Here is a 72089-nt window from a genome sequence, read left to right as displayed (position 1 = left end):
TGTCTATTTGACTATTTAGCCCTGGTAACAAGACTGAAAAATTATACCCTTTTGAAAAGGACGTCAGAGATTGGTCTACATTCGTATGTATCAATACGCAAAGTAGTGTCTAGATATATTCGAATTTAGATAGATCTGTGACATCCTTTTTGATGCGTACTGAGCATGACCTTTGAGAAATCGTAAAAATGGTTTTCATCCAAGTTTATGACACAGTAACGTTTTTAAAAGTTTTGTACTACTACTGAAGCAGTGGCGTGCGAGACATAGCTGTTGTTTCGCCGCGACCGAGCTAATTAGTTGATTGGATGAGCAAGCATTGAAAATCACAACAGGATTGGCCCATCAACTGATTAAAACCGCAAAAAGGTCTAGCTAGGTGGTGCTTTGTGCCGTTGCCGGAGCAGCCTCGGTTGAACCGCACGCGTGCCGGCGCCGGCGACAGGCGAAACAAGGCTGCTGCCGCACTTCTCAGTTCTCACCCTCCCTCCTTCCGGTGACAGAGACGCCGCAGAGAACAGCTCAGCTTTGGAGGTTGGGGGAGGCGCCTCCGCATTCATCAACGCCGGGGCGTGCGCTCCGTGCGTAAAGCGGCGCCCAACAGCGACGCGCGCGCTCCCCCGTGCCCGCGTGTGTGTGTCTCCGACCGACGTGCCGGTGGTCCTGCCGCCCGTGCCCGCCCTGGCTCCTCTCCCCTGGACAGGATGGAGGAGGGAAAGCCTGTGCGGTTGGCTGCCTCGCCCGCCTGCCCCGACCGTTGGTAGGATTTGAATGGGATGGGCAAGCCAGCGGCGGTACTAGTTGCTACCACCATACTGCCACTTCTTCCCCAAAGCTGTCAGCTTTCATTGGATTGAAGTCAGTGTTGGCTGCCGCGCGCTGGGCGTTTTCTGTGTACTACTTCTGCTGCGTACGTCGGTCGGGGCTCGGGGAGATGCCAGCCGGTTTTTGTAATTTGAACTGGCGGCGGAAATCGGAATAGTCAATCGTACACCCAGTCCGCCAAATAACGGTTTGGTTGCAAAGGACGTGGACAATGACCAACCCGTATCCGCGCGGTTGAAGCGGCACACTAACAGTTACACAAAAGTGATACCACTAAAATTGAACGTAAATAATAATATTCTGGTAGATCGTCTGCTTGTCGCCGGAGCCGATGATGGTGATGGACGATGTCTGCCTTCATGGAAACCGAAAACCAAAAAGTCCCATGATGGAGAAAGATAGTGAAGCTTCGTGTTACTCCCTCCCGAGGCCGCACGTCCATAAATATGGGTGCGCACGACCTAATCAAAGCCGATCAAACAATCTACATGCATGAGGCGCCTAAAGAAGATCGCGAAACTCGTCACCGGCCAAATCAATGAAGCCCAACATCAAGTACACCATCGTCTTACTAGCGTGAGAAGAACCTAAGACCACCTCTTTTATTAGGAAAATCAGCAGGCCCCCACCTGCTGCCCGTCGGCTCGCAACAACATATTTCAGATATCAACGGGCACCACCACCACCACACGCACCACGCGGAGATGAGGGGATGGCCCGTACCAATTCCCCTTGAGTCAGGTGTTGTCCCGCCCTTGCGGTCACAGTGATCACCAAGATCGATGAATAAGTCCAAGGTCGCTGCCCCGGCTTCCATCTCCACCAGACGAGCCGCACCGTCCAAGGCCGTCGCTAAGCTCCTGCTAGAGATCCCACCAAGCAAGGAGAAGGAGGCCCCCCACCACCACCATACGTGATCAGAGATGAGAGCCCGTCACCACTGCCTGTCGGGAGGGTCTTTGTCTGCCGGGTTCCTCCGGTGGTGGCGGGAAGATGCGGGGAAGGAGGGTTGGAGGGCGGCGGCTAGGGTTTTGCCCGAGCCACCCGAGGAGCCACGCGAGCGATCCAGACGTTTTCCCGCATGTATGGCGATTACCTGGATGGTGCTTACGCGATGGACAGGTCATTGTGTTACTATTAACTTACGCGATGGACAGATCATTGTGTTACTATTAAAATCTTGCACGTACGTACCTTCCCACAGATAAATCGAGCTCACGATCTCGAAGCTAGCTAGGGTAGACATGTATATCCGGTCGCATGATCGCATCGAAGCAATGTTGGCACGGCATCAAGAACGGACGCCGCAAACGATAAACCCATGCATGGCTGTAGCGAGCGCGGATCGAGAATCATGAGCAATGCTAGACACAACAGCTCTGCAGTTTTAGACATGCATGGCAGCTGAAATCTCCAAGAATCGTTCGGTGGTCCTCGCGTGCACGTTATGTTGGCTCGTTGCCACCGATGAAGTTTCTTTGGAGGCTTCGCGCGTGGATTTCTGTCGTGAAACTTTGATCTTATTTTTTCGCTGTTCTTTTGTTGCGAAGTGTGTCGGAGTTTGGCTCATTTGCTTGGCAGGGGAGCATGGGCTGAATATAGTGTGTGGTGGTATTCTTGGACCACAATCACACATGATGGAATTGTGGTGTCTATCGAACAGTATACTAGCATATTTCGTTCCTTAACTAACTAACTAACTACTCACAAGAAACCTTTCCGAACATGAACACACAATAAAATAAAAATGATTTCGTTCTTCTGTATGGAAAGTGGGCTGGAGAAATAATTTGTGCTGGAGAAGTATAATTTCCACCTCGTCTCCTGCTTTGTCACTTTTTGGTTGATTTTCTTCCATGCCAAAAAGATACACACAATGGCCCTATGAGCATCTTTGGATGCACGCTAAACTCATGTACTCCCTTCCGTTAAAAAAAGTGACTCACTTATTTTTAAGTGAAGGTTGTACTATCCTAGAAGCATGATTATCTTTTCTTTAGAAGTAGAGGCATGACTATCTGTATATACCAACTAATTTAGCAACCAAATGTTATAGAAACCTTAAGCGATAGGGCCGTAACTAATTTAGCAACCAAATGTTTTTTTCTGCTACTTATAGCTTCATGGGCCTGTTGGGTCTAATCTCTAACGCTGAATCTGAGCCATCCATTGAGTTCATACCTCTCCCTCACCCATGAGCAGGAAAAGGTACCGTAAAAGTGCCACTTACAACATATTTTCACGAAATTGATACAGGTGGAGAAAGTCATGGTGAGTGAGATCAGAGGTTGGTAATGGTTGAAAGGGTACTGGTTACGATGAAGATAATGCGGCACAGGTTCTCTCTGTGTGTTGGGTGTTTGGCAACTTGCAACACATGTGGACTGCATCGCTTTGGAAACTTGGACTTTCTCCAAGTTAAAAACCGAAGATCTTTGATTGGGCGAAGGCAGTGCTCATACATTGTTTCCTTCTTTGATGTGTATCCCTTCGTCTTGTTCGTGGAGAGGGCTGAAGTAATTGGAATCATTGCGATATTATATATTTTCTTTATCAAAAAAAGTTAGATCCAAGTCTGCGATAATTAATATGAAAATGAGAAAGTACTGGTTAAGTGGTCTGTTTTATGCCGACCCAAAGATATGGGTTGGCTAGGGGTTCATGACCTTGAGGTAAAAAAACTCTGCCTTATTAGGTAAGTGGCTTTATCTCTACTACTTATAAAGGCACGAAGTTGCGTTGGAAAATCATATCTCAGCCGTCCATATGAGTAGATCAAACGGACACAAACGAGCTGTTCTCCCTCCCGGTTTCTACGCGCTCCTACAAAATCCTCCACTCCCTCGCACGGGCTCCTTCCAAACCTCCGCCCACGCGCCGCCTCTCTTCTTCTTCCTCGATGATGCCGCCCTTTGTCGCCGCCGCTGCCTAGGCTGTACCGTCGCTGCCGCTAGGGTTAGCCGCCGCGCCACCCCGCGCGCCTGGCTCCTCCATTGTGTGATATCTGGTTGGGGAAGAGGAGCGGCATGGTGGTAGGGAGAAAGAGAGGGCCATATGAGCGAGTCAGGTGAGAAGAAAATCGGAGGGATAGAGAGGAGGGGAACGTTACCAGTGGGCAGATTGAATCGGGAGAGATGCAAATTTGGGGACAGGTACTATTGTTTGTGATGGAAGGATCACGGATTCGCAGGCATCTGATGCCTCTGATGCCACCGCCGCCGTTCCGTCACGGGCCGCCGCTATCTTCCTCCCCACACATGCCGTCCGACGCCTCACGTGTGGTCGCCATCATGATCCTCAGATGCCGCTGTGACACGTGCGGCAACCATGTCTGTTGCCCGACGAACGCCCACCTTCTGTAAGTGTTAACATGTGCTTCATCATACATATGCTGCCCGGCACATGTTTACTTCTTCCGTATTTCTACAGTGCGTACTTGTGTTTGGAGCACCAGAAAACGTGTCCTTGTTTAATATGGTAAATGAACAACAGCTCAACTCCACAAGTAGCATTTATTTGACATTTCTTTGAACTAAATCATGATGTTATTCAGATATTCATCCGTACTTGGGTGCTCTCTTTTGTTTCAACTGAACACGGATGTTCATCTAGATGACTAGATGTACCAACTCAATTCTGGATTTTCCACTTTCCGCTGAACTACCTGAACACCATTTTTTATAGGCAAACCTGAAGACCATGATTTCCCTGATTAAGCTACAATAAGTGCAGAAGTTCTCAGGGCATAGTTCTTGGAGACGAGGAATTGAACATGACAGTAGGCTTCAGGATAATTCGAGATCCCATGTATCATGAATTGTTATTTGTCTCTATTGTGTGGTAGACATCTTATCCGAGTTCTCAAATTAGCCGGAACAAACAGAAGCTTTTGATCTTTTCTTCTTGGATGGGCATTGGAATTTTGTAGAGTTGGTAATTACTACATGAAGAATGTGAAAAATGCAAATTCATAGCCAGCGTTAGACAGAATGCAACAAAACAAATATCAGGTTTAATAAATGATTAAGGTACTTCATGCTATTATTTCCTTTTCCCCTTGCTTGCAATATATACTATGCAATCTGTCCAACTGAACCAATGAGAACAAAATCTGACTTTTTTTTCCTTCAGTTTCCTATGGTCCATATTTGCAATTTTCCGTACAAGATTGAACAGTTGGTGCTGACCATCGCTTTCCTCCCACTTGTAATCCAGGTATAGTTTTGTATGGAATTTTTTATTGCGATGGTGTATTTGAAAATATACATTTTCAATTGAAAAAACAATGCATGTAGTTGGCAAGCAGCTATGATGGCAACTTTCATGAGCACGGTGGTCCAGGAGGTTGTAGAGACCATCAGAGTGTGAGGAAAATTTTGTGATAAGGGATAAACTGACCTTTCTATAGATGAGAATAGGTGGTCATAATAGATACACTACTCCAAATAGATATTGGGGTATGGGACACAAATTGTGATAAGAGTTCAAATTGGCATATCTGTATAGGGGAATAGCTGGCGAGAATAGATAATTGGGCTGTGGGGTGGTTCTCAATATGTGAAAAGTGTATGATTATCGTTTTAATTCATCACACATAAATAGTATTGTTGTTCGGTACAATGATTTTCCTGTGGAATATTTTTATGCTACCATTTGTTGATGCAGGTACAATATCCATTGCAATTCTCCTTTTGCTGTCCGTATGAGTTTAGCACCATTTTGTTCTTACTGAGTTATTATATTCACAGGTCTAATTTATTTAAATTCTATGGGATTTGTATTTTTTATTTAATGTAATACATATTTCATTACACGGGCCATAGGAAAAACAAGCTATTGTTATGTCATCTTTCACTTCCAACGGGGCACACACTCTATTGCAGGATATAGGCAACGCTCACTCTATGGGAGGGATGAGGCAGGTGTAGTATACTTCTGTGTCATTTTATTCCATCTATTTTGAATTTAACAACACTTTGATAGGTTTTACATTTCTGAAATGGTTTCACATTGTTGTAAATACTGAAGTTAGTAACACCTTGAAAGATTTTACATTCATCTATTTTGTGTCTTTACTACTTTTTGTAGAATGAATCTGATATATATTTTGTCACGTTATGTTGCTTTGGTACTTATTGTTATTATGCTGATTACCAGCCAATAGACAATCAATGGATAATTTCAGGTGTAGTAAAAGGAGTGGACATCCTATTGTCATGTATTAGCTGGATCAACCTTTCTGTGGGGTTTAATTTGCTCTGATTAATTTAATGTTACTCTCAGTTGCATGTTTGAGCCATCTTCTGCCACAACAGTCAGCTGGATAATTTTAAGTAGCAACAATAGCAAGCTGTTGGTTGCGCTCCTCCACACTAGCTCATTATACATCTGTTTTCATGATGCGAATTTGATGACATCATTTCCTGTGCCAAATTTGAGCATTATATTTCTATTTTCATGATGCTGAATTTGAGTCAACTTTTCAGTTGCCAAAGTAGAACATTATATGCATGTATTCATGTTGCTGAATTTGTTGACATCATTTCAGTTGCCAAAGTAGAACATGCCTCGGTATGTGTAACTTTGAGTCTTGGATTTTTTTTTCTTTAGCACTCATCAAAACACATGACATTTTGTATTAGAGTGTAAATGTAAGAGTCCTTGCAATACAAGCAAAGGCCAAAGGGCCAAGAACTAGCAAATAAACCTATACTACAATGTAGAATGTACACATAATATCAACACCAGTAAGATTGATTAATAATATATCTAAATAATGGATGACGTGCGTTGCACGTACACGCTTACTAGTAAGCTTCCAACCGAAGATGGCGTATGGCAGACCATAGTTAAAAGAAAGTACATTGGCGAGAAAGCGTTATCCCAAATCCGTTGGAAACCGGTAAAGTCGCATTTCTAGGCTGGCTTAATAGCGACGAAGAAATATTTCTTCCGATCTGGTACTTCCAACATTAAGGATGGATCGCAAATACGGTTCTGGAAGAATTCCTGGTTAGGGAATAGACCTCTCTCTGAACAATATCCGGCGCAATATACGATTGTTCGTCGCAAAAGTGATACCATTGCTTTAGTAATGACGACCTCACCTCCGTCAGTGATGTTTAGACGAGATTTACACGGCCCGAGACTTCATGCGTGGAGTGCCTTACTACTTCGTTTGGGATCCATTCAATTGTCTGAAGGGACGGACGAATTTCGTTAGAACTTACATTCCAATGGAAGTTCACGGTAAGTTCATTCTACAATGCAATCATCCAACCTGAAATACCAGTTGATAAAAATAAGAAGATTTGGAAGATGAAAATTCCGCTAAAAATTAAGATTTTTGGCTGGTATTTGCGTCGAGAGAAGTAGTCAGTGTGTTTTCTTTCATCACAATGAGACGATTAAACACTTGTTCTTCCAATGCCGCTTTGCCAGATCTATATGGTCATGCATCCAAGTAGCTTCTGATCTGTATCCCCCGACTAGTGTGGCCAATATCTTTGGAAATTGGCTTCATGGTATTGATCATAGGTTTAGAACACTTATTAGGATGGGAGCGCTTGCCGTTATATGGTCGCTATGGCTATGAAGAAATGGCAAAGTTTTTAATGATAAGAATTGCTCTCACCTACAGATGTACCACTACTCTCCTTTCGTGGTCTGCGCTGCAAAAGGCGGAGAACCGCGACCTCTTTACGGAGGTCTATACACGGTTGGAGGATACAACAAGGAATACTTTTTCCCTGCATGGGTGGCAGCATAATCTAAGGATTGGACGACCTCCTTCATTCTAGGCGTTTTTACAATTACTCATGTTTGATATGTAATTCACCTTTTTTATTCGTAGTCGAGATTTTTGTGACGTTCGAATGGCTGTGTGCATCTTAGCTATACGGAGGCGGATGTAATTACTTCTTAAAGTAATAAAACGTCATTTATCAAAAAAGACATGGCTATCAGTAATACTAGCAAGCAAATGTTGTTGAAACCATAAACAATAGGGCAGTAACTTGCTGTATTGGCGTAAGAGCAATTCCAATAGTATAGCCAACTGTTGGCTATAACAAGATGTCATATCATTTGTAGTTATTATATAGCTAACATGTACAATAGTTGGCTATAAGAATGTAGTACTTTACTAATATATGGCCCACCTTTCACTCTCACGAGTGTCTTAGGAGACGCGTGCGAAGAGCTTACTTATTGCATAGTAAGCCCACCTCCCTTCTCTCTCCTCTTCTCTCTCCTCCAACTCATCTAAAATATATTATTTAATATCTTATAGTCAGCTGACTGGACTCTATTGTACTTGCTCTAAGGGCGACATCACAAGAGTACCAAGGTAGGCGTGGCCGTTTCAACCCTGGTCCGTGCAGGTCATGACCTCGAATCACTTGCACGTCCGGTGATAATAGTGATGAGTTAATCCCCATTACTCCCCGACGTGGGATCGGATCTCTCACGTTACAATCGCTGGAAAGTGGAAGCAGTAGTACTATGTGGTCGAGGAGGCTGACAAAACCGTTCCCAAGCCGAGGGAACACCAAACGGCCCTAGCGAAGTAAGATAATATCGAACAACCCATCATCATCTTGAGAGCTCCGCTGCCGACGACATGAGCCAACGCCTAGATCCAATCGCGGATCGATCCGGCGCCGGCGCCGGCGCGGCTCGCCGGAACGCGACACGAAGCCAGCTTCGTCGCATCCTCTGCGCACGCCAGCGTGCATGCGGCGCATAATAATTTTCCGAGGTTGTGTGCACATGCCAATGATTAGAAAACAAGCCAGCGCTAGCTTCTGCTGCGCGCTCGTGGGCTGGTGGCCGGAGGCCGGAGCTGCTGGCGGGCAGCGCCGCAGGGCGGAGGCTGGTGTGGGTTTGGTTCACCTCCCAGCTCACTATCTATGGGGTGCACCAGCTTTTTGGGACCGGTCCAACTGGTTTTTGTTGGGGTACCTGTGCTATTATGCAGAAATCGGCAGGGATGATCTATGCATGTGAAATGTCGTTGTGGTGTCGTGTTAGGTGGAGCCACCATCGTTCTGGGACCTCCGTTTGATATCGGATTTTATTTGAAGTTTTCATTATTTATAGATGATCACACAGTTCACATTTCTAAGCCGGTGAAGGAATCGGCCATCAAAATCCAAAATCCGTCACATTCACGAAATTCCCGGTATTCCTAATGTGCCTTCATGTTGCGACACCGCTCCTCGCTTCCCTAAGAACATCCTCTCACTTCTCGGGAGACGACGTCAGAGCACCAGAGCCACCAATCGCTCGGGGAAGAAGCAGATCGATGGCGTACTTATTTCAAAATTAAAACCGAGGGATCGATTCGATTGGGTATAAACGTAATTCTACCGTGTTTTGGGTCTTGTCGATGGAAAAACCTTCCACGAATTAGAAAAGTGAACAGGGATTAGTTAAATTGTTTTTCTATATCCCAATTTTCTAACAAAAAATTATACTGGAAGAAGTGGCATTTTAAATTTTCTGCACATCTATGTGTTTCGCAAATGATTCAAGTCAGCCAGCGTGATCTAACGCTCTGAAGTTTTCTTAAAGAAAGTATAATAAATTTTAGTCATCTAGCTATAAGAATTAAAATAATATATAGTTCCTTAGTTAGAGGAGAAAAAATGAGAAAGAAGAGGAGTGAGCTCTCATGCAAGAGCTAACTCTAGCAAATACTCTTAGGCATTTTATGTGAGTGAAAGGTGAGCCATGCATCGATGAAGTACAATTTTATATCTCACTATAGTATATGTTATATAACATAGCATTTGGCTTAACCAACACTAACTCTGCTGTTAAACTTGCTCTTATTTCCTTCCCATGCACAGCCGCCGTGTTGCCGACGCTAGGACGTGGCGCCACCGTGCCGCTCGACACGGATCTCTCTACTGACGGCTGCAGCGCGCCAACACCAAAGCCGATACTAGTACAATACAGTATCTGCTCCGTCCATCTCACGCACGTGTGGTTCACGCTACGACGGTGACACGCCGGGGGCATGGCCAACCGGGTCGATCGGAACAATGGCTGTCAGGCTCAGGCGTTACAAGCGGGCACGTGCACATGACCGTTGCGGCGGTCTCCAGACTTCTTTGTCCTGAATCACCATTAAAACAATTTGATCACTTTTGCCGCAAAGCTAACAAATGCGTTCTATATGTGGCTTAACGTGGTGCAACAGAATTAACCGCAAGTAGTGTACTTGGGTTTCAAATGTACCGTGCACACTTCGGGTTTATAGTGTACGGTCCACTTCGGGTTTTGTATTTCGGTTTTTAGGGCATCTCCAGCGGCGCGACGCATTTTAATGTCCGCGAGCGTTCGTTTGCGTCGCGCTGCGGACGTAAAAATGACCGTTTTGTCCGCGCGTCCGTTTGCGTCTGGGGTCTGCTCCAGCGGGGCGACGCATTTAATTTTTTTTTCCTTTTTTTCCCTCTTCTCCATTTAAACATAGTTTCAAATATAACATTTTAAAACATGATTTTACACAAATTAACACATAGTTTGGAACATGGTTTACACAAACTAACACATAGTTTGAATCATGGTTGACCCAAATATAAAATTTTAAAAAATAGAAGCCATTTGTGTTGAGTTCTGTATGTTCGCTGCCAAGAAAGAACATTCAAGGGCACCAGATCACCCAAGCCGGAAAATCCAGCGGGAGGAGATGGTGCCCTTGTTGGTTCTACCGATGAAGCGAACATCCGAAACCTCGACTCACGGCTTCGTCTGGCCCGTAGCCAGATTCGCTGCAAAGAAAGAACACTCAACGTTCTAACTATCGGTGTCGGAGCCGGAGTCGTTGGTGTGGTAGTGTCTGCGGCAGGCTGTGTCGTCGAACACCTTGACGATCATCTCACCGTCCCCCTCGTAGAGGAAGGTGAGCTGGCAGCCGGGCTCGAGGTCGAGGTCACGGGCGAACTTGTCCCACCCCGTGTGCAGGTACATCTTGCCCTGCCCGTCGAACAGGACCTCCACGGTGCAGCGGTAGAAGTTGCAGCTGGCCTCCCGTAGCTGCAAGTGCGCTGGCTCGACGCCGTCGACGAACTCGGCGAACTTGTCCGGTAGCCGCTTGATGGCGAGTGGGTCGTCGTCGATGCGGAGGAGGAACTCGAAGCATCGCTCCTCCTGCGAGGACGAGGAGGGCGCAGGCGACTGCGAGCGTGGGGCCGTAGCAGCTCCACCACGGCGGCCCCCGCCCGGCCACGGGGCGCCCAGGGCCGCGGCCTCGACCGCCTCGCCGGCCACCAGGACCGGCAATGGACTTCCTCGCGGGCTTGGCTGCGTCGCATGAACACCTAGGCGGCGCTACGGTCGAGCTTTGTGGCGGCTAGGGTTTCTTTGGAGGAGTGGATGAGGAAGAAGAACGCGCGCCCCCTTTATATAGGCCGGCGGCATGCGGTGGCCGCGGGACGCGTGGCGTCGCCATTAACCTGGTTGGCGGAGGTGGGCGGCCGCTCGGCAGCCGAGGCATCGTCGCCATTAAAGTCACGCAGTGTGCCGAAGCGATGCAGCGACGCAGCTTTGCAGTCGCTGGCGCGTTTGAGAAGACACATCGACGCAGGGTCGCTGGCGCGTTTGAGAAGACACATCGACGCAGGGTCGCTGCCAGGCGGGCCAGCCGAAACGTCCGCCAGACACGAGCGGACGTTTCCGGACGTCCGCAGAGACGCATCGCTGGCGCATATTAGACCAGGTTTGCGTCTTCGCGGACGACCCGGTCACTTTGCGTCGCCCCGCTGGAACAGGCCCCAGACGCATTTCCGGTCACGGCGGATGAAAACGGTCGTTGAGCGTCCGTTTGCGTCGCGCCGCTGGAGATGCCCTTACTGTGAATGTACTTCCAGTGTACTTCTGTTTCAGCATACTTGTACATCGGTTTACTTTTGTTTTAGTATAGCTTGCGCTTTGATATTTGCTATATTTGTATGTTTGGATACTTGGGAGTACACCTATGCTGCACGGACGGGGCTTGCCTGCTCCGCGCCGCTGCTCCCATCGGTACTCCCTGACGGTAATTAGATGATCGAACGGATTCCGTCTACTGTGTCCGGTGCGGATTTTTCCTACCGAAGAAAAAAACAAAACTACTGGTGATAATTCCTCCCGTAATACACGCAGGTTATTTAAAACTCATCGATGAAAATAATCTCCTTCCCACTACAGTTGGTAAAACTTTTACCTTCCATTTTAACAATAAAGATTCCCCAACTTTTTGCAGCACCTTCAGAGCGAACAAATTCCCAGGGAACAGCACACCCATCAGGTTTCATCTTCATCCATTGTATCATCATTGCGATCAATAGATTTGACGACCACTGGGCTCGATCATGGCCAGGCCAGGACCGGCAACCACTAGGATTAGCGCTTCTGATCCGCCGTGTTTTGTTTGCCTCGGGAACAGGGTCCCGTTCCCGGTTAGTTCATGCACAGTCGCCGTCGAGGCGGGCCACGTTGCCGGGCCAACGAGGAGCCTACCCACAAGGCCACCAATGGCGGCACCGCCCTCCTGTTCCCTTCGTGCCGGGACACCGCGAGCCCACGCCATCTTTGCTCGTCTGCACGGCCGCGGCACATGCAGTCAGCAGTCCTCGTCATGGACAGTTCGAGAGGCAAATTCTCCTCGCAGTCTCTGTCGCGATCTTCCGATGGAGAGCCGGAGGCCCGGGAACGCAGCGACGGCGATCTGTGCCGGAATCGGTCTGGGATTGGATCGCTGCACCTGGACTGCAGCCAGAACCGGCACCGGAGCTTTTGTCTGGAGCGCAGGGGACTGCTTTTCGGCCGATCGCGACCGAGGTGGACGCTAACTAGGACATAAAATTCAGGTCGATCAGATTTTCTGTTCTTGCAGATACACGAACTAGCATTGACAGGTAAAGTTTCTGTGTGAAAAATTGTCATGGAAAGAGAGAGTATTCCTCGGTTTAGCAAAGAGAAATGTTGCTAGGTTCTGAATATACTCCGCTAGCTGGTCCCATAGTTCTGTACTCCCACAAGATTGGGCAAATTTAATTCATCCCAGACAAATGGACCTCATTCGAGCAGAGGATCAAGGAGGGCCACCGCCCTGAGCGAGCCCATGACCCGGCGTATTCATAACTTCATATCCTGATGCCAGCCAGCGCATACATACACAGTAGCTCCGCTTACGACAGCTGATTGTACATGAACATCTAAGTACAGTACAAGATCTTGCATAATTGCGTGCTACCCTACTGCTACCGGCCTACCACCTCAAATATTTGTCGCATTTGTTAAAACAAAACTATTTGTCGCATACGTTTGCATGATCAATTAGCTTATCTAGCTTAATCTGTGTAGCTTATACCCAAAAAAAGCTTAATTTGGGAGCTTACGATACAGTAGAATATGTATCAGACATACAGTGAATTCCTGGACATGTACTCATTGATGATTTGGTGATGGAGTGACAGTGATCACTCAAACTCAACAGGATTGACCAACTTAGAGCATCTCCAACTGTGTCCCCTCGCGTTCGGTCAGATCAGGTGTTTGTGGGGCGCCGGCACGAACGGCCATGCTGCTGCTGCCCAGCCGCGCCCCCTATACGGCGAACAAAAAAGGTTATTTTGCCATATAATTCACACTACCCGTCACCAAAACGCCGTCCAGTCCGACCATATATATTAGAATGCAGAGTGAATCAAAAGGATATCAAATGAAAGTGTGCTCATCCGACACCGGTGTTGGCTGCGGCTCTACCATGGAAGATGACTCTTTCATTGCCGCCGTTGTTGGAGATGCCGTTATTGTTTGTGCCCACCGGCATTGCAAGATGGAAGCCCCTTCCTCCATGTACCATGTCTTTGTCTTCTCGTCCATCTTCGTCATATCGGAGGTCATGTAAACGAAGTCTTCCTTCCATTTCTTCAACGCAACCTATTCCTTCTCGGTCTCGATCTTGATGTCTTTTTTGTTCAACCTATCCTTCAGCCTTGTGTCGCTCTTGATATATAGCACAGGCGGCCTTGCACGACGTGACCTCAGCGAGGCACTTGTCAATGATTGAACCCTCTCTGATAGGGCAAAAGTGTCCGATCTTTCGATGAGATGAAGATAGATCAATTGGTTGGTGGAGTTCGTGCTTGACGATCCGACTACATGTGCAAAGCTGGTGCGCCAATGCAATCGCTAGGACAATCTCCGGGAGTTACAGATCTTACGAGAGCACGATCAGCCTGACCGGGAGGTCTTAATTTCTACCTGAAATTGAGAACAAGTAAGAACTAAAGATGTAATCTAAATATTGCAGATAAAGATGAAAACTTGATTGATAATGGTGGGATTCCGAATAGTCGGTCTTGTTCTGGGCGTTGTCCTCAAAATAGGTACACTAGAGTTGTACCAATTGGCTAACTTTTAGTCTAATCAAAATCCAAGTTCTAATGACGGCTACAGAGGGATATATATGGAGGAAGTGAAGGGATTTTCGTCCAGCCAGCTAGGTTGGCCAAAAATACACCTAAATGGGCCTTCCTCCACTCATGTGGCCTCTTAAAATCTTCTAAATTACCTAATCCAAAAATATATCGGTCTGGCCCATAAAATAAGGTGACGCAACACGAAAAATAACTCCTGGACGGATTTTATGATTTTCATAGGTTTTAGAGGATTTCAACAGGCCATATCAAGTGGTATCAGATTTCAGGTTGCTCGGTGAGATTTTACAGTTTTCCTAGTGTAGATTGCATCACCACAAAAAATTCAAAAATATATTAGGTTTAGATCATCCGTCCCATAGCTCCTGCCGAGCCATTGCATGACCTTTTTAGTTTTTGCTTTTTGAGTCTTTGTCTGCATTCGTCGTGTCGCGTGATGATCTTAGCGCCTAGAGTATTTAGAGTTTCGAGTTCTGTTCATAGTAGTTACGTCGCTGCCATAAAATCGCCGCTTACAGTCCTCGCTATATCACCGCCACCATACACTTCCGCCACACCTCCCATCACCTCCTTGTTGTGCTCCTTTTCTTCCCATCATCGTAGTTTCTTTTTTTATCTCCGTTTTATAGTTTTTTCGGGTTCTAGATCGATTTTCTTGGTCAATTTTGCGTTTTTCGTCGAAATCCTAGTAGCTGTCTAGCTGAAAAAAACTAGTCACCCGACCTTAGAGGCCTCTACCCTCGAGCGCCTGTGTAGATTCAAAACAAATGGTCACCAAACCATAGGTGCCTCTATCGTTTAGCGCCAGGTTAGATTCCAAAAAAAAAAATGGTCGCCCGATCATAGGTGCCTCTATCCTCTACAGTGTAGATTCAAAAGAAAAGAAATTTGTCGCCCGGCCATAGGTGCATCTATCCTCTAGCGCCAGGGTAGATTCCAAAAAAAAATTGGGCGTTATACCTCAGTTGTGTATGTCCTCCAGCGCCAGTTTAGTTATCTGTTGCATTTTGTGCTGCTCGTGACTTCATTGGTGATTTAGACTCGCGTCTCTAATACGATCTAGTCTAGGACCAGCACAATATTATTGTTGAGCGTTTACTCAATTGGCATCGGTGATTTTATTATTATGCCACCACATTACTATATTTTTCCTTCCCAGAGCTCCACAGATTTCTTCACGTGCTTTATATCGACACCTGGTAATCGTTTTGTGCAATTTTGGGGAGAAGCTGATCTTTGCTGGTTGCCATATCATTTTCCTCCTGTTTGGTAAGAAGTTGTAAGAGCTTTGTATTTGCTTGATGAATTACACGTGATCCCACCATATTTATGTACCTTGTCGGCATATACACTTGTGCTTTTTTGGGTACTAACCATGACAAGAATTGAGGACCAATCCGTCGGCTCGAAAACCATGACGACTACAGAGATGCATGTGCAACCATTTACAAGAGATCATGATCATGTTATTTCTTTACCAGTTTATGAGGATAGATATAATCCTTCTGCTTATTTTGATTGGGAGCTTGAAGTTAACTATATTTTTGGATGCCATGATTTTACTGAACATGAGAAAGTAAAAAATGTTGCTAGAGTTTTTACAGGGTTCACTTTCGTTTGGTGGGATGTGACTTATGAAGAAACTGCTGATAATAAACCTACTACTTGGGAAAATTTAAAATATGTTTTGAGACATAGATTTGTGCCTCGTTCATATCAACGTGAAATGATCCGCAAATTTAAACGGTTAGAACAAGGTAGTAACACCGTGCATGTTTACTGTCAGGAATTCAAATCTTACATGTGTCGTTGTGATATAAAAGAATTTGAGGAAAATACTATAAACATGTTTTTCAACGACTTGAACCCTGATATAAAGGTTATGTTTAAGTATATTCATCGTTCTACTATTGGTATATATGTTCGCGCTTGTGATTTTGAGAAACACATACATGAGAAAACGTTGGACCATTCCGACCCCTTCAATTCATGCACACTAGCACTAGTTGTTTCTTCCAAAGTTTCACGCATGAATATTGTTGGCGAGTCGCACAGCCGCAAACTTGTGACACGTCGCTACGAATATATTCTAAGTCGGATTCACAAGGTAAAAATAAAGGTACTGATTTTGTCGCTCTACATGTGAATGATAAATTGCATGATGATCTACATATGTCATGTGATGATTTGTCTATTGAGTTGATTGAGAATAGCGTTGTTGCTTTGAAACTATCTTCCGATCAATCAATTGAGATGCTTACTGGTTTTGTTACTTCACGTGAAATTGGTCAATACCATGTTGACACTAATATGCCATGTGTTGAGTTTGCTGATGATTTGGGCACACCACCAATATTAGAGGATAATACTACTGATTTGCAAGTACCATGTGATCAAACCACTGAGATTAATGTTGTTTTGAGCGCAATTAGTAGTGATTTCAAATCTTCTTTGACTATGTGTGTGTCCACTGAAACTTTTAATGCTGAAATAGATTCTTCTATTGATTTAAATACACTCATTGAATTTCATGCTACGATACCAAATGTTTTGGTGCTTCTTCTGCGGACATTCATTCATCTATCAATTCGAGTGCGCCAAATGAGTTACATGCTAAGAGAGATTTTGAGTTGGGTGCACCAATTGATCACTTTAATACATCTTGGAATATGAGTGCACCCAGTAAAATTATCATTGATATGACTAGCAATCTTTTAGTTGACTCTATTTATGAGAGGCCACAGATTTGTGTGTACCATGTTCTGATTTTCATTCCTCTATTGATATGAGTGTGCCAACGGAGAATTTTGTTTTCGAGAATGACTATGTGTGTTAGGTAATTGTGTAAATGATATACCAACTATGTTGAATACACCTACTGTAGAATTTAATTCTTCCATAGCTATAAGTGCACAAACTAAAATTCTTTCTAATGATAATGCACCGTGTGACTTGAAAATTTACTCTAGTATGGATCATATAAAACTAGTGATGAACAATGAAGTGTTGGCTAAGATTTCTCATGCTAATTCGTTGTATTCTGTTATGATGGATCTACCTATCTCTTTGTCACATGCTAGATATAAAATTGATGAACTTCCCTGTTTAAAGAGTGTTTACGTCACTGATGTTACTTTTAATTTGGTTGGGGAATATGTCAACGCTAATGTTTTTATGGTGCATAGGATTTGCATCATGTGTGATGATTCTTCTAGTTCCAATAAAACTGAATTTTTGTATATGATTTCTCATTTTGTATATGACCTCCAATGTTGGTATTCATTCTATGCCAAATAACTTGCTGCAAAATTGGTTAATTCAACATGGCGTGGCTAGTAAATTTGAGACCTTACATTTTGGTTTACCAACTTTGGGATGATTTAATGATGAGCATTATAATTTGAAAGGAGTTAATATGTGCTCCACCTATATCTGCAAACTGAGTTGTGATAAATGTTTAATGGGGAATAATGATCTTATAAGCTACTATAATACCGGTATATGTACAAAACTAAATGCACAACATGAGAGAGTTGTTAAAATGGATGGCATATACATATACCATGTATATATCTTGTCTCTTTTGTTAGCATATTTACAGAATAAACATCGCCGAGGACAGATTTTCTTTCAAGAAAGGGAGGATTATGTGGACATCATTACCTCTAATTTGAATGCATATTTTGGTAAAAAAGATGAGACTACGTCGAGGACGACTTCAATTCAAGAAGGGGAGGATGATGAGGACATTGCTATGATAGATACAACTGATACTCCTACAGCCACATATCCTCTTGTACTTCAAATACAAGGACCTCTCGCAAGAACCTGCGTGTTTCAACTAAATTATCAGGTACCTTCGTTACTAGGAATCCTTCCAAATATATATGAGAATATGATGGTGCCCAAATCAAATGTATTTATATTATTTAGAATGGATCTAGCATGGACGTCAAGCATTGGATTATGAACGTGCATGGAGATGACATCATGCCTGCGAGGATTCAGGATGGCGTTGCAAGCGAGGATTTCAGAACATTGAAGCCACCATAATGAAGCAACGATGTTTAGACGAATTCTACAAGTTACCCCATCATAATGAAGATAGATCGATTTGTTGGTGGAGTTTGTGCTTTACGATCCGACTACACGTGCAAAGCTCGTGCGCCAATGCAATCGCTAGGACAATCTGCTCCAGGAGTTACTGATATTACGGGAGCACGATCAGCTGATGAGGACAACCCTACCACATTACCTCCGTCATTGCAAGACGAAGACAATGCTGCTGTGAAGCTCAATGAAGTCAGGATTGGACCAATGACACGAGCTCGTGCGAAGCTACTTAAGCAACGGGTGAACTTGTTCATATGTGATACTTTGATCGATGAGAACTTTATACTGCCTAAGTCGTATTACTTATGTATGATCAGGTATGAAGAGGAACCAAGCATCGCACGAGCAGGAGAGGAGCAGCTGGACAAGAAGCTGGACCAGAAGCTGGACATGGAGCTGGACATGAAGACATCTCATGGACGCGCGAGGGAGGAGCGGGAGGCATGCGCGAGAGGAGGAGATGAAGTTCAGGAGGCCGGCGCCAGGGCCGGTCCAACCGGCCGTGCCGCCGGGCCACCCGGTCCCAGACCCGGTCGGCCGGCTCCCACGCCGGATCAGCCCGGTCCAAACCGGGTTCCACGCTTGTGCCAGCCGGGGCGTGATACGTCCAAAACGTATCTACTTTCCCGAACACTTTTGCTATTGTTTTGCCTCTAATTTGTGTATTTTGGATGCAACTAACACGGACTAACGCTGTTTTCAGCAGAACGATTCGGTGTCTCGTTTTTGTGCGGAAATCCAACTTTCGAGGAAAAACCTCGGGATTTTGACGAAAGGGCCTATTTTCCCGGAATAATGACGGAGCCGGAAGGACAATTGAAGTGGAGGCCCGAGGGCCCCACACCACATGGCGGCGCGGCCCGGGGGGGCTCGCGCGGCCATGTGGTGTGGCCCCTCGGCTGGCCTCCGACGCCCTCCTTCGGACTACTTATTCGCCTCGACCTAAAAACGCACGGAGAGAAGTCGAAGTCGCCAGAAACCCTCCAGAACGCCGCCACATCGCGAAACTCCGTCGCGGGAGCCAGAAGTCTCCGTTCTGGCACTCCGCCGGGACGGGGAATTGGAGGAGATCATCACCGCCATCACCGCCAACGCCTCTCCATCAACCAGCAATGTTTCCCCCATCCATGTGTGAGTAATTCCCCCGCTGTAGGCCGAAGGGGATGGTAGGGATTGGATGAGATTGGTCATGTAATAGCATAAGATTGTTAGGGCATAGTGCCTAGTGTCCGTAGATGGTACTTTTATGATATTGTTGCAACTTGTTATGCTTAATGCTTGTCACTAGGGCCCGAGTGCCATGATCTCAGATCTGAACATGTTATTATTTCATCATGATATTCATTGTTTATGGTCTTACCTGCAAGTTGTATACACATGTCGCTGTCCGGAACCAATGGCCCCGAAGTGACGAAATCGGGACAACCGGAGGGAATGGTAGCGATGTGAGGATCACATGTGTTCACGGAGTGTTAATGCTTTGCTCCGGTACTCTATTAAAAGGAGTACCTTAATATCCGAGTAGTTTCCCTTGAGGCCCGGCTGCCACCGGCTGGTAGGACAAAAGATGTTGTGCAAGTTTCTCATTGCGAGCACGTACGACTATAATTGGAACACATGCCTATTGATTGATTAGTACTTGGATACCGTTTTATTATTATCTCGCAAATGCCCTGCTATGATTGTTACATGAGTTTCTCTCATCCATGCAACGCCCGTCATCCGTCCCCGTGCCTACGGTATTTTAATCCTGCTTGTTTACTAAAATCACTACTACTGTCTTTGTTACTCTACTATCGTTATTTCACTACCGCTACTACTATAAAGCTGTTACTCTTGATAAACTCTTGCGAGCAAGTCTGTTTCCAGGTGCAGCTGAATTGACAACTCCGCTCGTTAAGGCTTTCAAGTATTCTTTGTCTCCCCTTGTGTCGAATCAATAAATTGGGTAATACTTCCCTCGAAGACTGTTGCGATCCCCTATACTTGTGGGTCATCAAGACTATTTTCTGGCGCCGTTGCCGGGGAACATAGCTTTATTTGGAAGTTCACTTGGATTGATATTGTTCGCTGCAAATTCTCCATCATGGGTAAACCTCGCGATACTAAGGTCGCCATATTACCATCCACTACAAGAAAAGGTACAACTACGAGTACCTCTGCTTGCTCTTGATTCACCATCTCGTGATTGATAAACTTGTTTCACCGCCACATGCTTCAAATGCTGGTACTTCATCTGAATCTGAAAACTCTCATAATATTGATAATATGTCTGCTTGTGCTTGATGATAGTGGTTCATTGGGAACTTTTCTAGATGCTAAAATTGCTAGGTCTAGACAAATTGAAAATACCGAAACTCCTGATGTTACTACACCTGTTAATTCACTCGAACTTGAATACTCTAGTGATGATCTTGATGAAGATTATGTGGAACTTGATGATGATTTTATTGAAAAATGCCATGCTACTACTGATGCAAGAAAAATTAAAAAGTTGCTTGCAGAACATACTGTTAGATATAAACTATCTCCTGATCCTAAATTTGCCACATCTCCTATAAACATTAAGGATAAAGATTATGATTTTTCTCTTGATCTATCTCATATAGCTATTGTTGAGAAAACACCCTTTTGTGGTACTGAAAAAGAAAGTGCTGTTGAACACATGGTCGAGTTATCTACTTTCGAGTAGCTTGTTTTCGATGATGTTAAGAAGCGTACTTACTTTGTTGCTAAAATCTTTCCATTCTCATTAAAGGATGACGCTAAAACTTGGTATAATAGTTTGCCACCTAGCTCTATTAAAAGTCCAAAAGAATTGCTTGTTGTTTTCTTTCGGAAATACTTTCCTGCTAGTGCTCAACATGCTGCTTTGCAGAGAGTTTATAATTTTGATCGGGGAGATGAAGAGAAATTGCACGAAGCTTGGGCGAGATTTTGCTCTCTTATTAGAGCTCTGCCGACCATGATTTGGAAAAGCATGATTTACTTGATATATTTTATAGTGGACTAACCATTGAGTCTAGGGCATACCTGGATAGTTGTGCTGGTTGTGTTTCCAGGAAAAGAACTCCGGACGACGTCGAAGAATTATTGGCTAAAATAGGCCGGAATTATGATGATTGGAATACGCTCGAACCAACTCCAACGCCAATAGTGAAGAAGAGGGGTTTAATTAAATTGAATGATGAAGATATGAGGGAAGCCAAGAAGTCTCTCAAGGAGAAAGGTATTAAATCTGAAGATGTGAAGAATCTACCTCCAATAGAAGATATATGTGAGATAATTCCCCCTTCATCCATGATTGAGGTAAACTCGCTTCAACGCTTTACTAGGGAAGATATTCCATATTCAAAACCTCCTGCGCAATGCTTAGATGAGTTTGATAATTATATTGTTAAGCAAGAAAATTTTAATATGAGAGTAGAGAATCATCTGATGGAAAATTCTCAAGCTATTAGTCAATTGCATGATATTGTGGAGAGAACCTCCAATGATGTTAAGATGCTTGTTAAACATTTTCATATGATTCAAACTCAAATTGATCAACTCACTAAAGTGCAAAATGACTTGTTAGGAAACAATGCTAAAGAAAAACATACTTATGAAGTAACAACTAGAGGTGGTGTCTCTACCCAGGATCCTCTATATCCTGAAGGGCATCCCAAAAGAATTGAACAAGATTCTCAACGCATTGAACCTAGAGCTCCATCTAAGAAAAAGAAAAAGAAACATAAGAATGTTGTAGAATCCTCCGAACCTGCTAATGATCCTAATAGTATTTCTATTTCTGATGCTGAAACTGAAAGTGGTAATGAACATGATAAAGATAATGATAAGAATGATACTCTCGATAAAGAAGAGGTTGAAGAAGAACACGAAAAGCATGCTAAAAATAAAAAGTATACTAAGGAAGATTTTATTGCTGAGAAACATGGTAATGAAAGAGAACCTTGGGTGCAAAAGCCAATGCCTTTTCCTGCTAAGAAACTAAAATCAAAGGAAGAGGAACACTATAATAAATTCTGTGATTGGATGAAACCTTTATTCTTGCAAATTCCTTTGACTGATGCTATTAAATTGCCTCCTTATTCAAAGTATATGAAAGATATTGTTACTAACAAAAGGAAAATCCCCAATGAGGAAATTTCCACTATGCTTGCTAATTACTCTTTCAATGGCAAAGTTCCAAAGAAGTTGGGCGACCCGGTATACCTACTATTCCTTGTTCTATTAAGAATAATTATGTTAAAAACTGCTCTATGTGACTTGGGCGCCGGTGTTAGTGTTATGCCTTTTTCTCTTTATAAGAGACTTTACTTAGATAAGTTGATACCTACTGATATATCTTTGCAAATGGCTGATAAATCTACTGCTATTCATGTTGGTATATGTGAGGATGTTCCTGTTCAAGTTACTAATAACTGCTTGATATTAACTGATTTTGTTGTGTTGGAAATGCCTGAAGATGATAATATGTCTATTATTCTTGGGAGACCTTTTCTTAACACCGCAGGGGCTGTTATTGATTGCAATAAAGGAAAGGTTACTTTCAATGTTGATGATAAGGAACACACCATCTATTTCCCCAAGAGGATTGAAAAAGCGTGCGGAGTTAATACTATCTCTCATGTGAGAACTATCAAAGTGGGAACCATCGATTGTCCTATATATGAGCCTAAAGAAGAATATCAAACTCTTGTGATTGGATCCATATCAATACAATTCAAGGTAACATGATTGATTTGAGGTTTATTTCTTCATATGCTATGTAAAATTTATTTGGTGGCAAGACTTGATCAACCTTGTTAACAAATACATTTTATATGCATAGAGGAGGTAAACAACATCTCTTTCTTCCTCCACTTGCTTTAGTTGCTGTAGCATTTTTAATTTGCAAAGTTTCTTAGTTGATTTGAGATTTCAAAAAATTTCCTGGCCAGTAATAATAAACTTAATACCCGGAAAATGTGCATTTTTCAAAGTTTTCAAAAATTCGCGAAAATTATACCGTTGGTCCTATTTTTCGACGAGGCACACAGGAGCACCGAGAGGATGACCTGTGGGGCACCACGAGGTGCCACACCACAGGCCGGCGCGGCCAAGGAGGTGGCCACGCCACCATGTGGTGTGGGCCCCTCCTTGCCCCACTTTGCCATCTCTTTCTCCCAGCACTTTCTCTCTCCCGAAAAAACTCGTACCAAGTTCCTCTCACTCGCGTTTTTGCTCAAGAACTCCAGATTTCTCGATCTCTTTGCTCAGCCCAGATTTCCTGCTGAAATTTGGCACATTTGCTCCTTGGTATGTGACTCCTCCACCCATCCAAGTAGAATTTTGTTTGGTTGAGTATATCTTGAATATTTTGCTGCTGTAGGTAACATGTTTAGTGAGCTTGCATGCTTGTTCTAAGTGGTAGAAACTAGTTTTGATGCATGATTAGTACTCTAGCAAGTTCCTATGGTAGTTTCCCTCAATTATATGTCACCAAATCAAGTTTTATATTGTTTGTTGAAAAATTTCAGAAAATGAAGAAGTTCAAATTTGGAGAATTGTTCAAGAAAGGAACAACCAGCACCGGGAGGCCTTCTAGGACCGCCACCCAAATTAGGCGGTCGTACAATGAGGACATCATCGCGCCTAGCTTCGCGCCCGAAGAGGACAATGGGGCTCCTAATGCCTCATCCTTCCCATGTTATGATTTTCTGACAAATGCAGGGATATTGGATGATTTCTTCACCCTTGTCAACAGGGCGGGTTTAGCCACCTACGTTGGAGATGAAAGGGAGCAATACCACATGCTCACCAAGATTTTTGTTGAAAGCTTCAAGTTCCAAAACACGGAATATAATCCGACAGTTGCATTCAAGATCTATGGTACTCCTGTTACTATGGAATTGGAAGAATTTTGTCGTGCATTGGATATTGCCCCTGTAGGTACAGCAAGGAGGATCGATAACAACCCTCGGGACTTGTTGGAGCTCTATCGAGGGATCACCAATGATGACTGTCGCACCATTCAGCGGGACAAGATAAGGAACATTCAACTCCCCGCCATTAAATATTTTGCATATTACGTTGCCACTAGCATACTTGGTAGGGAGAACACTAGCAATATTTCTAGTTACCATCTTGCTTTCTTGAATATTGCACTTACTTGGACGGACATCTTATCATGTTGGTTCTCTTATTGCTCGCCGCTTGTCTACCAAGGGGCCTATTTTTGGAGGAACTATTGCCTCTGCGCATTTTAACACATTTAGAGCTTCCTATTGATCCTAATGATGTACCATTAACCCCTAGGAGGCTTGATATCATTGCTATGAAAAGCCATCAATTTGTTACCACCGAGTCTACTTTAGATAATATGGCCTATAGAATGTTGTTTTGCTGACGGGGATGAGAAAGAAATCCCTCTTCCCCGGCCAGAGTTTGTTCGATATTGACGAGGCAACCATGGTCGCGCACTAAGGAGGAGGTGGATGAACATATGAAGATACAAGATTTCCATCAGCAACATGACTCCGAGGACGCCGAGCCCTCCTACGATTACACCGTCACGTATCCGGGTGCTTCTTCTAGCACATACCCGGAATATGATCCATCTTCGTCATACTACGGAGACACTACCTCATGGGATCGATGGAATTGAACTCCACTTAGGCCAAAAGCCTAAGCTTGGGGGAGGTATACCGGCATCACTCATTCTTTGCATATTATGATTGCTGGATACTTGTATATACTTGTTTAGTCTCTTTGAGTGGTTTTCTAATGAGAGGAAGATGATATTTGGGGAAGTGCTGCCTGAAAACAGATTCTGGGCTGTTACTGTAAAAATTCGTGCGCACAGCCAGAACGTTATTTTGAGTTGCAAATTTTTGTGCATGTTCCCCAGGTTGTTATCTAACTTTCATTAGTTGAACACTTTTTGAACTGAGCAACGTAAGATTTTTGTAAAAATCGATTTCTGTACTGCTGTCAAGTTTTGGCAGATTTCTGCCATCTCGCTTTTCTGTGTTTCTTTTAGTTTGCTATTTCTTGTTTCCACTTTGTTTCCTTCCCAAAACACAAAAAGACCAAAAATATTTCTGTTGTTTCTCTTCACCATTTGTTTATCCTGGTTTCTTGCATTTGTTTCACTTTATTTGCTATTGCTAGTTTGCCATAAGAAAACCCAAAAAGATTTTGCTTTGTTTGCTTGTTTCCTTTTGTTCTTATTCTCAAATTCGAAAACACCAAAAATATTTGCTGTTCTTCTTTGGTTTGTAAAGTTCATCATGAGTTCAATGGTCTTCGGTGGCTGGAGCGTGGTTTTCATTTCATATTATCCAAGCTACACAAGTGAAAAGGCAATAATGACGATCTACGACAATCGATTGTGGTGAGAGGCTGGTATGAACTCTATTTGTTTTCATTTTTGTACATATACTCATCCATGTGAGCATGCTTAGTTGGTTCATGTGAGGTATATGTCATTTAAGAAAGTCTAGTAGTTCATGATCTCTCATGATTAGCTCCAATTTATTAATATGAGTAGCATGTCATGGATGTTTGCTTGTATTGTTTTATTCATAAGTAAGTATGGCATTGTGGTATCCTCCTCTGAATAATTCATTTATATCGACTTGGCACATGCTCACGCATGCATATGACTGAACAAGAGTCAATTAAACCTCAATGATTTACATTGCTTCAGAGTTCTTGTATCACTTTTATGCCTCAGTTAATTTATTTTGCCGCAAGCATGATTATGACGATTCTTGCTCTCTTGATTTGTCGCTCCCTAGTCTTTTGCTAGCCTTCACTTGTACTTGAGCGGGAACGCTGCTCGTGCCTCCAAACACATGAAAACCAAGTTATTCCGAGTGTCCACCATAAATACCTATGCATGGCATTTCAAACCATTCCAAGTAAATTCTCATGCGCTACCTTTAAAACCTTCAAAATGCTTCTTAATTTGTGTTAATGTTGCATAGCTCATGAGGAAGTATGTGGTGTTTAGCTTTCAACCTTGTCATTTACTTTTGACGGACTCTCATATGGAATAGTGGCACATCCGCTTATCCAATAATTTTGCAAAAAGAGCTGGCAATGGGATTCCCAGTCCCGAATTAATTAACTTAAATAGACACTCCTCCATGGTTTGTGATTGTTGGGCGGCACCCGAAGGATTCGGTTAGCCATGGCTTGTGTAAGCAAAGGTTGGGGGGAGTGTCATCATCATAATAAAACTAAACTAAAAAGGCACTCCTTCATGGTATGTGATTGTTGGCGGGCACCCGAGGATTCGGTTAGCCATGGTTTGTGTAAGAAAGGTTGGAAGGAGTGCCACATAAATATGCAAGTAATTCATGGGAGCCGCTCTTGAAAGTCCGGTTGGCGAGGTAGTTGGTGTACCCATTACCATTCGTTGACAACAACAAACACCCCTCAAAATAATTTTACTCCTGCTTTACAAATGAAAAGCTCTAGCGCATGTTAATCCCTGCTTCCCTCTGCGAAGGGTCAATCTTTTACTTTTATGTTGTGTCTCCATTCTTTCTTTGAGCACTTTCTTGAGAGCACAACTTGTCATTCTTAGTATGATATGCTTGTCTCAAAATATGATTGATTGTGGTATAACTTTGATGCTTTTATCTTTGACAATCACTACTTCTAGTCTTTCTATGAACTCCAGAGGTGCCCGGGCATTTATGTTTTGCCAATCAAATACAGGCAAGCGAGATACCACTTTATCATACTCTCTTATGAACATTGCAATCCTGCTTATATACATGATTCATGATGCTTACTATTAATTGTTGGTACCTCTTCATGATTGACATAGCTGTTAGATGATCTTATTTGCATGTACCTTATTATGAGCTGCTCAAGTATTGGCCATATCATGAGAATATATACATCATATGAGCAAATGTGTTCGTGAAAGTTCTTTTATCGCTCAGTTGTCAACTGAATTGCTTGAGGACAAGCAATAAGCTAAGCTTGGGGGAGTTGATACGTCCAAAACGTATCTACTTTCCCGAACACTTTTGCTATTGTTTTGCCTCTAATTTGTGTATTTTGGATGCAACTAACACGGACTAACGCTGTTTTCAGTGAAGCTGTTACGGTGTCTCGTTTTTGTGCGAAATCCAACTTTCGGGGAAAAACCTCGGGATTTTGACGAAAGGTCCTATTTTTCCCAGAATACTGACGGAGCCAGAAGGACAATTGAAGTGGAGGCCCGAGGGCCCCACACCACATGGCGGCGCGGCCCAGGGGGGCCGCGCGGCCATGTGGTGTGGCCCCCTCGGCTGGCCTCCGACGCCCTCCTTCGGACTACTTATTCGCCTCGACCTAAAAACGCACGGAGAGAAGTCGAAGTCGCCAGAAACCCTCCAGAACGCCGCCACATCGCGAAACTCCGTCGCGGGAGCCAGAAGTCTCCGTTCTGCACTCCGCCGGGACGGGGAATTGGAGGAGATCATCACCGCCATCACCGCCAACGCCTCTCCATCAACCGAGCAATGTTTCCCCATCCATGTGTGAGTAATTCCCCCGCTGTAGGCCGAAGGGGATGGTAGGGATTGGATGAGATTGGTCATGTAATAGCATAAGATTGTTAGGGCATAGTGCCTAGTGTCCAAGTAGATGGTACTTTTATGATATTGTTGCAACTTGTTATGCTTAATGCTTGTCACTAGGGCCCGAGTGCCATGATCTCAGATCTGAACATGTTATTATTTCATCATGATATTCATTGTTTATGGTCTTACCCGCAAGTTGTATACACATGTCATTGTCCGGAACCAATGGCCCCGAAGTGACGAAATCGGGACAACGGAGGGAATGGTAGCGATGTGAGGATCACATGTGTTCACGGAGTGTTAATGCTTTGCTCCGGTACTCTATTAAAAGGAGTACCTTAATATCCGATAGTTTCCCTTGAGGCCCGGTTGCCGCCGTTGGTAGGACAAAAGATGTTGTGCAAGTTTCTCATTGCGAGCACGTACGACTATAATTGGAACACATGCCTATTGATTGATTAGTACTTGGATACCGTTTTATTATTATCTGCAAATGCCCTGCTATGATTGTTACATGAGTTTCTCTCATCCATGCAACGCCCCGTCATCCGTCCCCGTGCCTACGGTATTTTAATCCTGCTTGTTTACTAAAATCACTACTCTGTCTTTGTTACTCTGCTCTTGTTATTTCACTACTGCTACTACTATAAAACTATTACTCTCGATAAACTCTTGCGAGCAAGTACGTTTCCAGGTGCAGCTGAATTGACAACTCCGCTGTTAAGGCTTTCAAGTATTCTTTGTCTCCCCTTGTGTCGAATCAATAAATTGGGTAATACTTCCCTCGAAGACTGTTGCGATCCCCTATACTTGTGGGTCATCAGGGCGTATCCAGTAGGCCTGGACGCTCCATCCGGTCGCCACCCGGCGCCAGGCCCGGTCCAAACCGGACCGGCCGGTCCCAGGACCGGTCGACCAGCCCCTAGACCGGCCGTGTCCGAGTCTGTCTTGACCAGATCTATTCTGGGTCGGTTATTTTTTTATCTTTTCGACCCGAGGTCGTCCTGAGCCCCTATATAAGTGCCCATGATGCCCCCAAAGTAGCTTTAGACCACGTTTAAGATAAACCCTAGTTCTTAGTTGTTTGCTCTGCAAAACTATTGAATCCCTACACCATATTGCTTGATTTGGTGTAGATCTGAAAGTCTTTTGTGATCTACTGTTCCATTGGGAATTAGAAGGTTGCAACTTACCGCTTCGTGGTCGGCGGCTACGTGCGCAATTGTGTGGAGTTGCGAATATCTTGCAGTGTTGAGAGCTGTTGCATTGGTGACATGGATCAATCGAGAGATCTCGTTGCGTCATTGATGGCGTGTACAGCACACGTCCGTTGGGAACCCAAAGAGGAAGGTATGATGCGCACAGTAGCAAGTTTTCCCTCAGAAAGAAACCAAGGTTTATCGAACCAGGAGGAGCCAAGAAGCACGTTGAAGGTTGATGGCGGCGGGATGTAGTGCGGCGCAACACCGGGGATTCCGGCGCCAACGTGGAACACGCACAACACAACCAAAGTACTTTGCCCCAACGAAACAGTGAGGTTGTCAATCTCACCGGCTTGCTGTAACAAAGGATTAGATGTATAGTGTGCATGATGATTGTTTGCAGAAAACAGTAGAACAATTATTGCAGTAGATTGTATTCAATATAAAAGAATGGACCGGGGTCCACAGTTCACTAGAGGTGTCTCTCCCATAAGATAAATAGCATGTTGGGTGAACAAATTACAGTCAGGCAATTGACAAATAGAGAGGGCATAACAATGCACATACATGATATGATGAGTATTGTGAGATTTAATTGGGCATTACGACAAAGTACATAGACCGCTATCCGGCATGCATCTATGCCTAAAAAGTCCACCTTCGAGGTTATCATCCGAACCCCTTCCGGTATTAAGTTGCAAAACAACGAGACAATTGCATTAAGTATGGTGCGTAATGTAATCAATAACTACATCCTCGGACATAGCATCAATGTTTTATCCCTAGTGGCAACGGCACATCCACAACCTTAGAACTTTACGTCACTTGTCCCAGATTTAATGGAGGCATGAACCCACTATCGAGCATAAATACTCCCTCTTGGAGTTAAGAGCAAAAACTTGGCCAGAGCCTCTACTAATAACGGAGAGCATGCAAGATCATAAACAACACATAGGTAATAGATTGATAATCAACATAACATAGTATTCTCTATCCATCGGATCCCGACAAACACAACATATAGAATTACAGATAGATGATCTTGATCATGTTAGGCAGCTCACAAGATCCGACAATGAAGCACATGAGGAGAAGAAAACCATCTAGCTACTGCTATGGGCCCATAGTCCAGTGGTGAACTACTCACTCATCACTCCGGAGGCGACCATGGCGGTGAAGAGTCCTCCGGGAGATGAATCCCCTCTCCGGCAGGGTGCCGGAGGTAATCTCCAGAATCCCCCGAGATGGGATTGGCGGCGGCGGCGTATCAGTAAGGTTTTCCGTATCGTGGCTCTCGGTACTGGGGTTTCGCGACGAAGGCTATTTGTAGGCGGAAGGGCAGGTAAAGGGGCGTCACGAGGGGCCCACACCACAGGCCGGCGCGGCCAGGGCCTGGGCCGCGCCGCCCTGTCGTCTGGCCACCTCGTGGCCCCACTTCGACTCTCCCTCGGACTTCTGGAAGCTTCGTGCAAAAATAGGACCCTGGGCGTTGATTTCGTCCAATTCCGAGAATATTTCTTTACTAGGATTTCTGAAACCAAAAACAGCAGAAAACAACAACTGGCTCTTCGGCATCTCGTTAATATGTTAGTGCCGGAAAATGCATAAATACGCCATATAATGTGTATAAAACATGTAGATATCATCAATAATGTGGCATGGAACATAAGAAATTATCGATACGTCGGAGACGTATCAGCATCCCCAAGCTTAGTTCCTGCTCGTCCCGAGTAGGTAAATGATAACAAAGATAATTTACGGAGTGACATGCCATCATAACCTTGATCATACTATTGTAAGCATATGTAATGAATGCAGCGATCAAAACAATGGTAATGACATGAGTAAACAAATGAATCATAAAGCAAAGACTTTTCATGAATAGTACTTCAAGACAAGCATCAATAAGTCTTGCATAAGAGTTAACTCATAAAGCAATAAATTAAAGTAAAGGTATTGAAGCAACACAAAAGAAGATTAAGTTTCAGCGGTTGCTTTCAACTTATAACATGTATATCTCATGGATAATTGTCAACATAGAGTAATATAACAAGTGCAATATGCAAGTATGTAGGAATCAATGCACAGTTCACACAAGTGTTTGCTTCTTGAGGTGGAGAGAAATAGGTGAACTGACTCAACATAAAAGTAAAAGAAAGGTCCTTCAAAGAGGAAAGCATCGATTGCTATATTTGTGCTAGAGCTTTTATTTTGAAAACATGAACAATTTTGTCAACGGTAGTAATAAAGCATATGTATTATGTAAGTTATATCTTACAAGTTGCAAGCCTCATGCATAGTATACTAATAGTGCCCGCACCTTGTCCTAATTAGCTTGGACTACGGGATCATCGCAATACACATGTTTTAACCAAGTGTCACAAAGGGGTACCTCCATGCCGCCTATACAAAGGTCTAAGGAGAAAGCTCGCATTTTGGATTTCTCGCTTTTGATTATTCTCAACTTAGACATTCATACCGGGACAACATGGACAACAGATAATGGACTCCTCTTTAATGCATAAGCATGTAGCAACAATTAATATTCTCATATGAGATTGAGGATATATGTCCAAAACTGAAACTTCCACCATGATTCATGGCTTTAGTTAGCGGCCCAATGTTCTTCTCTAACAATATGCATGCTCTAACCATTAAAGTGGTAGATCTCCCTTACTTCAGACAAGACGGACATGCATAGCAACTCACATGATATTCAACAAAGAGTAGTTGATGGCGTCCCCGTAAGCATGGTTATCGCACAACAAGCAACTTAATAAGAGATAAAGTGCATAAGTACATATTCAATACCACAATAGTTTTTAAGCTATTTGTCCCATGAGCTATATATTGCAAAGGCGAATGATGGAAATTTAAAGGTAGCACTCAAGCAATTTACTTTGGAATGGCGGAGAAATACCATGTAGTAGGTAGGGGTGGATACAAATGGCATAGTGGTTGGCTCAAGGATTTTGGATGCATGAGAAGTATTCCCTCTCGATACAAGGTTTAGGCTAGCAAGGTTATTTGAAACAAACACAAGGATGAACCGGTGCAGCGCGCTAATCGAGCCTGATTGTCATCGATTCCACCTAAAACTACCCATAATGGAGGTATAATAGCTAGTACAATTATGCATTACATGCATTCCAAAAGCTGGTTTGTCACACAATTAATGATGGTAGATACTGTACCATAACACACAATAGAATTAGAAAAATTTATGCCAAACGAATCGTGTACATAATTTTGCATTGAGATTCTACAAATCCATGATATAACTACATTATTCTAATATTAAATGATACTATGCATCATAGAGATAGTATCATAAACTAGTATGATGTGCCATTGTAACTAGTCTAATGTGCATTTCAAAATTTCGTATCCCTTATTTTAAAAAACTAGGAATAATTGTAGGTGACGGGTATGTGTGTTGTCTCGGTAACATAGTGCATAAAAAATAGCACGACAATGTGACGTGGCACTGCATTAAGACTAAGAATTTGTTTGATTCAAAGGAATTGTAAACCGAGGTTTAAGTGAAAGGAAATTTTCCTCCAAAACATAATGCAAATAAATCTTTTGCAGGAATTCCAAAAATTAAAATCCTATGAAATCAAACAACCTTTTTAGGAAAAAATTCTATGGATCTAAGGACATGGAGTTTTTGGCTCTCGGGTGCTACACACTCCCATAATTGAAAAAATAAAAATTTAATTTAATAAAGCCAAAAAATCAAAAAAAAAAATGATCAGGTATTGCACTCGTACAAAAATATTTCCCTAGGGAATGATTCTCATAGTGTTCAGGGCAAAAAAAAATTATGACGAATATAAAGTGAATACATAGTACCGGGTAATAGGGCGTTTCGAGTTTATTTTTTTTACCCAGGATACAATGAAAGTAATTCCCTGGGAAGTATTTTTATACAAGTATAATATATGATCATGTTTAATTTCAAAAAAAAGTTTAAATTATTTTAACCTTTTTTTAAACTATTTTTTATTTTTTTCAGGTATGGAGGTGTGTAGCACCCGAAAGCTACAATGCATTTCTCATGGATCTAAATCCTACAAAAAAGTACTGTACTTTGAATTGAACAAGCCTTAGAAGGGACCTGTGCCAGCTGCATTCGTCTGCAGCCATTACACTCCCGACGACAAACTGCGACACTGGATCAACAGCTACTCCGCTGTGCAAAAATGTTGCGGTCCTAGCCAGCCATTACACTTCCGACGACAAATTCAGGCTCTTGCTCGACCCAATTGTTGAAATTGTTGAGTACGGGACACTCCAAACTCACGGCCCGATAATTTCCGTCAAAAGTTCACAGGAAAAATGTTCAGTTTGTACGAGAACCAAATCATAAACCCGAGTTGTTTGAAAACAAAAAAATTAACCATAAGCCCAAGTTCAAAGTAGCATTCCTACTCTTACCTCGAGCGTTAACCAAGCCACGGATCCCGAGGGATTACTTGCAATCAAGCAACAGAAGACAGCGACCATGAATGGTACAGTACAACAGAAGAGTCTGCAGAGGAATAGATCATTTTTTCCGTACTACCGGGCACCGGCGACGAGGAACGCAATGTTGTTCTCCGACGCGGTGGCGTGGTCTTGTCTGCCTTTCGCGTTTTAATTGCATGTCATCGTCGGCGTCTAGCTCGCGAGGACGACTTGAGCGAAGCGGATTAGCTTGTCCTTATGTTGCTAACACCAGTACAATAATAAAACCTAACTACCTGGCTATAATTTTTTAATAATATTATACTTATACTTATTTGGAGGAAGAGAAGAGGAGAAAGAAGCCAAGTGGACTCTCGTGCAAGAACCGCCTATATATCATGTTGCTAAATATTTTATGAAAGTGAAAGATGGACCATATAATGAGAAAACAACTATATGATAGTTATGAGATGACATGGCATATTGCTTATAGCCAACATCCAACTATATTATTGAATTTGCTCTAATGGACAACAACGTCCGGTGTTTCACCAGCGAAAATAATGTCATTTTATGCACATATTCCCTCCGTTTGCGAATAGTTGTATGTTTTTCTTTTTCGAATGTTAAGTAATTTTAAATTTGATTATTGTTTTGCATAGAAGTAGCAACACACGTGACATTAAAGGTCAAGGGGCTCGGGTCCTTATCACTTTCGCAAGGTGAAGTGCCCCTCTTTGCCGGTGATGTGTTGCTAATCCCAGGCTTGCTTTGGGTTGCTTCTTTGGGCTCCGACGAGGATGACGAAGATGAAGCGTTGGCTCCGCGGTTGCCGTTGGCCTCCACCAAAGGCGTAGATTCTGGCTCGGTTTGCAACACCACTAATGTATGTCATGGTGAGGAGGCGCCTTGCGTCGGCCTCTCTACTGTTGCTGACACTCTTCGACATGACGGAGGCTGGATTTAGGTGGGTCGGGACGGCCGCCTTGGCCGCGAGCCATCGGCTTTGCTTCGGAATGAAGGTTTCAAGTGTAGTCTCGCCTTCAAGTGTTGAGCTCGGGGGAGATGCTTTCAGTGCCTCGAGCGTGACCACCACGTCAGCACATGCCGTGAGCCCTTAAGATGCATCCATTGTCGCCATCCTAGTCATCGGGAGCGATTCTGCCGTGCGTGCTTTCTTGTCGCTCCTTCTCGCTCTGCATACGCTTGTGCTTGTTCTGCGGATGCTTGTGCCCCTTGCCAGCGGAGCCGCTCTCCGACTGCACAGCCTCGTCGTCCCTCGGCGCCCCCGGAGTTGGGTTGAGGTCGTGTGCTGCTCTTCGTTGCCTGCAACATCACCGCCAAGGCCCTCTCCAAGGTGTTGTGAGGATTTCAATGTCAACGCTAGTTTCATCTCTCGCCTTCGGTGCCAGTTTGTCTTGATGCTCATGGAGCTAGCTCAGTTGGTTGCTAACCATGTCGTGGAGGAGTCTCGCACCCTTCGTGAGGAGGTGGCAAGTCTCAAGCTAATGTTGGCACGCATTGGTGTTTCTTTGTAGCCGACGGTGGCGCGTTCTTGTGTGCAAAAGCTCGCCACCGTGCATGCTTTGTTTCCGCTTGGCTCCGCTAAGCCGAAGTCATCGGTAGTTGAGATCACACAAGAGCTATATGAGCTGTGTGGGGATTCTTTTGTGGTGCCTGAGCTCCTGAAGTTAAGATGTGGTGTGGCTATGCCTTCTTCCATCAATTAAGTGAGGTCCGACTCCCACGAGATCTTGGCCATGATTTCTCCGCCGAGTTAGGCACTTGGCTTTGTCAAGAGTGGTGATGTTGACTCTGATGTCCCTCTTTCGCCTGAGTCCGGCAGACATGTGATTCCAATTTGTGATGAGGTTGCTAAGATAGGACTGTTGTCAACGGTGTAAGGCGTTGTTGTTGTCCGAGAGGTTTGCGATTTTCTCGTGACCTTAGTTTCTGCCTATCATGGATCCGAAGTTGATTGATGGGTGATCCCCAATGTCATGGCATATCGACGCGGTGTTGGAGTATCGTGTTTGGAGTTCATTCATGTCGCCTCGTGGTCCCTTGTATTGGCTAAAGTGGTTGAGGTCTATTATTGTGGTCTTTATTAGGCTTGGTTTGTGTGAGGTTGGCCATGTTGTTGTAGGGTTTTTCTCAATTTTCTTCTAAAAACTGAACACTCTCTTTTTTAATTGATAGATGAGGCAAAAAATTACCTCTGGCTAAAAAATATTTATAAACTTAAGACTCGAGATGCGCGGTACGTAGCACTGCAGCAGCATAGATGAGATGCATGGATCCGTTTCGTCGCAAGCATGCCGCCCAACCGGTGCGTGACTGCGTGTGAGCGTTTAGGGTATGCACCGTCTCAGATAAATGCTCGTCCCAATAATGAGCTAATCGAGTCACCCGTGGGCCCTGTACGTAGCACTGTGCTCCCATCCGTACAGCTGGTGCCTCCTGGCCGTATTGCCTGATTGTTCGTACGTACCTGTACCGCGCGCGTGGCGTAGACCCGGAGATGCCGGCTACCGTCAGGCGATGCCAACATTACAACGACGTACGTACGTTCGTAGCAACGATAGATAGCCGTTATCCGGTACAGTACGTGTTCATGATGAGCGACGCGCGGATACCCGGGAGGAAGGTGCCATGCCGTCGTCTATGGATCGGTGATGCACGTACCCGCAGGGCCTACACGGACGATTGCAGCATACACTTACTTGGGTAATGTAACCACAGAACCTCTTGTCTCGACTGTATCGATCTTGTTTCTAACTGCAACTTCTGTTTCCAATGCATCGTATCACATGCGTCAAACCGTTTCAAGTGCAAATGTTTGTATCAGCTACATCATCGTCTCAACTGCATGCACTTCAGAAAAGTATTTGTTAGTTTATTATGGGATGAATGTGCACTAGTTTAGCAGAACATGGTGAATTGCTGTGCTCATGTTGACCGAGGGCATGTTTGGTTCCTCACGAAGTCTTTCTCGCCTGTTTGGTTGCCAACACGATAAAAAGTTTCTACGTCACTCTATTTTTAAAGCAGCCCTGAGCATGTATGAACAGGCAGCGGAGGGCAGCTAGCAAGCTGCCATTGTTCTTCTTCACATAGCCTTTTAGAATGTTAGAAGCGGATTGATACCATTGTTTTTGTACTATGGTCCTTTGACTTCTGTTGTAGGACAAGAAAAACTCGCCTCATCTATCGGCGAACTCAGTGCTACCGGCGGTGCCACTTTGATATAGGTTGAGGATGTGCGCTAGGTTGAGGAGACATCATCTATCATGGTGGATGGCGGTGTCTACTTCACCCACATCAAGGTTGGATGAATGTAAGCACTTCTTTATGTTCTAGTCGTAAGCTAGCACATACGAACTAACTAACTTCTTGTGTGCAAAATAACCTAAAGGACGATGATTTCATCAACAAGCCCATACAAAACTATGGTCAGATGTAAATCATCTTCGATGGTCGTGTTCCAGCGGCGAGGATATCTCCGACTACGATCCACCGCGCTCTCAGATACCTCATGGAGTGCAAGGCACAGTCCACTAGATATCTTGCGACGAACCCTTAGAGGGGAATGAGTCAGTTTGTTGGCTTCATGAGGAAGTATTACCTTTGAAGAGCATGTGCATGGGTGCTTGTTGTGTTGCCAGTTCGGGTGACGATGATGACGTCTATCTTGAAAGAAGCTAGGTTTAATGAAAACTGATGCAAAGTTTGTATATTTTGCGAGCCCCTCGGCTAATGAACTTTTGTTGCGTCACAGGCAGTTTTTCATGAACTCGTGGTTCAACATTGTGATCTACTGCTAACAACTATGTTAATCCTACTGATTATGTGTTACATATTAGTCATTATGTGAATTGTTATTGCTTCGAACACTTTTAGGCAGTGTTTCTTTGTTAGGTAAGATCACCACATTAGCTACGAGGTTGGGGCAATTATTGGAACGAGATCGAGTTGCTAGGTAGCTAACCTTGCTAGCTGCTGGCCGGCTGCTGCCGTCATCAACGAATTGAATCAAAGTTAGTGTACTAATGAAGCGCCGATAAAAAAAATGTAAGTTGCTTAATCTTGTTGAGTTTGATTGATCGCTGGCACTCGGAGTGACGAGGATGGAGTGCCGCACTCCATCGTCAATGAGTACCTGTTGAGGAATGTGTAGTACATACGGAGTGCTGCAGTGTCCACGAATTAAGCTATAGCTAAGCTAATGCAGTGATCATTTAGCGCATGCGAACAAATTGTTTTGTTTTAACAAATACGACAAATAGTTGAGGTGGTAGCGGTAGGCTCCGACGCAATTACGCAAGATCTTGTAACTGTACTTGGATGTTCATGTAGAAGCAGCTGTCGTATGCGGAGCTACTATGTATGTATGCGCTGGCTGGCATCAGGATATGAAGCAATGAAGTCGTCATGGGCTCATGGCGGTGGCCCCCTTCCTTTGATCGTCTCCTCGTGTGATGTCCATTTGTCTGGGATGAATTGATTTGCCAAATCTTGTACAGAGCTCCGGGACCATGGGACAGTATTCAGGACGTAGCAAAATTTCCCTTGCTGGATAGAGGACCTTTTGTGACAACTTTGCACACACAACATTTACTTGTCAATGCTAGTTGGTGCTTCTGCAACAATGGAAGATCTGAAAGACCTGAATTGGTCCTGACGGCATCTCCGGCGGTCCGACACATTTGGGTCATCAAAAGTGATTGTCTGCACGTCGGGCCTCGATTGTCCATATTGTTTTTTTTAAGAAAGTAATTTACATAGTGCCAATAAAACTAGAAATAAAACCCTAGTCTACTTGCGCGCCTCCACGGCCGCACACTTCTGATAGAGAGTGCCCACGGCCATGGCCATTAGAGAGTGCCCTGGTGGGCCGGCAGCATAGATGTTGGAGCGGGCGGAAGCGGTGGAGGCGTACGTGCGGGCGGAGGCGGTGGAGCGTGCTTGAGCTTGCGCGTTGGCATGATCGGAGGACCGGCGCACCCTAAGCCAGGGCATACTCGCGTGGCTGGATGGCGAGGATGTTCCACCGGCCGAGCTCCTCCAGCTCACTCTAGGCAACGGCCAACTCTAAGGCCTTGTCCTGCGTGAGGTCCGGTGGCTGGATCTACGGGTTCACCTCCACGTCTCGAGTAGCGCTGTTGACGAAGACGGCGTCTTCGTAGCCGTCGTCTTCCTCATCTTCATGGCCTTCGTCTTCGTCCTCGTTGTTGTCGGTCAGGATGACTCCAAGCTCACGCTTGAAGAAGCCCACGTCGTCGAGGTAGCCCGCTTGGTGGTGCGGGTGAAACTTCCAAGCTCCGAACGAGAGCCATATGTCAGAGTGGAGGGTGAAAGCCGGATCATTGCGCAGATCCCGCGGCAGGATTGAACCAGCGCGCCGCACCTCGTCATGGTGCTCGCGTAGCACCGGAGGCACCAGCATGCAACGAGAGTTAGAAGCCAACCGGATGGTAGGATCACATCCCGCCATGGCGACGTTCGATTCTCCTCGAACAACTGTCACGCGACATCAACCGACACATATATAGTGACGTTGGCGCTCCTTATTATATCCGCCGCGAGGCGAGCCGTCCTCATGGCCGTGCTTCGACCCGCGGAATGGCCACCTCTTGCGCATGTTTTCGGTGTGATTGAGATCAGGATGAAGCTTGGGGAGAAGTTGCAATGTCGTGGGTGCTGGATGTGGCGGAAATAGTCGTGCCTGCTCACTTTGAAAAGGACAGATACACATCATCATCTTCAATGCCTAGCGAGCCGCCTCTGCCAACACTGGCGCATGGAAGACGAGCCAACGTTATTAATATGTCGCAGGCTACCAAAACGACGTCGCATGCACTAGTGTGTAAAAGACGAAGCGAGGAAGGTGGCTGCTAGGTGGGCTTGAGGGAGTCGGCACGGACACATACACTGGCCATGTTCTGTCTGCATCGGCGCATTCGAAATTTAAGTCAGGAATGTGTTTGATAGCCCGCTCAGCTTGCGTCGGGCTGCTGGCCTAGGAGCAGACCTAATTTTTAACCGTGTGTATATAAAATTATAAATGCCCATTGTATGTCTGTTTGAGTCGAGGAGATACCCTAAGACCTAAGAGTAAGAGGCATCCATTTCCGTCGCGCTCGTTCAAAAGGCAGCCCCCTGCTCAACAAACAAATCTTCCGGTGCCGGTTCTAGTGGCAATCCATCGAGGCGGAGCCATCCGGTTCTTGATCGGAAGATGGAGAAAGGGACGGCGAAGAGCAAAGATGTCCATTACAGGGACGATGCCTCGGCTGTGCAGACGAGCGGCGATGGCGTGGGCTCGCGGTGTCCCAGCGCGAAGGGAACAGGAGGGCGGTGCCGCCATTGATGGCCTTGTGGGTAGGCTCCTCGTCGGCCCGGCAACGTGGCCCGCCTCGACGGCGACTGTGCGTGAACTAACCGGGAAGGCGACCCTGTTCCGGTGGCAAGCGAAGCACGACGGATCAAAAGCGCTGATCCTAGTGGTTGCCGGTCCAGGATCGAGCCCGGCTGTCGTTGGTTCCCCCTAAGCCTAGGTGCCATATCCAAATCTCGTATCCAGGAATGATTGTAGGGCAGCCGGCAGCAGTGCGCGACGGCGACGGCGACATGCCTAGTCTGGGCAAGGTAGAGCATCAGCAAACAGCCCCTGGGACGGTGATGTGGCACTGCGTTAGGAGGGACCTGGGTTGGCCAGCTGCATCCGTGTGCAGCCATTACACTCACGACGACAAACTGAGACTATGGATCAAACACAGATCCACTCCACTGTGCAGACATGCTGAGGTCCCAGCTCAGCCATTACACTCTCGACGACAAACTCAGGCTCTCGGTGGAGCCAAATCGTGGAAAACTACTTTTTTAGTAATGAAGCACTCTTTATCGAAAAACAAATCATGGAAAACTGTTGCGTACCGAAATCGGAACTGACGAAAGCTCACAGGGAAAAAGTTCAGGTTGTGCGAGAACCAAACCATAAACCCGAGAACCAGGGCCCTGCCGAGAACCATAAACCCGAGTTCAAAGGGGTCTGAACTATCCTCCGCCGAGCTCCTCCGCCACCTAGGGGAAAGGAAGAGAGATATTTTGGATCGGAGATGCGCCTGTGCCAGCCGTGCGCCGAGCACCTCCGCCACCGTCACCCCCTTGCCGCCCAAGCGCTCCTCGTATGAGGATCGAGCGGTGTTCCGGTAGTAGATTCGCCCAAATAAGCAGCTCCTTTGGGAGCTGCAATCCGGAATCGGATCAGCTCCGGCAGTCCGCAATCAAGCGGCTCCTTTGGGAGCGGCAGTCCGCAATCAAGCGGCTCTGTTGAGAGCCTCAGTTCGCAATCAAAGCGGCTCGTTTAAAACGATCTGCAGTCCGACTTCAACCCTCTTTCGGTTTAGATTTTAGAAGGAGTTCAAATCCTTCCCGGTTTCAATCTCCGACTTGGCGCCAACCGCTGCTATAAATCTCCAACCAAGGACACCAAGGGAAGCGGCCAGATTTCCAGCCTCACGAGTCATCAAGTGCCATATTTCAGCATCGGCAGATCAACGCGGGAGCCATGGGGAAGCGCAATAGTAGACAAGTTCTCCCGAGGCCTCGCCAGATCAACGCTGGAGCCATGGGAAAAAAAGGCAGTAGAGATGATAGGCTCAGCGCATTGCCTGATGACATTCTAGTCAACATTCTTGACCGACTCAATGTCCGTGAAGCTGCAAGAACCAGCATCCTTTCTAAACGGTGGATTCGTCTCTCATCCAAGCTCTCTCATCTTATAATAAATGCTAAGGAGTTTGTGCCGGAGAGTGTGTCAAACCCCAATGCATCTGTTGATGACTTGGTTCAGATGAATGCAGCTGCTGTTGAAGGGACAAAGGGCATGCTGGCACGCAGAGTTCCAGGGGAATACACCATCCGCCTCCTGTCGACGACGTTCTACTTGAGAGATGTTGTCCCCACATCCATCGGACATGCTGTTGGCAATGCTATGGCGACACACAAGATTGAGAAAGCAGAATTCACTGTTTTGACAGAGAAGGAACGCCTGCAGTGCACTTTTGATGATATAGTGAACTATGGGGCACAGTTCCTGTCACTTTTTAATGAGTGTCAGGTTGCATTTTCTGGTCTGACACGGCTTTACCTGGAGAATTTGAAATTTGCTGAATCTGACGTGGTCTCCAACATCCTCGTCACTTGTAAGCAGTTAAAATATTTAGGTTTTCTCAATTGCGCGACAGAGTGTTGGCTGACATTCAATGTTGAGCACGCTCAACTCAGTGAGATCAGTTTTGAGGATTGCCGTTTTGGGAAAGTGGAACTCAAGTGGCTCCCAAGACTCACTCGAATAAACTTTGCTTTTTGGATGGCTTACAAAGACCTGCCACTGTCATTTGGTCATGTCCCATTGCTCGAGGCTGTGACCCTTGTAAATCTTGCTCTTAGTTGGCATGAAATGGTCGAACTGAGCACTTTACTTTTTGAGACCTCTGTACGAGAGCTGCACTTGGGGTTTAGATACGAAAAGGTAACTCAGGGATGATTGCTTTGTTCTTGCTTCACTTGGTTCTCTACTCACCCTATCATGTGTTTATTATATATGCAGATTTGGCTTCAACCAGAGTGTCTAACCAGAAGGCTGGCGTATGTGTTCCGCCCACTGAGGATTGTCAATCTACATAGCATTCCTGAAGGGTATGATCTCACATGGACAATATTCATTCTGGAAGCTGCACCATTGCTGGAGGAGTTCTGCATTATGGTAATGGATCACCCATGTGAAATGAAAATGGACGAGGAGGAGAGGAGGCAAGGCTTGTATAGTGAGAAGAAGGGCGTGGAGTGGAAATCACCTACATCAAATTTCAAGCACCACCATCTTACCAAGCTCATCATCTTCTGCTTTGAGTCCTACATGGTGAGTTATGTCAGGCGTGTGATGAAAGCAGCTGTGAATCTAAATAATGTGTACCTGTATGATAGACTGGGATGTCGGATGTGCCGACACCGTAAACCTCTGAAACCGACTACGTTTCCGCCGTCGAAGAAGCATAGGTGCTCGATGAGGAACCTCCTGACCCAGGACATTCAGTCACGTGCCAGGATTCAATTTCTTAGCTGTGCTGAAATTCGTGCTGATCATGCACGAATGCTACTGAATTAGTGTTTTCATTACAAGATAGCTTAAGGTTTTTCAGGAAGTTTGTTTTCGTAAGGTGTTTCAGGAAGTTTGCTACATTACTTGTTCTCATGTTTGGTTTTTCTTTTATATCTGCAGTGCCTTGTTTAATCAAAAAAAAAAAAAAAGGGGGTCTGAACTCTGAAGTAGCATTCCTACCTCGAGCTTCAACCAAGCCACGTCCGCCCACGGCATTGGGACACCGGCCTCTCCCAGAACATCTGCGCGGGAGCCGGCGGCCCCATGGCGAACGCCGCCGGCGCGGGTCGCCGGCTACTGCCGATCTCGTGGTCGTTGGCGGCCGGCGAGAACTCTCTCTTCGGGGCCATGGCGGCGCGGAAGGTCGAGCGCGTGCATGCGGCCATAGTGGAGAGTGGGGACTGGATAGGGACAGTCCCCCTCCCCAGTCCACATTTAATAGGACTGGAGTACCGACAAGTGGGCCAGCCACGTGGACCAAGCGGACACGCGCGGACGCCGCGTGCTATCCGCGGTCACGCAAACCTGACCCAGATTTGGACCCGGTTTGGATCGCTCCGGATACCACGGTCATCCGCATTTGCGATGCGTGACCGGATTGGGTCACAGATTTGTTCGATTGAATCCATCCAGACGCGCGGACGCGGGATGGATCGCCGCTTTGAAGATGCCCTTACGGTGCGGCGGGTGTCATTCTCCGAGCCCCAGTCTCGGTCCCGCAATGCCAATGGGTAATCAACCGTTACTCCGTTAGCTTCCTAGACGTACCAACGTGGACACGTTTTGGCACTAATTACATGCCTCTGAGAGGTTAAATAAAGTTTAGAACACTTGCTTCAGTGCACCTCGTCTCGCAAATTCAAACACATCAACGCTCGAGATCGGTCCGTATCTCTTGGTGTTAGAGGACATGGCAGTCTATATTTGTTCTTTTAACACTTGTTTGGATAACACCCAGCATAATATACACGTATACATGACTATTCTACAACTGTTCTCCATACTACGAGCCAGAGAAGTAGACGGTGCACTCGTATGATCTGTAATTAACTTGCACTGCGTGAGGTGCTCCTTTTGCGACGCCAGCATCCACCACATAAATAAACAGGAACCAGACAAGCAGGAAACGGCACACACGGCCTCCAAATTAGTAAACATCGTACTGTGAAATTGGCCAGCTGACACACAGGTAGAACAGTGAGTACAAAAAAAGGAAAATTGTTCCAAATTAATCTATGTGGAAAGATAGAGATACCTATAGAAGTCTGCTTCTGGAATTTCCTCCACAGGGAGATAGACTGAACGTCTGCTGTTATCCTCAGCCTTCACAAAAGTAACCTCCACCATTTTTCCAATATTATCAGCTAAGATTTCGAACAACTAGCAAGACCAAAACAGAAGAAAAAGTTTACACAAAAGAGCAAACAGAAATCCCTGAATGTATTTAATTAGAAAATACCAATGTGCTCAAAACTTTAAATCCGACAAATAGTATTGCAGGCTTGCAGTAATAATAATGCTTCCTCCGATCCAAATTAATTGACTCAAGTTTATCTAGATACGGATGTATCTAGATGTGTTTGTTGACTAGATACATCTACTTCTAAACAAAATTGAGTCAATTAATATGAATAGGAGGGAGTAATAAATATCAAATAACAACTTATATGGTGAACATCAAAATATAAGTAGTTACCTGTAAACTTGTAGCCACAGGTTCTCCATTGCATTCAACAATAAGGTCTTTTTGTTGCAATCCCGCCAATTCAACAGCTCGAGATGTCTTGTTGGAAAAAAAGTATCAACTTATAAAACAATGGAGCACTTATATTTACAGGTAACTACTTATATTTACAGGTAACTACTTATATTAACTATCGTGGTATATAGTTAATATAAAGTTTAGCACTTATATTTGTTTATTGTATATACATTAGCATGTGGTATTCAAACTGAAACATGTACCAGCTGTAGACTCGCAAAAGTTAACTAACCATTAAGATTGACAAACTTAACATGCAAGGAAAAAAAATAAAGGCAGTGCATATACCAGCTCAACAAGAAACCCATCAGACCCTTTGTATAAAGAAGTGGGAAGTTTCAGCCAAGATGCAGACCGAGCATTATGCAAATTCGCACCAAAAACCCTCATTGTCGGGCGACAGTACGTCCTGTAGAACAAACAGAGAATTTCCTCAGAAAAAACAAGCAGGGAAATCAAATTAATAGCATGAAGAGAATTTAGAGACAAAAAATTGACCAAGCTACCAACTTTCCAAAGTTATGAGCACATATTGCATATAGGTTACACAAAACATGTTGACCACTTTAATAAAATAGAAATTTGACTTAAACAAGCTTTAAACCTTTTGTGTTTCATGGGATTTTTATGCTAATAGGCTTGTCCAAGTCTTAAAATTTGGATCTACTCAATTTTCTTTGGAAGAGCAAAGAAGCATCTCCAGTAATCCATGGATATAAGAAGTTAGTTCTCATTACCACGTCCAAATAAAAAAAGGAAACAACAATATATCAATATAAACAGAAGATCTTTGAACTAAATAGCAGCATCCCTCCCTTATACTCAGCTTCCCTCGAGAAATATCTCAATGCTAGTTTAGTTGGACTATTAGGTTCTGATCTTGTTATTGTTGATGATAAGAGTCTCCCACGGCGATGCTCCAGGAAGACTAATAGGCTTCAACTAACAGATAAGAAACTCTACGGCTTCTGGCAACAAGAACATAACTAGTTCTACCCACATTGAGGTGCTTCCAGTGCCCCAAACCACACAAAAAAAAAAACTCTTATGTGGTTTGGGGCACTGGAAGCACCTCAATGTGGGTAGCACTAGTTATGTTGTTGGATCCAGCAGCCCCTCTGCTGCTAAACCACAAGTTAAGCCTTGGATCCAGCAGCACAAGTAACTAATTTTATCCCTCCTAACTCACTTGATCTCGACCTTTTGCTATCAACTATAACTGTAACAAGGTGTAGAAAAATAAAAATACAGAGATAGGTACCCATATATGCATATCTGGTAGTTGAATGCTTCTTCAAAGTTGTACGCTAGAGTTGCAAGTGGGTAACAATTAGGTACCCTCTAACCTCTTTAGTTCAAGAAAAGTAAACTAACTTTTTCAGTGACGTCATCATTGTAGAAAAGTTAGTTCATTTTTTTAACTAAAGAGGGTAAAGGGTACCCTAACACTGACCCACTTGCATCTCTACTGTACGCCCATGAAAACCAGTTAATTACATGAAGAAAGCATAACAGTGTCCAATATGTAACATTTAGAAAATAATCTTGCACTACATAACAGCATAGCATAGACCATTGCCCAGTCCATTGCATGGAGAACCTTAACAAAAAAAAACATACTACAATAAAGATATGTGCTAAGATTTAACAAACTAAGGTTGCATTTGCATGTGCAAGGAACTTCCACTTGCATGGGATGATGCAGCTATATCCCATATGGGTAGTACAAGTAATTTGTCCGAACTTGCTCACTACACATATAAGGGAAATAGTTTGTAAGTTGCATCCCACCAGTGGTACACATATTGATAGTTTGATGCAATACACACAAAACAACACAGATGAGCTCTCAACAAGTGTGTGTGAACTGCTCCCGGATAAACACAACATAAGATGATAATGATAAATATCCAAAAACATACCCAGTTTTTTTGAAATGTTCCCACCATTTTAAAATGACGTTAGATGGCACAAAGGGAGTACAATCTAAATCATGGAAAAGCATTCCAATAACTTCGCCGTTTTTGTTTATTGCAGGACCTCCAACTGCGGCCTACAAGAAAACAACAGTGTTACACTGCGGGAAAAAAAGTAGAACTCCCTCCTATTCAAAGTAATTGCCTAAAACTGGATGTATCTAGACATGTTTTAGTGTGTAGATACATCCATTTTGGGGCAATTATTTTGAACCGGAGGGAGTATGTTTATCTATTAGATAACTTACAAAGTGAATATGAATTTACATATGTGTTTATAAATGTTGCTTTCTGCATTTCATGGCAAAATCTAGGGAGGTCCGACCAGCGCTCATAGCTGTTACAAAAACAACGATAAAGAAAATTAGTGCTACTGTTTCAATTTCCTATACCTTCTATTCATATTTTTTGTATTATCCTACCCCAACTTGTAGCGAAAGGAAAACAAGTTTACAACACATCACGCTTGGATACTATTTGCCAGAACACAATGCAACTCATTTTTCAGCAGACATGTATGAAGTTGCCAGAATAAACTTTGGCCATTAAAAGATGACTTTCCTCAATGAGAGTGAGCATACTGACATCCATGCTCCTCCTCAAACCCCTTGCGCTTTCTCCATAATCTGTTTCACCTCAATGAATATAGGAGAAGCTGCCTCATCTCCAACTCTGCCTTATGACATTGTCTCCAATTCCGACCAAGTCCTCAGCTTCAACCCTGATATTCGTGGCACTGCCAACTCCGTCCAGGCACCGATGGCCCTGACCACCATCCTAGCATCCATTCCAAGAAATCACACAAGTTCAGTTTTTTTCCACATTGTGCTCGTACTTTCCCCATATTGACTTTGATTATTTTACTGAAAGCTGACTTCTCTAACTCTGCCTAGCATCGTTGTCGAGTCTCTCCCTTCACTACAGAGCATCTATTTCATGTCTTCATTTCTTTGTGTAGAACTCGCATCCCTGCCACCAAAACGTTCTATGCAGCTGGCAATCCAGCGCGACCACGGCACTATAATCACCATCTCGTCTTTTTTTTCTCTTTTGCCCATCTTGCAAACCCCACAACTACTCTTTTTTTAGTAAAGCTTGAGCTTACTGCCAACCAACAGGGGCTGAAACAGCTAAAACGAGTTCAGCGACAACCACAGCACTATCCCAGGACATAGTAGCGTCCTGTACACTACTAGTGACAATCTGACCTAGCTCATGTGCAACTCAATTCTCGCGTCTACAGGAAATCGCACGGGAGGAAAACCACAATCAGCAGACCTGTTGTTTAGCGCTAGCATCACTAGCTGAGCATCCATCTTGACTTCAATATTAATTGCACCCAACACTGCAGCTAGCTCCAGCGCCTCTTCAACAGCTATAAGCTCTGCAGCAAACACGCTTCTAGCATGATCCATTTGGCCAGCACGGGTGATCACATCCCCCTGATGGTCCCAGACAGCAACTCCCCGCCCAGCTTTGCTCTGTCCTTGTACATATATGCTCCATCTTGAATTTCAGAATCCCTTTGGCAGGTGGCTTCCATCTCTCCAAAGTGACAGTATGACAGTAGCCGTCTATTCCTGGCTCACAAAGATTGAAGAGAATTCCATCACATCGCGTAGCACTTGATGAATAATCTCCTGTAATTCTCAGGGTCGTTCCCCCTCCCGTGCGCTATTTCTGTGCTACCACCAAACCCACCAAAAAGAGACAAAATTGCACCGTTCCTACTCGTTCAGGCTCCACAAAAACAGTCAAGAACATCATCCACGTTTGAGCATGCCGCCAGTTTCTACTGGACGTCATCACAGTCATAGCTCTGAAGGCCCTCCTGACTTGTTTACACTTGACAAAGAGATGGCATGGATCCACACCGAGACGACGGCGAAGGACCCATCTAATGTTTGCAATGGGCACACCTCTTCTTTTCAGGTTTCCGAACTAACAGAGATTATTATTATGTTAAGCGCCGCTTAAACTCATAGTAAAATTCCCTCTCTTTCTCTTTGACAGCAAGGGGAAACAGACTCATGCTCATGACATGTTGATATAGGTCCCACCATTTTTTCATAGCACGAGTATAGAGAGCGAGTGGGAGTAGCCTAGATGTCTTAGATCGCTTCTCAGAAGCCCCTCGCAGATCAGATTTAATGGTGAAGGCTTTTCAGGAAAATATGTGCCATTGGACTACTTACCATTCTTCTTTATTGTAACAGTTAACTGAAAGCTGGATTTCATATAGACACAGTAGTATCTATACAATAGAAAGAAGACATTTACCTGTAAACTCCACAGTTCGCTTGAAGCCCAAAGGGCTCTTCAGACTGTCGACCAAGCCCGATAATGGTATCGCCAGAACAAAGGCTTTCACAAGCTGAGTGAGGCTGTTGCGTAAATCCACCAAGATGGACATCCGCAGCAGTTCTGTTCTCGCTAATCTCCACCATGTTCATGGTTTTGACAGAACGATCAAATGAAACAGACAATACTAATAAATTCCAGTGATTGTCGCAAGCTTTTATGGTGGCTTCATAGGAGGCGCCATCAAATAGGTAGACTTTTATCTACAATAAACATGATATAAATTAGCAACGCATCCCTTTCTTCGACCCCAAAAAAGAAAAACTCTACTCGGTATGAACATATTACCTTTTTAATGTCAGGGAACATCTGGATTTTTTGAGCTACAGTTGCAGATGAAAATATTGTTCCAGTCATGCTGCATTCATCAAATTCGACGATAAAGCCTGAAGCTCTCCACAACTGATGGCCATAAACTAAAAGGTATGTTTTGGATGAATTAGATGACGAATAGTTCAAGAAAACAAGTATAAGAACAATGTTTTGATAGGTTTTGCTTCAATGTGTATCTGGTTGTTGACAGCAGATTTAAACATTGAGCTCTCATATCATAAAAATGGATGAATACGCAAAATAGTATGGCAGCAACTAAAAAGCAGACATGAAAGTTCTGATAAAAGAAGGACATTTTTTCAAGATTGTAAACAAAAGTTTCGAAGACAAAGCTAGAGTACAGAATAGAATGCAATTAGATCCACTATGATACATTCTAAAGAGCACCTAGTAGTAAACAAAGTTGCAACTTTTACTGAACTTACATTTACAAGGTTGGGCCAGAAAAGGTTGCAACTTTTTATGTATGATATCAAAAGGAAGTTGCATCCTTTTCTGGCCAAACTCTGTGAGAACTTAAATGTTAGGTAAATCAGAATAAAGTGCCAGCAATATCGAAGAATAATTACACGTGAAGTTATCATCCATTCTACTCCATACAATACAGTAGTCACGAGCAGAAACTTGTTTCTACAAGGAGAAGGGCGGCCAAATTTAACCTTTTCTGTCGCAACTTTGTGAAAACTTAAGTCAACAAAAAGTTGCAACCTTTTCTGACCCAACTTTGTGAAAACCTCAACGCAAGTTTAGTAAATCGGAACAATGCGCAAGCAATACCAAATAGCAATGGCATATACAAGCAGAAACTCGGAGAAAGACCGGCCGAACCATCAATGCTGGCGACGGCGACGACTGCTTGTGAGACCCGTGCCACGACCCTCTTTGCTTCAGCGCCAATTCGGAGGTTTGCCTCCCGGGGAATCAGCAAAACGGCGTCCTCTGATTTGAACATGAATAACCGCGAACATTAAGCAGGAGAGGTAAGAGAATCGCTAGGAGGAAGCAAGGAATAATAAGGAGAGAAGGTTGCTTCGCATTGCACCTGGGCGGTCGCAGCGGTGGACGAGGTCGACTGTTGCAGGGAGATTCCAGGGATGGTTAGTCGGGGCGATGGGGTCGATGTTCCTCTTCTTCGCCGGTGGCTCTAGGTGCGCTGAATCCGACATGGTCGGCGCGGCGTGATTTGGACACGCGCACGGAAGATGAAGAGGAAGGGTAATCCCTAGACTCGATTGGGGTTTTGGGTCAGCGAGGAGCAAGTGGATCTAAGGGCATCTCCACTAGTCCGACTCAAATCATCTACTCCGTATCTAATAAGAGCATCTTGACTCTGCCTCCCCAAACCGTCTCCTAAATGGCGTTAGATTGAGCATTTGGAGGACGTATTTTGTTCGTGCCGTATTTCGGGTACATCGCTCTTCAGTCGCGTCCCCAAAGGCCCTCCCCAAATGAATAATAGTGCATGAATTCTCCTAGGCAGCGGCGGCGATGTCGAACTGCGAATCTGGTGGTGGAGGTGGTGGTGGAGGAGAGGGCGGTGGAGGGAAACTGGCCATTGTCGGAGCGGTTCATCATTGCGCGGTGTTGTTCAAGCGACGAGGGTTGTGCTTGTGGCGGAGAAAGGGGTGTCGGCTGCTGTGGTGGCTGCCATTGAGCCGGAAGGGGGCCTTTATAGACGCCGGCGTCGGGAAGAAAGCGCGGGAAGAGGCGAGAAGCGGCGGGAAGAAAGCGCAGAACGCACGGTGGTGTGCGAACGCCAGCGACGCGTGGAGGCTGCGCAACATCGACGAGACGTCTCGCCTGCCCCTCCGTCGCCATTAAGGCAAAACTGCGACGCTTCGGTCGTGTGTCACTGTGCGCGAATAACTTCCGCCGTGAGGTAGGTGACGGTTAGGTCCAAACTTGAATGTGCCGCTGACGCGTCGGTCCCGCCACTCCCCGCCTCTCTTTTCGATGTGTCCGACGTGCCCGGAGCATCCCCTGTGGGGCGGGGACGGGCTCGGGGCGCCCGACACCGCATCGGATCGCGTCGGACAAAAAACGCGTTTGGGGGACGCGGCTGGGAACGTTTTCTTGTTTGGCGCGCCCAAATCGTTTTGGCGGACGGTTTGGAGGACGTGAGATGCTCTAAGAGCAGCCGTCTCCCCGGAAGGGCCCATGATCCTCTTTCCATCCGGATGGACGAAAACGGCCCAGTCGCGCCCCCAGATCCTCGTTTTCACCTGGATTTGGGCTTTCATCCATCCAGCGAGCCAAGGTCATCCCCGGCCCCCCGGGGAGCGCTAGGGGAGTCCGGAGGAAACGAAAGCGCAGGAAACGTCGAGAAAACTTCCCGCGCGGGTGGTGGCCCCGACTTGTCGGCGACAAATGCCAATCGTCTTCCGCGCGCTGCAAAAGCCTGCCACCGGTAGTCTTCCCCGGACGCGTAGCTTCCACGCGGCAAGTTAATGACGTCGCCTCGGATTCACGCGCGGCTCCCTCTATTTATCGTGGAACCTACCGCGTTTGGCCGCATTCAGCACCGCCGTCTCCCTCCTCTCCCCAGCTCTGTCTTCTCTCCCCAATCCTCCTCCAGCGAGCAATGGCGGGCCACGTCGAAGGCGCGGCGAACAACGGCTTCGGCCGGCGTTCCCTACACCAGTGGGAGGCGGGACTTCTGCACATGGCGGGCTACCCGGCGCCGTCGGACTTCCGCGTGCCCGGAGGATGGCGCCTGAGCGCGGGGGGCGTCCCGATCCCGCCGCTTCCGGTGGGAGGCGACGAGCTCGACGCCGCTATCGACGTTGTGCGGGTCACCCTCAGCGAGGAACAGCGCGCGGAGGAGCGGTACCTACCCGACAACTACGACGCCTGGAACGAGTTCTTCCGTCTCCGACACGAACGGGAACTCGCAGCGTACGACGGTCCTCCCCCTCCTCCAGCGCGTAACAACGCCGCCGGCCGCCGTCGCTAGTGGGGCGCGCCGGGCCGCACGCTCGCCAGTGTGCTCACGTACATCGAGGCCGACAACTCCCCCGTCCTGGGGATGCCGCCGTCGACGCCGGCATCGTTTCCCCATGTAGAACACCGTTTTTAAATTTTAGTTTATGTTTCCATCTGGTCCTATATATGTTAAATATCTCTAAATTCCGCTTATGTTTGAATGAATTTCGTCTTATTTTGTCTGAATTCGTCGGCATTTGTCCAAATTTTTCATCCATCCTGGACTCGCCGCTGAGAAAATGGGCCCCCCAGGCCAAACTTTACATCCATCCGGCGCTAAATAGCGCCGGATTTCTGCCTAGGGAGCCTCAACGGCTGGAGATGCTCTAAACAATCTGTTTCTATCTGTTTGGATGAGACCGTGAACAAGTTGATAGTGACTGTACGGCCTGTTAGGATGCGCGCAGCGTGACCTATTCGATCCGCTGTCAAACCTAGACAGTTAGCCACTTTTTCATTTCAAATTGCAACAAAAAAATACTGCAATTGATAACCAAATAATATGGCAAACATATGCCAACTAGTGGCAAGCTTCTCCCAAATGTGAAAACTTCTCCCAAGTGTGGCCAACTAGTGGTAAGCTTCTCTCAAATGTGCAAAATTAGACAATATCTTACAATTTATCCAAAATTGGCTACTTTCACCCAAATGGCAATCATCTATGTCAATGCCCTTCAAACATCGCGAGCAAAGATCATATTTTGCTTCTTCTCAATCGAAGCCCTCGCACGAGATCGGAGATGGTGGCCAAGCCCATGAGAATGATCTGGTTCTCCTCGGCCATGATCTTGGCTTCGGCCTCCAAGACTTTGGACTTGGCATCAGCATCTACGAGCCTTGCCTTGGCTTCGTCCTCGACGAGATTGGACTTCGCGCGGGCCTCTTCCACCTCAAGAGCTCTCAGTTGCAGATCAACAAAGCTCTTGGCGGTTGCCTCTTTCTCTTTACGCCGCTCTCTTCCCTCTCGGCATTGGCCTCTTCCTTCTTGACCGCCAACTCCCTTAAGGTCTCTTGGAACACTGACGAAGCTTGACGGTGCATGTCGATCTTGGTTGCCTTGTGGCCAACTGACCGTTTGGCATAGCCACCACCACCTGCCTCTTCGATTGCGTTGGATCCTAGGCTTTGTCCATCGTATTCAAGGTCGATGGTACCATCTATTGAGAATTGCCATTGCCATTCTTTTTCGTGTTCTCGAGTTTCCTCTAAAGGGTGTAGCTTGTTTCCCACTTCTTATTGTCCTTGATCAACATCCAACAATGGCTCAATGTGGAGCCCTTGTTGTCGTAGGATGTCTTGAAGTGCTATAAAGCATAAACAACCTACACACACAACAAGCAATGATATATGCTAGCAACATAGAGAAGAGGGGGAGAGGTTTACCATGTCAACGACCCAAACATCGCTTATTGCCCTTCCCTTCACCGTCTCGAATGAGCCTTGGAACCAACTACATTTGGCATGGATGAAGCCCCACCTCTTTGCAAGGGAGAGATCTTTGTGTTTACTATAGAAGGAGTTTTGCCCCAACTTCCTATGCTCATGGAAGCACTTTACAAAGCGGGTCCAATAGGCATATCCCTTTTGCTCGGCACCGCAAAGTGGATCTTGTGAAATCTCAATCCAAGCAGCGAATAGCAACTTGTCCTCTTCGGTGGTGTAGCTCGCCATCCTTTGGCTAACCTTCTTGCATCGGAAACCGTGGTGGCAAGTGACGCGGCCAGTGTCATTGTGGTGGCTTGGGTGATTTCCTCGTCCATGTCTTGGGTGACGCCCTTGCCCATGCCTTGGTTGAAGCCATCGTTGCCAAACAACGACTGCTTACCAATGGAGTAGCCATCGTGAACGTCCTCATACTAAGTCTCCTCATATTGATCGTAGTCGGCGTCTTCCTGCTCGTTGTCGTCGTTGATCATGTCATGCATGATGGCCTTGCCATTGATGTCCATGTATTCCTACAATCATAGTGGCCATGACAAGCCGCGGGCAGGACCAAGTAGAAATGCGAAACAATTACAAGAAATGGGCAAGAACTTTACCATCTTGGTCCCCGAAGGGACCTCGCTAGTCATTCTGTTGAACAGGTTGGCTGACGGCAGTATATCAGTGGTAGCGATTCGTCGTTGTTCCTTCGGCCCTCCGGCGACGATTGCCCGGCCGTGGGAGTGCGGTTGAGGTTCATTCCTTGGCCGGACGTACCCGACTACGTAGCGCACATATCACCTAGTTGGGATAGCATGCACCCAGCCCTACCGTGGCCGCCTTGGTATGGCGTGCGGACCTAGCGGCCTGGCTTGAAGAGGAGGCCGACCGCTCGATGTCGACCACGCGCTGGCCATGACATGGTCTTGGCCAGCCAGAGGGATAATCACCACGTTCAGCGCCTCCTGCTTCATCATCATGATGACATGTTGGGCGGCTTTCTGAGCGAGCAGCTCGCCATTGGCGTGCTGACGTTGGGTGGCGTGCAGTTGACGTGGGAGTTAGAAATCTTTGTGGTGTAACTTTTCTTCAGGTCCCCGGCAACGGCGCCAGAAAATATCTTGCTGGCGTGTAGTTGACACACGTCTGTTGGGAACCCCAAGAGGAAGGTGTGATGCGTACAGCAGCAAGTTTTCCTCGGTAAGAAACCAAGGTTATCGAACCGGTAGGAGTCAAGGGCCACGTGAAGGTTGTTGGTGACGGAGTGTAGTGCGGCGCAACACCGGGGATTCCGGCGCCAACGTGGAACCTGCACAACACAATCACAATACTTTGCCCCAACTTAACGAGTGAGGTTGTCAATCTCACCGGCTTGCTTCGTAAACAAAGGATTAAACGTATGGTGTGGAAAATGATGTTTGTTTGCGAAGAACAGTAGAGAACAGAGTTTGCAGTAGATTGTATTTCAGATGTAAAAGAATGGACCGGGGTCCACAGTTCACTAGTGGTGTCTCTCCGATAAGAAATAGCATGTTGGGTGAACAAATTACAGTTGGGCAATTGACAAATAGAGAGGGCATAACAATGCACATACATATCATGATGACTACTATGAGATTTAATCGGGGCATTACGACAAAGTACATAGACCGCTATCCGAGCATGCATCTATGCCTAAAAAGTCCACCTTCGGGTTAGCATCCGCACCCCTTCCAGTATTAAGTTGCAAACAACAGACAATTGCATTAAGTATGGTGCGTAATGTAATCAACACAAATATCCTTTGACAAAGCATTGATGTTTTATCCCTAGTGGTAACAAGCACATCCACAACCTTAGAACTTTCTACGTCCGATTCAATGGAGGCATGAAGCCACTATCGAGCATAAATACTCCCTCTTGGAGTTACAAGTATCAACTTGGCCGGAGCCTCTACTAGCAACGGAGAGCATGCAAGAACATAAACAACACATATATGATAGATTGATAATCAACTTGACATAGTATTCCATATTCATCGGATCCCAACAAACACAACATGTAGCATTACAAATAGATGATCTTGATCATGATAGGCAGCTCACAAGATCTAACATGATAGCACAATGAGGAGAAGACAACCATCTAGCTACTTGCTATGGACCCATAGTCCAAGGGTGAACTACTCACACATCAATCCGGAGGCGATCATGGTGATGAAGAGTCCTCCGGGAGATGATTCCCCTCTCCGGCAGGGTGCCGGAGGCGATCTCCTGAATCCCCCGAGATGGGATTGGCGATGGCTGCGTCTCTGGAAGTATTTCCGTATCGTGGCTCTCGGTAATAGGGTTTTCGCGATGGAGGGAATAAATAGGCGGAAGGGCAGCATCGGTGGAGGCACGAGGGCCCCACACCATAGGGCAGCGCGGGCCCCACCCAGGCCGCGCGGCCCTGTGGTCTGGGCGCCTCATCGCCCCACCTCGTATCCCCTTCGGTCTTCTGGAAGCTTCGTGGAAAAATAAGACCCTGGGCGTTGATTTCGTCCAATTCCTAGAATATTTCCTTTGTAGGATTTCTGAAACCAAAAACAGCAGAAAACAGCAACTGGCTCTTCGGCATCTCGTCAATAGGTTAGTGCCGGAAAATGCATATAAATGATGTAAAGTGTGTATAAAACATGTGAGTATCATCATAAAAGTAGCATGGAACATAAGAAATTATAGATACGTTTGAGACGTATCAAGCATCCCCAAGCTTAGTTCCTACTCGCCCTCGAGTAGGTAAACGATAACAAGGATAATTTCTGAAGTGACATGCTATCATAATCTTGATCAATACTATTGTAAAACATATGAGATGAATGCAGTGATTCGAAGCAATGGTAAAGACAATGATTAAACAACTGAATCATATAGCAAAGACTTTTCATGAATAGTACTTTCAAGACAAGCATCTATAAGACTTGCATAAGAGTTAACTCATAAAGCAATAGATTCTTAGTAGAAAGCTTTGAAGCAACACAAAGGAAGATATAAGTTTCAGCAGTTGCTTTCAACTTCAACATGTATTTCTCATGGATAATTGTCAACACAAAGTAATATGATGAATGCAAATAAGCAAGTATGTAGGAATCAATGCACATAGTTGATACAAGTGTTTGCTTCTAAGATAGAAAGAAGTAGGTAAACTGACTCAACATAAAGTAAAAGATAGACCCTTCGCAGAGGGAAGCATGGATTACTATTTTTGTGCTAGAGCTTTTCATTTTGAAAACATAGAAACAATTTTGTCAACGGTAGTAATAAATCATATGTGTTATGTATAAGACATCTTATAAGTTGCAAGTCTCATGCATAGATTACCAATAGTGCTCGCACCTTGTCCTAATTAGCTTGGATTTACATGGATTATCATTGCATAACATATGTTTCAACCAAGTGTCACAAAGGGGTACCTCTATGTCACCTGTACAAAGGTCCAAGGAGATAGATCGCATTTGATTTCTCGTTTTTGATAGATCTCAACTTAGGACATCCATACCGGGACAACATAGACAACGAGATAATGGACTCCTCTTTAATGCATAAGCATTCAACAACAGATAATATTCTCATAAGAGATTGAGGATTGATGTCCAAACTGAAACTTCCACCATGATTCATGGCTTTAGTTAGCGGCCCAATGTTCTTCTCTAACAATATGCATACTCAAACCATTTGATCATGATAAATCACTCTTACTTCAGACAAGACGAACATGCATAGCAACTCACATGATATTCAACGTAATAGTTAATGGCGTCCCCAGAAACATGGTTACCGCTCAACAAGCAACTTATAAGAAATAAGATACATAAGCTACATATTCTTTACCACAATAGTTTTTAAGGCTATCTTCCCATGAGCTATATATTGCAAAGACAAAGAATAGAATTTTAAAGGTAGCACTCAAGTAATTTACTTTGGAATGGCAGAGAAATACCATGTAGTAGGTAGGTATGGTGGACACAAATGGCATAGTTTTTGGCTCAAGGATTTGGATGCACGAGAAGAATTCCTCTCAATACAAGGCTTAGGCTAGGAAGGTTGTTTGAAGCAAACACAAGTATGAACCAGTACAACAAAACTTACATAAGAACATATTGCAAGCATTATAAGACTCTACACTTTCTTCCTTGTTGTTCAAACACCTCACCAGAAAATATCTAGACTCTAGAGAGACCAATCATGCAAACCAAATTTTAACAAGCTCTATGTAGTTCTTCATTAATAGGTGCAAAGTACATGATGCAAGAGCTTAAACATGATCTATATGAGCACAACAATTGCCAAGTATCAAATTATTCAAGACATTATACCAATTACCACATGAAGCATTTTCTGTTTCCAACCATAATAATGATGAACGAAGTAGTTTCAACCTTCGCCATGAACATTAAAAGTAAAGTTGAGAACACATGTGTTCATATGCAACAGCGGAGCGTGTCCCTCTCCCAAACAAAGAATGCTAGGATCCGATTTTATTCAAACAAAAACAAAAACAAACAGACGCTCCAAGTAAAGCACATAAGATGTGACGGAATAAAAATATAGTTTCACTAGAGGTGACCCGATAAGTTGTCGATGAAGAAGGGATGCCTTGGGCATCCCCAAGCTTAGATGCTTGAGTCTTCTTAAAATATGCAGGGATGAACCACGGGGGCATCCCCAAGCTTATACTTTTCACTCTTCTTGATCATATTGTATCATCCTCCTCTCTTGACCCTTGAAAACTTCCTCCACACCAAACTCAAAACAAACTCATTAGAGGGTTAGTGCATAATCAAAAATTCACATATTCAGAGGTGACATAATCATTCTTAACACTTCTGGACATTGCACAAGGCTACTGAAAGTTAATGGAACAAAGAAATCCATCAAACATAGCAAAACAGACAATGCGAAATAAAAGGCAGAATCTGTCAAAACAGAACAGTCCGTAAAGACGAATTTTTCTAGGGCACTTAACTTGCTCAGATGAAAAATCTCAAATTGAATGAAAGTTTCGTACATATCTGAGGATCACGCACGTAAATTGGCAGATTTTCTGAGTTACCTACAGACGGGGCTGCTCAATTTCATGACAGTAAGAAATCTGTTTCTGCGCAGTAATCCAAATCTAGTACCAAACCTACTATCAAAGACTTTACTTGGCACAAAAATGCAATAAAATAAAGATAAGGAGAGGTTGCTACAGTAGTAACAACTTCCAAGACTCAAATATAAAATAAAAGTGCAGAAGTAAAATAATGGGTTGTCTCCCATAAGCGCTTTTCTTTAACGCCTTTCAGCTAGGCGCAGAAAGTGTAAATCAAGTAACATCAAGAGATGAAGCATCAACATCGTAATTTGTTCTAATAATAGAATCATAAGGTAACTTCATTCTCTTTCTAGGGAAGTGTTCCATACCTTTCTTGAGAGGAAATTGATACTTAATATTACCTTCCTTTATATCAAAAATAGCACCAACAGTTCGAAGAAAAGGTCTTCCCAAAATAATGGGACAAGATGCATTGCATTCAATATCCAAGACAACAAAATCAACGGGGACAAGGTTATTGTTAACCGTAAAGTGAACATTATCAATCCTCCCCAAAGGTTTCTTTATAGAATTATCAGCGAGATTAACATCCAAATAACAGTTTTTCAATGGTGGCAAGTCAAGCATATCATAGATTTTCTTAGGCATAACAGAAATACTTGCACCAAGATCACATAAAGCATTACAATCAAAATCATTGACCCTCATCTTAATGATGGGCTCCCAACCATCTTCTAACTTCCTAGGAATAGAAGTTTCAAGTTTTAGTTTCTCCTCTCTAGCTTTTATGAGAGCATTTGTAATATGTTTTGTAAAGGCCAAATTTATAGCACTAGCATTGGGACTTCTAGCAAGTTTTTGTAAGAACTTAATAACTTCAGAGATATGACAATCATCAAAATCTAAACCATTATGATCTACAGCAATGGGATCATTGTCCCCAATATTTTGAAAAATTTCAGCAGTTTTATCACAAGCAGTTTCAACAGTTTTAGCAGTTTCAGGCAGTTTTGCACGCTTTGCACTAGGAGTAGAAACATTGCTAACACCAATTATTTTACCATTGATAGTTGGAGGTTTAGCAACATGTGAAGCATCAACATTACTAGTGGTGGTAATAGTCCAAACTTTAGCTACATTGTTCTCTTTAGCTAGTTTTTCCTCTTTTTCCCACCTAGCATGCAATTCAGCCATCAATCTAATATTCTCATTAATTCGAACTTGGATGGCGTTTGCTGTAGCAAATGACTTAATATCTTTATCTTCTTTAGGCATAACTTTCAATTTTAAAAGATCAACATCAGAGGCAAGACTATCAACCTTAGAAGCAAGAACATCAATTTTATCAAGCTTTTCTTCAACAGATTTGTTAAAAGCAGTTTGTGTACTAATAAATTATTTAAGCATGGCTTCAAGACCAGGGGGTACACTCCTATTATTGTTGTAAGAATTCCCATAAGAATTACCATAACCATTACCATTATTAGAAGGATATGGCCTATAGTTGTTACCAGAATTATTCCTATAAGCGTTGTTGTTGTTGAAATTATTACTTTTAATGAAGTTCACATCAACATGCTCTTCTTGAGCAACCAATGAAGCTAAAGGAACATTATTAGGATCAACATTAGATCTACCATTCACAATCATAGACATAATAGCATCAATCTTATCACTCAAGGAGGAGGTTTCTTCAACAGAATTTACCTTCTTACCTTGTGGAGCCCTTTCAGTGTGCCATTCGGAGTAATTGATCATCATATCATCAAGAAGCTTTGTTGCCGCGCCTAAGGTGATGGACATAAAAGTACCTCCAGCAGCTGAATCCAATAGGTTCCGCGAAGAAAAATTCAATCATGCATAAAAGGTTTGGATGATCATCCAAGTAGTCGATCCATGGGTAGGGCAATTCTTTACCAAAGATTTCATTCTTTCCCATGCTTGGGCAACATGCTCATTATCCAATTGCTTAAAATTCATTATGCTACTTCTCAAGGATATAATTTTAGCAGGAGGATAATATCTACCAATGAAAGCATCCTTACATTTAGTCCATGAATCAATACTATTCTTAGGCAAAGATAGCAACCAATCTTTAGCTCTCCCTCTTAAGGAGAAAGGGAACAATTTCAATTTTATAATGTCACCATCTACATCCTTATACTTTTGCATTTCACAAAGTTCAACAAAATTATTAAGATGGGCAGCAACATCATCAAAACTAACACCAGAAAATTGCTCTCTCATAACAAGATTTAGTAAAGCGAGGTTTAATTTCAAAAAATTCTCACTGTAGTAGCAGGTGGAGCAATAGGTGTGCATAGGAAATCAGTATTATTTGTGCTAGTGAAGTCACACAACTTAGTGTTCTCAGGGGTATTCATTTTAACAGTAGTAAATAAAGCAAACTAAATAAAGTAGAGTAAATGCAGGTAACTAATTTTTTGTGTTTTCAATATAGACAACGCAAACAAGACAGTAAATAAAGTAAAGCTAGTAACTAATTTTTTTGTATTTTTTGATATAGAGAGCAAACAAAGCAGTAAATAAAGTAAAGTAAAGCAAGACAAAAACAAAGTAAAGAGATTTGATGTGGGAGACTCCCCTTGCAGCGTGTCTTGATCTCCCCGGCAACGGCGCCAGAAAATATCTTGGCGTGTAGTTGACGTGGGAGTTAGAAATCTTCGTGGTGTAACTTTTCTTCAGTTCCCCGGCAACGGCGCCAGAAAATATCTTGCTGGCGTGTAGTTGACACACGTCTGTTGGGAACCCCAAGAGGAAGGTGTGATGCGTACAGCAGCAAGTTTTCCCTCAGTAAGAAACCAAGGTTATCGAACCAGTAGGAGTCAAGGGCCACGTGAAGGTTGTTGGTGACGGAGTGTAGTGCGGCACAACACCAGGGATTCCGGCGCCAACGTGAAACCTGCACAACACAATCACAATATTTTGCCCCAACTTAACAGTGAGGTTGTCAATCTCACCGGCTTGCTGTAAACAAAGGATTAAACGTATGGTGTGGAAAATGATGTTTGTTTGCGAAGAATAGTAAAGAACAGAGTTTGCAGTAGATTGTATTTCAGATGTAAAAGAATGGACCGGGGTCCACAGTTCACTAGTGGTGTCTCTCCGATAAGAAATAACATGTTGGGTGAACAAATTACAGTTGGGCAATTGACAAATAAAGAGGGCGTAACAATGCACATACATATCATGATGACTACTATGAGATTTACTTAGGGCATTACGACAAAGAACATAGACCGCTATCCGACATGCATCTATGCCTAAAAAGTCCACCTTCGGGTTAGCATCCGCACCCCTTCCAGTATTAAGTTGCAAACAACAAACAATTGCATTAATTATGGTGCGTAATGTAATCAACACAAATATCCTTAGACAAAGCATTGATGTTTTATCCCTAGTGGCAACAGCACATCCACAACCTTAGAACTTTCTGTTCAATGGAGGTATGAACCCACTATCGAGCATAAATACTCCCTCTTGGAGTTACAAGTATCAACTTGGCCAGAGCCTCTACTAGCAACGGAGAGCATGCAAGAACATAAACAACACATATATGATAGATTGATAATCAACTTGACATAGTATTCCATATTCATCGGATCCCAACAAACACAATATGTAGCATTACAAATAGATGATCTTGATCATGATAGGCAGCTCACAAGATCTAACATGATAGCACAATGAGGAGAAGACAACCATCTAGCTACTGCTATGGACCAATAGTCCAAGGGTGAACTACTCACACATCAATCCGGAGGCGATCATGGTGATGAAGAGTCCTCCGAGAGATGATTCCCCTCTCCGGCAGGGTGCCGGAGGCGATCTCCTGAATCCCCCGAGATGGGATTGGCGGCGGCTGCGTCTCTGGAATTATTTCTGTATCGTGGCTCTCGGTAATAGGGTTTTGGCGACGGAGGGAATAAATAGGCGGAAGGGCAGCGTCGGTGGAGGCACGAGGGCCCCACACCATAGGGCGGCGCGGGCCCCACCCAGGTCGTGCGGCCCTTGTTGGGTTCATTGCATGGAAAACAAAAATTTTCTACCGCAAGAACGAATACCACCAAGATCTTATCTACCAGATCTGAGCAACGAGATAGATGAGAGACGTACCCTTGAAGATCCAAAGTTTTAACGAGATCAAATCCCGTGGATGATGTAGTCGTACTCTTGCCGAACTCAAGTTCGAGATGTAGTCCTTCTAGTGCTGCAAGCGGGCAGCACTTCCGTACTCGGTCACACGTACGGTGTCGATGTGTCCTCTCCCTATTTTTTAGGGCAGCGCATGTAGTAGATCCTTCTCGAAATCCCAACAACACGACGGCGTGGTGGTGGTGGTGGAGAAGATTTCCTGCAGGGCTTCGCCAAGCCGGTACAGGAGCAAGGACAGAGAGAGGATAGTGGCTAGGGTTTCTTAGTTCTTCAACCCCTAGCACCCTTGCTTCTCCCCTCTTTATATAGGGGAGGGAGCGGCCATGGGATGCCTTGGCCCTTACTTTTCCTCCTTGGGCCGGCCCACAAAAAGGGCAAACTTGACCCTCAAGTTTCGGGGAAACTTAGCCCTTAAGTTATGGGAAACTTGTCCCTCAAGCTTGCTTGGGGTTGGGTTGGTTAGCATGGTGCGCCCAGCCCATTTACGCTAGGCAGCACCTTTTCGGCCCATGTGGACCCTCCCGAGGTGGTGGGCCCATCGGTGGCCCACTAGAACCTTCTAGAAGCTTCGGTCAAAATACCGATATTTTTCCCGAACCTCGGAAGACGACTTTCCTTATATGAATCTTTTTCTCCGGACTATTCTGAACCTCCTCGTGATGTACTGGATCCAATCTGAGACTCATGACAACATTTGGTCTCCATCTCGTATTCCATATCTACTTAAACAACATCGAACCTTAACTGTGTCACCCCACGGTTCACAAATGATGCATACATGATCGAGACACTTCTCCGATCAATAACCAATAGCGGGACCTGGAGATCCATAATGGCTCCCACACATTCAGCGATGACTTAGTGATCGAATGAACCATTAACATACGATACCAATTCCCTTTGTCGCGTGATACTTTACTTATCCGAGGTCTTATCATCAGTATCTCCATACCTTGTTCAACCTCGTTACCGACAAGTACTCTTTACTCGTACCGTGGTATGTCATCTCTTGTGACCCAGTCACATGCTTGCAAGCTAATTAGACGACATTCCACCGAGAGGGCCCGGAGTATATCTATCCGTCATCGGGATAGACAAATCCCACTGTTGATCCATATGCCTCTACTCATACTTTCCGAATACTTAATCCCATCTTTATAACCACCCATTTACGCAGTGGCGTTTGATGTAATCAAAGCACCCTTCCGGTGTAAGTGATTTACATGATCTCATGGTCGAAGGACTAGGTAACTATGTATCGAAAGCTTATAGCAAGTTGAACTTAATGACTTGATCTCATGCTACGCTTATTTGGGTGTGTGTCCATTATATCATTCAGCCAATGATATAACCTTGTTATTAACAACATCCAATGTTCATGATCACGAAACCATGATCATCTATTAATCAACAAGCTAGTTATACAAGAGGCTTACTAGGGACTCCTTGTTGTTTACATAACACACATGTATCAATGTTTCGGTTAATACAATTATAGCATGGTATGCAAACATTTATCATAAACACAAAGATATTATAATAATCACTTTATTATTGCCTCTTGGGCATATCTCCAACAATCTCCCACTTGCACTAGAGTCAATAATCTAGATTACATTGTAAGGTACCTAACACCCATGGCATTCTGGTGTTGGTCATGCTTTGCCCTAGGGAGAGCTTTAGTCAACGGATCTGCCACATTCAGATCTGTGTGCACTTTGCAAATCTCTACTTCACCATCTTCGATGTACTCGCGAATCGAATGAAAACGCAGCTTGATATGCTTTAGCTTCTTGTGTGACCTTGGTTCCTTTGCATTGGCGATGGCACCCATGTTGTCACAATAGATGACTAACGGGTCCAATGCACTAGGAACCACACCAAGCTCAACAATGAACCTCTTCATCCATACCGCTTCCGATGAAGCCTCCGAAGCCGCTATGTATTCAGATTCGGTTGAAGACTTCGCCATCGTGCACTTGCTTGGAACTCATCCAGCTTACTGCAGGTCCATTTAGTATAAACACGTACCCAGACTGAGACTTAGAGTCGTCGGGATCAGTGTTCCAACTTGCATCGGTGTAACTGGTTACAACGAGCTCTTGGTCACCGCCATAACAAAGAAACATATCCTTAGTCCTTTTCAAGTACTTCAGGATATTCTTGACCGCTGTCCAGTGTTCCATTCCTGGATTACTCTGATATCTGCTGGTCAAGCTAACAGCATGTGCGATATCCGGTCTAGTACACAGCATGGCATACATGATAGAGCCTACTGCCGAGGCATAGGGGATCTTGCTCATCCTCTCTCTATCTTCTGCCGTAGCCGGACCTTGAGTCTTACTCAAGACCTTACCTGGCAACATAGGCAAGAACCCTTTCTTGCTCTCATCCATTCTAAACTTCTTTAGAATCTTGTCCAGGTATGCACTCTGTGAAAGCCCTATTAGGCGTCTAGATCTATCTCTATAAATCTTGATGCCTAAAATGTACGCTGCTTCACCAAGGTCTTTCATTGAAAAACACTTATTCAGATAACCTTTAACGCTGCTTAATAGTTCTATATCATTCCCAATTAATAATATGTCATCTACATATAATATCGAGAACGCTACTGAGCTCCCACTCACTTTCTTGTAAATACGAGGCCTCACCATGAGTCCGTATAAACCCGAAGTCTCTGATCACCGTATCAAAGCGTCGGTTCCAACTCCGGGATGCTTGCTTCAGTCCATAAATGGAACGCTGAAGCTTGCATACCTTGTCAGCATTTTTAGGATCGACAAAACCTTTGTGTTGTACCATATACAACTCTTCCTCAATGTCACCATTAAGGAACGCCGTTTTGACATCCATCCGCCAAATCTCATAATCGAAAAATGCAGCTATTGCTAACAAAATCCTCACGGACTTTAGCTTCGCTACAGGTGAGAAAGTCTCATCGTAGTCAACTCCTTGAATTTGTCGGAAACCCTTTGCGACAAGTCGAGCTTTATAGACGGTAATATTACCATCGGCATCTGTTTTTCTCTTGAAGATCCATTTATTCTCAACAGCCTTGCGGCTATCAGGTAAGTCTACCAAAGTCCATACTTTGTTATCATACATGGATCCCATTTCGGATTTCATGGCTTCTTGCCATTTGTTGGAATCTGGGCTCATCATTGCTTCTTCATACGTCGCAGGGTTCTCATCATTGCTGTCCACAATCATGACATTTAGACAGGGATCATACCATTCAGGAGTGGTACGCTCCCTCGTCGATCTGCGAGGTTCAGTAGCTTCCTCATTCGAAGTTTCATGATCATCATCATTTGCTTCCTCTCCTATCGGTGCGGGCTGTACGGGAACATCTTCCGGTCTTGCGCTACTATGATCAACGAGAGAAGGTTCATTAACCTCGTCGAGTTCTACTTTCCTTCCAGTCACTTCTTTCGTGAGAAACTCCTTCTCAAGAAAGGATCCGTTCTTGGCAACAAAGATTTTGCCTTCGGATCTGTGATAGAAAGTGTACCCAATTGTTTCTTTAGGGTATCCTATGAAGACGCATTTCTCCGCTTTGGGTTCTAGCTTGTCAGGTTGTAACTTCTTTACATAAGCTTCGCAACCCCAAACTTTAAGGAACGACAGCTTAGGTTTCTTACCAAACCACAATTCATACGGTGTCGTTTCAACGGATTTAGATGGTGCCCTATTTAAAGTGAATGCGGCTGTCTCTAATGCATAACCCCAAAATGATAATGGCAAATCGGTAAGAGACATCATAGAACGAACCATATCCAAGAGAGTTCGATTACGACGTTCGGACACACCATTGCGCTCGTGGTGTTCCCGGCGGTGTCAATCGTGAAAGTATTCCGCATTTCTTTAAATGCATGCCAAACTCATAACTCAGATATTCGCCTCCATGATCGAACGCGTAAACTTAATCTTCTTGTTACGTTGATTTTCTACTTCACTTTGGAATTCCTTAAACTTCTCGAAAGTTTCGGACTTATGTTTCATAAAGTAAATATACCCATATCTACTCGGATCATCCGTGAAGGTTAGAACATAACGATAACCACCGCGCGATGCTACACTCATTGGTCCGCACACATCGGTATGTATGATTTCCAATAAGTCCGTAGCTCGCTCCATTGTACCGGAAAATGGAGTCTTAGTCATTTTTCCCATTAGACATGCTTCGCATCTATCAAGTGACTCAAAGTCAAGTGACTCAAGAAGTCCATCGGAATGGAGTTTCTTCATGCGCTTCACTCCAATATGACCAAGACGACGAGTGCCACATATAAGTAGAATTATCATTCAATTTAATTCGCTTAGCATCAATGTTATGAACGTGTGTATCACTACTATCGAGATTTAACAAGAATAAACCATTCATCTCAGGTGCATGGCCATAAAAGACATTATTCATATAAATAGAACAACCATTATTCTCTGACTTAAACGAATAACCGTCTTGCATTAAAAAAGATCCAGATATAATGTTCATGCTCAACGCAGGTACCAAATAACAATTATTGAGGTTTAAAACTAATCCCGAAGGTAGATGTAGAGGGAGCGTGCCGACGGCGATCACATCGACCTTGGATCCATTTCCAACGCGCATCGTCACCTCATCCCTTGCCAGGCTTCGTCTATTCCGCAGTTCCTGTTTCGAGTTACAAATGTGAGCAACCGAACCGGTATCAAATACCCAGGCACTACTACGAGAACCAGTAAGATAGACATCTATAACATGTATATCAAATATACCTTTCTTTTTGATGAGGCCGCTCTTCAGATCAGCCAAGTATTTGGAGCAATTACGCTTCCAGTGCCCCTTCTCCTTGCAGTAAAAGCACACAGTATCAGGCTTAGGGCCAACCTTAGGCTTCTCCGGAGGCGCAACAACTTTCTTGCCGCCCTTCTTGAAGTTGCCCTTGTTTTTAGGCTTGCCCTGCTTCTTGAAACTGGTGGTCTTGTTGACCATCAACACTTGGTTCTCTTTCTTTATCTCAACCTCAGCAGATTTCAGCATGGAGAAGAGTTCAGGTAACTCCTTGTTCATGTTCTCGCATGTTGTAGTTCATCACGAAGTTCTTGTAACTAGGTGGCAGTGATTGGAGGACACGATTAATCCCCAGCTTGTTAGGAATCACTATCCCCAAGTCACCGAGTTTCTTCGCATGCCCGGACATAGCGAGCATGTGCTCACTAACGGAGCTGCTGTCAGGACCCGGGGGGTCAAGACATGGCCATGGCCGGAGAAGGGGGAGAAGGTGGAGCTCCGGTTGGCTCAGATCTACTCAACTAAGTAAAGGTAAGTGCAAAACTGATAAGGAAATTAGGGTTTTCATTATGCGTGCCTCCCATCCACCCTCTCCTACTCTTTTATACAACAAGAGTAGGACCACGCAAGTTCAAGAATTACTTATTACATCGCCTTAAACAGTAATTAGCGGGAAAGGCTGGTTTAAAACTAGTGACGAAAGACAACCGCCCGATGCCCTCCATCTTGACCGTCCGTTGACACGATGATGTCACCAACACTTGGATAGCTGACAGTGACTTGGTCTTGACATTGCCCCCTCCTGAAGACAAGACTTCAGGTCTTGAACGATGGAAACGTGCTGGTAATGAAATCTGCATTCTCCCAAGTAGCTTCGTCTTCAGATAGTCCCTCCCAATGTATGAGCCATTGTGGGATTGCGACGTCACACCCGCCTTGTTTCCTGGATACTTGACGACGTTGGAGAATACAGAGGGGGAAAGTCTTGAGCTTACCAGAGGACGTCACCAGGGGAAGACGTGGGTTTGGAACGGCCGTAGGACCAATGTGCTTCTTCAGCTGATTGACGTGGAACACGTCATGCAGGAGAGTACCCTCTGGGAGCTGTAGTTTGTAAGCTCGTTTACCCACCGCCTGAATGATCTTGAAAGGACCGTACCACCGAGGAGCTAGTTTTAGAGGAGCACCCGTGCCCAAGGCATGCTCTCTGTGATGCTTCATCTTTAGGTAGACCATGTCACCAATAGTGAAAGACCTAGGAGTCCTGTGTTGGTCAGCATATTTTTTCATAGTTTGTTGTGCCTTGGCCAGATTTTGTTGGAGTACTGTGATCATCTTCTCTTTTTCTCTCAAGGTGTCTTGTGCTTCAGGAGATATCTTAGAGAGGGTCGGCAGCTCAGTGAGAATGGGTGGAGCATATTCATATAATGCTTCAAAGGGAGACATCTTGATGGCAGTGTGGTAACATCTGTTATACCAGAATTCAGCTGCAGGTAACCAGGCTCCCCATTTCTTAGGTTCTTGTGATGCCATGCACCTTAAGTATTGTTCCAGACATTGGTTCACTCTCTCTGTCTGGCCATCTGTCTCAGGGTGGTAAGCAGTAGAGAAGTGGAGGGAAATTTTCATGGCAGTGAATATCTCAGTCCAAAACTTGCTGAGGAATATTCTGTCTCGTCAGTAGTGATGACAGTAGGAGGACCATGGAGTTTGATGATATTGTCAATGAAGAGGGTAGCCACTTTGTGAACTGTGTAGGGGTGAGCCAGAGGGAGGAAGTGAGCATATTTTGTCAGTCTGTCGACCACCACCAAAATGACATCATGTCCCTTAGACTTGGGTAGTCCTTCAATGAAATCCATGCTTATGGCTGACCACTTGGAAGTAGGAATTGGGAGTGGATCCAACAAACCAGGGTAGGGTACTTTTTCTGTCTTAGAGATTTGATAGGTAGGGCAAGCAGCAATTTGTTCAGTGATGAACTGCTTCATCTTTGGCCAGTAGAATATGTGCTTGAGTTTTTGGTAAGTCACCCTAATGCCAGAGTGTCCCCCAGAAGCAGAGGCATGGATGGATAAGAAAATTTTCTGCCTAAGATCAGTAGATGATCCCACATAAATTCTCCCTTTGTACCTGAGTATACCAGATTGAGTAGTATAGAGAGGGTTACTGGTAGGGTTGATAGTTACTTCCTGGAGCAGTTTGAGACATTCATTGTCACCCTCATAGGATGCAGTAATATCAGAAGACCAAGAGGGAATGGCCATGGAGGTGGCAGTACATATTGTGGTGGCATGTACTGGTGCAGATGTAGTTTCTTCAGCCTGATACTTCCTGGAGAGGGCATCAGCCACTGTATTGTCACTGCCTTTTTTGTATTGGATAGAGAAATCAAATTCCAATAATTTCAGCATCAGTTTGTGCTGAATTCCCTCTAACAGTTTCTGGCTGGAGAGATATTTCAGGCTACTCTGGTCTGTCTTGATTATCAGTTTATTTCCAAGGAAATAGTGTCTCCATTTTTTGAGAGCCTCCAGAATTGCCATGGCTTCCTTTTCATAGACTGACTTGGCTGAATTTTGTGGGCCCAAGGATTTACTGAAGAATGCCAAAGGCCTGGCCTGTTGCATGAGAACTGCTCCCAGGCCTGTATCAGAAGCATCTGTTTCTAGAGTGAAGGGTAGGGAGAAATTTGGGAGGGCCAGGAGAGGAGGTTGGGACATCACTTGCTTTAGTTTGTCAAAAGCAGCTTGTTGTGGAGCCTCCCACTGATATGCATTCTTCTTCAGACTGGCATGGAGTGGTCGGCGATTTGTGCATAGTTGGGAATAAACCTCCTGTAATAGCCAGTTAATCCTAGAAAACCCCTAAGTTGCTTGATTGATGTTGGGGTTGGCCATTGTATTATATCCTGTATTTTAGCTGGATCAGTTGCCACTCCCTCACCAGATATGATGTGGCCCAGGTATTCTATTTGTGGCTGGGCAAATTGACACTTGGATAGTTTTGCTTTGAGGTTGTGCTGTCTTAGTATTTGTAGGACAGTCTGTAAGTGACTTGTGTGCTCTGCCAAGGTTTTGCTGTATACCAAAATATCATCAAAGAATACCAGGACAAACTTCCTTAGGTGCTTTGAGAAGATGGTGTTCATCAGCTCTTGGAAGGTGGTCGGGGCATTGCACAGACCAAAAGGCATGACCAAATATTCATAGTGTCCTTGATGTGTGGAAAACCCAGTCTTGTGGATGTCACTTTCATTCATTCTGATTTGGTGATACCCTGATCTCAAGTCAAACTTAGAGAAAAACATTGCCCCATGTAACTCATCCAATAAGTCCTCAATGACAGGTATGGGAAACTTGGTCTTGATGGTTTGTTCATTGAGAGCTCGAAAATCCACACACAGTCTCCAAGATTTGTCCTTTTTCCTGACTAGCAGTACAGGTGAGGAGTAAGGACTTTTGCTGGGTCTAATCTCCCTATTGTGAAGCATTTCCTTGATGAGCTGTTCCACTGCAGTTTTCTGGCTATGGGACATCCTGTAGGGCCTGATATTAGGAGGTTTACCATCCTGTGTAAGGGGGATTTGATGGTCAATGTCTCTGACTGGTGGTAAGCCCATAGGTTTCTGAAAAATGTCCTCAAATGTGTTGAGCAGAGTGGTAATGGCCGAATAAGGGGTTGTAGGGGAATGTGGTGTATTCTGCTCATCACCTTGGTCTGTATGCACAAGTAGATAACCAGAGGCTCCTTGAGCAATCAATTTGTTGCATTCATCTGAAGAGATCAACAATTTGTCCTGAGGAAATAAGTGGTCTTTGAGTACCAACAATTGCCCATGCACACCCAGGGTTAACTTACGGCCAATGAAATCAAAAGTCGCTGGGTTGTGTTCTTTGAACCAATTCACTCCTAGAATGATGTCAGAACCTTGTAACTCCAGAATTCTGAAATTAGTGGTGAATTTGTGTCCCTGGATGGAGAAAGGGAAATTATATGCCATAGCAGTAGAAGACAGAGTACCTCCACCAGCAACTTTGACACCTCTGTGTTTGACCTTGGTGAGAGGAATATTGTGAGCTTGAGCAAAAGTCAAATCCATAAAGGTATTTGTGCTGCCGATTCGCGCGAGCTATAGCCTGAGCTTTGTTGACTTGGAGGAGAAGGGAAATTGTAGAATCACTAGGACAACCATTATAAGCAGCAGAGGAAATATTCATCAGTTGTTCAGGTAGTGCATTTTGTTCAACTTCTATAGCTTGGTTTTGTTGCTCATTCTCATGTTCTGCCGGGACTGGTGGAATCATAGGTTGTGGAGCTGCTTGATCATCAAGATCATCCTCATTGCCCTGCATTTCAATTGCATTTAGAACTCTTTGCATTGGTTGACATCTGTGCCCCATGAACCAATTTTCTGTGCAGTACCAACATTTGCGTGGCTCTCTGGGTCGTTCGTTGGGAGCGCTATTTATGTTCTCTCTAGGAGGGTAT

General features: G+C 44.5%; 2 protein-coding genes across 3 annotated transcripts; one reads left to right on the top strand and one right to left on the bottom strand.

The window, feature by feature from the left end:
• The first annotated feature begins 41215 nt into the window (after positions 1–41215).
• LOC124690162 lies at positions 41216–42757 on the top strand. The gene is made up of 2 exons (XM_047223589.1): positions 41216–42121; positions 42200–42757. Exons 1-2 carry the CDS (start codon positions 41216–41218, stop codon positions 42755–42757), a joined length of 1464 nt encoding a protein of 487 aa, XP_047079545.1.
• An 889-nt stretch (positions 42758–43646) lies between these two features.
• Positions 43647–50446, bottom strand: LOC124687333 (putative protease Do-like 14). Of its 2 annotated transcripts, none has more exons than XM_047221126.1 (10): positions 50226–50446; positions 50012–50122; positions 49139–49266; positions 48770–49053; positions 46757–46826; positions 46436–46566; positions 44802–44922; positions 44448–44534; positions 44007–44131; positions 43647–43929 (listed from the first exon to the last, which is right to left on the bottom strand). In XM_047221126.1, the coding sequence occupies exons 1-10, from the start codon at positions 50347–50349 to the stop codon at positions 43899–43901; spliced, it is 1212 nt and encodes a 403-aa protein (XP_047077082.1). In that variant the 5' UTR covers positions 50350–50446; the 3' UTR covers positions 43647–43898. The 2 variants fall into 2 exon arrangements, with proteins under 2 accessions (XP_047077082.1, XP_047077083.1); XM_047221127.1 differs by having other exon boundaries at positions 44007–44089.
• Between the last annotated feature and the right edge of the window lie 21643 nt (positions 50447–72089).

This window comes from Lolium rigidum, chromosome 2, assembly GCF_022539505.1.
Source record: "Lolium rigidum isolate FL_2022 chromosome 2, APGP_CSIRO_Lrig_0.1, whole genome shotgun sequence".
Taxonomy (NCBI): domain Eukaryota; kingdom Viridiplantae; phylum Streptophyta; class Magnoliopsida; order Poales; family Poaceae; genus Lolium; species Lolium rigidum.
The sequence above is the reverse complement of the archived record's forward strand: the minus strand, read 5'-3'. Positions and strand labels throughout refer to the sequence as shown.

Excerpts from the sequence above, each read along its gene's own strand:
- LOC124690162 (XM_047223589.1), top strand. The coding sequence starts at position 41,216 with ATGGGAAAAAAAGGCAGTAGAGATGATAGGCTCAGCGCATTGCCTGAT. Across the intron at positions 42,122-42,199 it reads TGGGGTTTAGATACGAAAAG|ATTTGGCTTCAACCAGAGTG; the intron begins GTAACTCAGGGA and ends TTATATATGCAG.
- LOC124687333 (XM_047221126.1), bottom strand. The coding sequence starts at position 50,349 with ATGTCGGATTCAGCGCACCTAGAGCCACCGGCGAAGAAGAGGAACATC. Across the intron at positions 46,567-46,756 it reads CAACATTTATAAACACATAT|GCCGCAGTTGGAGGTCCTGC; the intron begins GTAAATTCATAT and ends GTTTTCTTGTAG. Across the intron at positions 44,132-44,447 it reads CTGTGGCTACAAGTTTACAG|TTGTTCGAAATCTTAGCTGA; the intron begins GTAACTACTTAT and ends TGGTCTTGCTAG.